General features: G+C 36.6%; 2 protein-coding genes and 1 long non-coding RNA gene across 4 annotated transcripts; all 3 read right to left on the bottom strand.

The window, feature by feature from the left end:
• Positions 1–10,958: 10,958 nt before the first annotated feature.
• On the bottom strand, positions 10,959–12,098 carry LOC132255278 (rust resistance kinase Lr10-like). The gene has a single exon (XM_059743350.1). The coding sequence runs from the start codon at positions 12,096–12,098 to the stop codon at positions 10,959–10,961; it is 1,140 nt and encodes a 379-aa protein (XP_059599333.1).
• A 23,825-nt stretch (positions 12,099–35,923) lies between these two features.
• LOC132255277 (uncharacterized) lies at positions 35,924–41,116 on the bottom strand. The gene is made up of 5 exons (XM_059743349.1): positions 40,362–41,116; positions 40,011–40,217; positions 39,814–39,923; positions 39,318–39,483; positions 35,924–35,975 (listed from the first exon to the last, which is right to left on the bottom strand). Exons 1-5 carry the CDS (start codon positions 41,114–41,116, stop codon positions 35,924–35,926), a joined length of 1,290 nt encoding a protein of 429 aa, XP_059599332.1.
• A 22,639-nt stretch (positions 41,117–63,755) lies between these two features.
• LOC132252722 (uncharacterized) lies at positions 63,756–64,584 on the bottom strand. Of its 2 annotated transcripts, XR_009464496.1 has the most exons (4): positions 64,404–64,583; positions 64,217–64,309; positions 64,015–64,133; positions 63,756–63,830 (listed from the first exon to the last, which is right to left on the bottom strand). It is a non-coding gene; the product is annotated as an uncharacterized LOC132252722 (long non-coding RNA). The 2 variants fall into 2 exon arrangements; XR_009464495.1 differs by having other exon boundaries at positions 64,015–64,309; positions 64,404–64,584.
• Positions 64,585–67,819: the final 3,235 nt, after the last annotated feature.

Raw genomic sequence — 67,819 nt, 5'->3', positions numbered from 1 at the left:
TTTCTAATTCATGGTTTTAATACCGCCCAGTTGTTGTTAGTGTTTGGCCTTATTAATTTTAGGATTAGTTTCCTATGATTTATTAACTCATGATTTCATTTTTAGTTGCAAAATCTTCAAAATCCCATGTTTTTATTTATTTATAAATTTAGATTAACTTGTATTATTTAGTTCATCATGCTTAGGTTATTTTTTATTGTGTTAATTGATGTTCTAAAAAAGTTATGATTATTGTTTTATTGATTAGCATGTATGTTTTTCAATTATTAAGGCAAGTCTCTTTTAGTTATTTTAGGTTAACTTGCATTATTTAGCTTATCATGTTTAGGTTTATTTTGATATTTGTGTCATTTTATGCACTCATAAGTAATTGCTTTTGGTTTATACACTCTCGAGCCATTTAGGATAATTCAATTTAGTTTGTGTCGTTAGCTTTGTGCTTTTGCAATCCATGTTGTAGTTTTATAACCCGAAATTTTTGAGAAAGCCACCAAATTTTTTAAATGAGAGAGCACTGGAATTTTTTTTTAATTAAAAAGCCACAAGATTTTTTTAAATGAGAGAGCACCAGAATTTTTTAAGTGAAAAAACCACTGGTTCTTTAAATGAAAGAGCACTAGATTTTTTAGAAAGCCACCAGATTTTTAAAGGAGAGAATACCATATATATATTTAATAAAAGAACCACCAGATTTTTGAATGATAGAATGATTGGAACTTTGAATGAGAGAGCCACCAGAGTTTTGAATGAGAAAGCGATTAGGATCTTAGAGGGGAATCAACTATTGTGATAGCAACAACGAGCAGTCTTTTCCTCCACCTCCATCATGGGGATTCCCGATAGCACGATAGTGGGATAAAAATCTTCCACCAGCACATTTCCATGGGAGTTCATGCAGCCATATGAGAGGAGGTAGCAGCCACATTTGGAATTTTTTTGTGTCCACAAACACTGTTATACTGCCCACACCGACACCAATAGAGCCCCCACGGGTAGCACTTCTGGGTGGGGGATAACAGCACACAATTTGATTTTTTTTTTAATTCTATTTCATTTTATTTTTGAGCAACTTACACACACAGGCCATAGAAAGAGTGGCGATGCTTCATTATGTTAGTTTGAAAATTTTAAAATTTGTTTAGTTGAGATTCATGGTTTCAGAATGAAAGTTGGAATTGTGTTTGGTTTCATTTTTATCCACTGAGCTAATTCGAAAAGTTTGGATTTTACTTAATTTAATTTTGATTCATGATAGTTTAGAAAAATAGGTTTTTGTTTAGTTTACTTTCAATCCATCTTGTTTAGTTATAGTCTTGTAGTTTTAGTTCTTTACTTTAATTAATTTTATATGATCAAGCTATTTATTTTATTTTATTTTATTTTATTTATTTATTATATTTTCTTTATTTCTTAAGAAAAAGATTTTTCTAGAAATTGACTTTTTGAGTTAAATCAAAATCGCTTCCTTCTTTTCAAAAATGAATTTTTACATCATAAGTTTGGCTCCTTAATCCCAAATGAAAGGTAACTAAAAAGGGGATCCAAGTTAACTTTTCTCTTATTTTCAAACCCCTTTTAAGTTAGAAATCAAAAATCTCTATTTTGTGTCTATTGATTGGGGTTTAACAAATCACTTGAATTTTATTTTATTTTATTTTGCTTCATCTAAAATCATTTTCAAAAGTTTTAAAATCATCAAAAGGCTTTGGAAAAAAATATATTCATTCTAGGTCTAAGCAAAGAACAAATTTTCGTTTAAAATTATGCAACCCATTTCATCTAAGTTTCATTCTCCTTTGTTGCTTTTTTAGAATTTTGTTTTGTTCACATAGGTTTTGACTTGTGCTCCCAAACTAATGGGAATACACAAGTAAAACTTATGGATATTGAATGGGGACTCAATGGAACCCCAACACAAAAGAATCTTTTCAAAACTCATCTTTGTTGCCACCTTTGCTACTTGTTGTAATCATGACCATCTATTTTTTTTTTTTGGGAATTATATACAAGATGTATGTGATAATTGATGATTTCATATAGTACTTTGATCATTTTTGCTATGCTAATTAGATACTAAGCATGCTAGGATTTCTTTCTTTTATTATTTATAATCTAACCCTTCATGTCTTGTGAAAGCACGTTATAAGTTACCTATGCTATTCAGGTATGTTTATTACCTTCGTATCTTAATTCCATAAATTATGTATTGATTTATACATGATTGTTATGCGTTGTTTCGTATGTGATTGTCAACCTGTTCAACATATCTTTTTTATTGTTTGTTTAACTTTCCATGTTTGATTAAGTGACAAGGGTAAAATATATGTGTGCTTTATTTTTCAAACTAACCATTGATGTCTTGTGATAGCGCTTAAGAAGTAGTCTAGGTACACACCCTAAATCTTCTTTATGATTGTGATTGGTTTCTTGTTTGGCATGCTATTTTTGAAATCACCTAGCCTACCTAGGTATCTATAATCAAATAGATTAATTGTCAAATTTCTCTCAACTTAGTTGGTAAAAATCTCTTTATGGCTTAGAGAGGTGTTACCTTTTAGAGGTACCTTCTTAATAGGTAACCTGATCCTCGGACTTAGACTTGGGTTTTTCAAAGACGCACTTTTTCAAAAACTATGGAGTCACTTCTTTAGGGTTTTCTTTCTTATTTTAATTTTCCTTTTAAAATAAAATAAAATAAGTGGTGACTCCGACTTTTTCAAAACTAATTTTTCATTATTAAAAAGTGAGTCTCGCCAATACGTGGGGACACACGCGAGAAATGTAGGTCCACAACAATCTAACTATATCTCAATTTTTCCAATAGAAAGACATTATAAAATACAATTCAAACTAATCCATCATATAATAATCCATACAAACCATTTACAATTTACAAATGATAAGTCTAAAAGATCTAATAGAATTATTATTATTTTTTCTAAAATAAACAACATACTAAAATGTCCTCCTTTCATTAAACATTTAAATTGCTAAATTTCTTCTATAAGCACTCCATTGATCTGATGGTTCAATTGTAGCTATTGGTTCACCAACAACTTGGTGGTCTTGCACGTTCAACTCTTGTTCCAATGGGTCCACAAACATCTCTCTTTTTATGAGATTATGAAGATGACGACAAGCAAGAACGAGTTTACATTGTGTCTTCACTAGATAGAAACAAGCATTCCTAAGTATAGCCGAACGTAGTTTGAGCACACCAAAACATCTCTCAATAACATTTCTTGCTATTGAATGTTTTATGTTGAAAATCTCATCATGGGTTGTTGGCAAGTGTCCTTCCCTCCAATCATTAAGATGATATCTTTGCCCTCTATATGGGGTAACAAATCTCTCTCCATTTGTATAGTCATCATCAACAAGATAGTAATAACCTAAAATGAATATTCCAAAATATATTTTGAAAAATAAATCATATATTTTTTTTAAAAAAAATCAATAATTTATAAGAAACACATAGTTACCATGTGGAACTATTAGTCCATTTCCCCTACTAACTGCATCTCGAAGCACTCAAGAATCAGAGGTTGATCCTTCCCAACCTAGTAATATATAAATAAACTGAATGTCCTAAGAACAAACTCCTATGACATTTGTTACAATTTCATTCTTCCTTGTTTGATATCTAGGCTTGTCCCTCCCAAGTACATTCACTAGAATATATGTTCCATCTAAAACTCTTAGACAATTCTATTCAAATAAAAGTATTAGTATTGTTATATTATGAATTAATTAAATCTACATAAACTAAATTTATATTTTATATTCCTTAAACCATTTCCATCTCTCATATGTGGAGCTTTTAGAGACCGATTCTTGATTTTTTTAGTAGTACTCCTTGTAGGGGAAAACCGCATTCAATACTGCATTGAAATGCCTACTAATATATTCTAGATCCAAACCTTAAGAATTGAAATTTTATAACTCCATTCTTTACATAATGTGCAAGAATATGTAAAAATAATGCAACCATTTCTTCTACATCAACATGTCTCCAATCCTTTAGTTTACCAATAGGAGAAGCAAAGAACATATCATGGTGAAAGTATGTCTATCCATCCTAAGTTGCTTCATACATGCTATATCACTCTCATAAATTAATCGATTAAGATTTTTCAACTTGCAAAAACACTTTATTTGTAGGTCTTTCCATCAATGTCCACTTCTAATACTTGTAGTAGTACAAAGTGCAGTAAACATACTAAGTATATTCACTATGATATATTGAATCAAGGTAAGTTGTTTTCTCCTTTCCATTTCAATAAGGTCCATAGTTATGCAAGAGTCTTAATCACAAAGGTGTCTCCTTTCCATTTCAATAAGGTCCATAGTTGTGCAAGAGTCTTAATCACAAAGGTGAAAAAAAAAACATTTTATGTTTTTAATAAAAAAAGAAAAAGATTAAATGTTGTTTATAATTTATTTGATAAATTATAAAGAAAAAGTTTTTTGCTACTATAGGAAAAAACCCATGATGCAAACAATTGTTGATCCATTTCATGAAGTTTTGCTTTGAATTTAATAATCCTTATAGTTGATGACAATGACTAATTAGCTTTAGAATGAAATTTCATGATGGAGCTTAACACTTCCTTGAGAAGAGTGGTATATAGGAGAGGTTCTCATCCAAAATCAAAATAATAAATAAAAATATATATTAGGAAATTCAAAAACCTCTTCCTTTATCCCCTTCTTTATAGTTTCAGAAACCAAGGCAAAAATCCTAGCCAATTTGCATTGAATATTGATAACACAAATGCAGACACAAATTAAAGGAAAGTTAAAAATAATGAACAAATTATCATAATTCAACTAGAATTAAACCACAAGATAAAGAATGATTAAAATGGAAAATGAAAGCAAAAAAATTGTATTTTTGAAAAGAAAATACAAGTGATAGTGAAGGAAAATTGAAAATCCAAGAAAAACAGTATTTACAAAAAGGCAAAGAAAATTTGAGGGAGAAAATTTTCAAATATCTGCAAAGTGCTAGCCTTTATGGTATGTCAAAAGGTAACAAAAAATAAAACAAAGGTTCAACACTGTTTATGGCAGAAAGTGCTGAGAAAGTGAACTATTGGGGCTCAACCCCAAAATTCCACTTAATCAACAATGGTCAAAGTCATCATAAGACAATAAAATGTTGCCTGCAACTTTCTACCATTAAAGTTAATGAAAAAATAAAGCAATACTCAAGTACCAATAATAAAGTAAAAGGATCATGATATAGCAAACATCAACCAGGGTTCTATGCTGGATGGAAAATACGCCCTGGTGAGGCCAACCAGCCTCCAAGGCCCACAAGTTCCCCTTCCAGCTAAAAGACCAACCATATCATTGTGGCTATTCTTGGTTTGAGATGCCTTGCAAGGAAAAAAGAAAAACCACGAAATGAAAGGAAATAGAATCAGAATCAACAATGTGATTGAAGTATTCATAGGTGATTGAAGTATTTAAATAATTGTCTAGAAATTGAATATCAATAAAAATAATTGATTTTAACTATTTCTTCATAGTAAGCAATAAAAAACAAATGTATGCATTTATCGTGATAGCCTTATACAAAAATATATTTTATTGTTTTTTTATATAACTTTGTTTTTATTTTTCTAAATAATATTTCAAGATTATTTTTTAATAACTCATTTATCTTTATTTTTATAATTTTAATGAGTTTAAAATACTTAAATATATCAAATTCTCTCATAATTTGAATGACTTAAAAAATATTTAAATATTTAAAAGATCAAATAATTATATTTAAATCATTATAGGTATTTATTTCACCTTCTAACAAGTGTAATGGTTGAAGTGGAAATTAAACTTATTGATTTCATTTCGAGAAATGAAGTGGGAATCATTAACTATTGGAGTTATCTATCCAATTCTCAATTATTATCCCCTATTTTTTAATTTATTTATTTCTTATTTTATTTTTTTTATTTTAACCACCCAAACTCATGAATTAGCTCTTAAAAAAAAAAAAATCAAGGGCAGCCATTATTTTAATAAACTTATCTATTTTATTATTTTTTTTGTCCCTGCGAAAATCTATTATGGGTTCAACTTTCAACCCAATGAATTTATTGGGCTGGGCTTGGGATGGTTGTAAGAAAATCCCTGCTTTAGAGACTTTGCTTTGCAGGTTGGGCCAAATATGAATATGGGCTGGAAAGAATTTGTACCAAATTTAACTCAAAACCTTTTGATTGTGAGGCAGCTTATATACACAATAAGGTTTCTTCATCAATTTGTTTTGGCAATAATAAGTGCAGTATTGTTGATGGAGAAAACAACCTCACAATGTCCAGACTATTGTTGAAATGTCTATGACTAACAGCCCATTTTACCATATTTTCTAAAACTTATATCCAAAAACTGCTTTTAATTTAAAAAATAAAAACAATTTTCTTGTATTTTATAAAAATAAGGATGTTTAACAAGTTTTTTTTAAAAAAAAAAAAATTAAAAAAAATGAAAAACAAAAAAACTTGTTTGGATAAGTTATTTTTAAATATATATATATATATATATATATATATATATATATATATATATATATATATATATATATATATATATATATATATATATTGTTTTGATTTTGTAAGAACATTGTAAAGTCAATTTATATAATATAATTTAAATGTAATTGAAATTTGATTAAAATGGAAATGGTTTTATAATTATAAATAAATTAAAAAATAAATATATAGCTTTTAGTAAAACATGAATAATAATATTATAATAAAATTATAAATTATATATTTTTTTTATAAAAAAAACTATTTTTGTATATATTAGAAACATAAGGATATTAAAACATCTTCATAATTTTTTGGTTAAAAATGAATAATAATAATTTAAAATAATAATTTTTAATAATATTTTATTTAAAGTGAATAGTGAATAAAATTAAACTTTTTTAACATGTAAATTAGTCGAGTTTTTTATTTCTTGTACACATTTAGCACTTAATTAGAAACACAATATTATACAATTTTTTTGAATTAATTTGTAATTAATTAGATCAATTTTTTTAATCCAAAATTATTCTAAGTAATTAAAATAAAAAAATATGTATAAGAGAACGAAATTAAGATTCATATAATATGAATTAATTCTCCAATTTTAATTATAACATTTTCAATTAAATATTAATGTTGCAATATGAATATATCCCATAAACAAATATGTTAGTTTCAAATACTTTACACTTTCCCTAATTTTTTTTTCTTTATGAGAGTTTCAATATCAAAAACATTCTCCCTTGTGCGTAGGCAAATATTATAATATTTTTGGCAAGAAAATAATTTTCCTCCAAACCAAACAACACCAAAAGAGAAAGATAATATACACCTTCCAGCGACCTAAGTGACTACACCTTGTTCAATTGTTTCTCAAATAAAACAGACAGCTCAAATTACTTTTTGTCCATCCCTTGCACCATTCTCTTCAGCAACCCAGTCTATGATGTTGGTTCTTACTATAATCTTGACCGCTTGGACCTATCCTCTTGCCACAAGATTTACAACGTTAGGCTCCCAGATGGTATAGTTAATGGGGAAAATTATTTTTCCTTAACATGGTCAGAATTGATATGTGGAAGCTGCGAAAAAGAAGGTAAGAAATGCAGACTGAAGAGCAATGTTGGCAAAGAACTTGAAACTGAATAGTGAATAAAATTCAACTTTTTAAATATCTAAATTAGTGGAGTTTTTTATTTCCTGTACACATTTAGCACTTAATTAGAAACATAATATTATACAATTTTTTGAATTAATTTGTAATTAATTAGATCAATTTTTTGAATTCAAAATTATTCTAAGTAGTTAAAACAAAAAAAAAATGAAAACTTGGGAATCTTAGGATAGAAAGGATCTAAGAGAACGAAATTAAGATTCATATAATATGTATTATTAATTCTCCAATTTTAATTATAACATTTTCAATTATATATTATATGTTGCAATATGAATATATCCCATAAACAAATATGTTAGTTTCAAATACTTTACACTTTCCCTTTTTTTTTTTTTCTTTATAAGAGTTTCAATATCAAAAACATTCTCCTTTGTGCGTAGGCAAATATTATAATATTTTTGGCAAGAAAGTTATTTTCCTCCAAACCAAACAACAACAAAAGAGAAAGATAATATACACCTTCCAACGACCTAAGTGACTACACCTTGTTCAATTGTTTCTCAAATAAAACAGACAGCTCAAATTACTTTTTGTCCATCCCTTGCACCATTCTCTTCAGCAACCCAGTCTATGATGTTGGTTCTTACTATAATCTTGACCGCTTGGACCTATCCTCTTGCCACAAGATTTACAACGTTACGCTCCCAGATGATATAGTTAATGGGGAAAATGATTTTTCCTTAACATGGTCAGAATTGATATGTGGAAACTGCGAAAGACAAGGTAAGAAATGCAGACTGAAGAGCAATGTTGGCAAAGAACCTGAAACTGAATGTATTGATAAGCCAGAAAAAGGTACTATATGAATTCATTCCTCTATCATCAATCTGCTTCCTCTGTGTTATTTCCTGATCATACTACTTACTTTAGGGGGTTTCGTTTGTTGTAGATAAATTATATAGGAATTGGATCTTGAAAATATCAAAGCAGAAGGAAAAATATATATACTTTTTCTTTTCTTTGACTTTGCATTTTATGTTTGAAAAGGTGATCATTACTGAGGAAAACGTGAAGCCAGAATTCCCATTCTTAAACTCTTATTTTTATTATTATTTTCGTAACTTCCCATGCTTAACAATCAAATAATTGTATTATTTTCCTTGCAGGTGTATCAAAAAACAAACTGGTTACAGGTGACTTTCTACTCACTCATACTTCCATTTTGATTAAGGATTAGGAAGAGAGAAAAGATTATTATTTGACTCTTTCTGCATTTATTTAGATTTTTTTTTCCCCTGTGTTCACATATTGCAGCAGTAATCCTCAGTTTCTGTCTTCTGGTGCTTGTAGTCATCACACTCTATTATGTGTATAGCTCAGGCAAATTAAAAAGAGTGAGTAGAAAGAAGATAGAACAGTTTTTTAGAAGATTATAAAGCTCTCAAGCTCTCAAGATACTCCTATGCTGATATTAAGAAGATTACAAATCACTTCAAGGAAAAATTGGGTCAAGGCGGATATGGAACTTTGTATAAAGGAAAGCTTTCTAGTGACGTTCTTGTTGCAGTAAAGATCCTAAACAATTCAAAAGAAAATGGAGAAGAGTTCATTAATGAAGTGGCAACAATGGGTAGGATCCATCATGTCAATGTGGTTCGCTTGATTAGGTTTTGTGCCGATGGAGTTAAACGAGCTTTAATTTATGAGTTCTTACCAAATGAGTCTTTGGAGAAGTATATATTTTCAAAATCTATCAAGGACTACTCACTTAGTTGGGAGAAGCGTCAAAATATTGCTTTAAGCATAGCTAAAGGAATTGAGTATCTTCACCAAGGTTGTGACAAAAAGAATTCTCCATTTCGATATCAAACCTCATAATATTTTGCTTGATCAAAACTCTAATCCAAAAATCTATGATTTTGGTCTAGCCAAATTATGTTCCAAGAAAACAAAGTGCAGTTTCAATGACAACAGCAAGAGGGACCATGGGCTATATTGCATCAGAAGTATTGTCATGGAACTTTGGAAATGTGTCCTATAAGTCAGATATTTATAGTTTTGGAATGTTGCTACTGGAAATGGTAGGAGAAAGGAAGTATCTTGATGTCACAATAGAGAAGACTAGCCAAGCATACTTCCCATAATGGGTTTATAATCAGTTAGATAAGGGAGAAGAGGTGTGTATTCGAATTGAGGAAGAGGGAGACACCTCAATTGCAAAGAAGTTAACAATTGTGGGACTTTGTTGCATTCAATGGCATCTAATAGATTGCCCTTTTATGAAAGTTGTGATTCAAATGTTGGAAGGAGGAGGAGACAATTTAACCATGCCATCCAACCCTTTTGCTTCTATAGATTCAACAAGAATAAACATCAGAAGGTGTAAAAGATCTCTTCAACAAGAGTTGGCAGTCATCTCAAAATTAATAGAGTGAAAGAAAAGTAATCTATCTTTTTTATTATTATGAGTGTGCAGCTTAGATATTGACCAATATTGTTTGTGCAAGAGATTTTTTCTAAACAAAAAATATAATAAATGGATAGGAGATTGTTATTCAAAGAGCGTAGGCTATAAAATTAATAAGTGGCTTTAAGAAAACTTATGGATTGGTTTGATCTCAAAGATACTTCATAGGAAAAATTATCATGATTTGTAGAGAAATAAATGACAATTGAAACTACTTCAAACTATATTGGTATGTTACTTTTTGTCAAGCCTTGCATGAGTTTCAAACTAAAACCTTCTATTTTTATTTTTACTCAATATGGCAGCCTTCTAACACGTACGTAATATTTTTTCTACCCCAGTACTAGATTTACCCATAATATTCCCCTATAAAAAGTAGTTTCTGCCTCCCCTGCATCTCACATGATTAAAGTAAGGAGCTGAAACTCTTTTTAAACTAGGTGTTGGATCATATAGTGAGACACCCTTTTGTTAGGGTACTTCATAATCATTTCATTAAAAAATAAAAATTAAATAAACAAACCCATTTAGAGATAGGAGTTACATCAATTTAGTACTATGATTTTGATAATATAAGAATGCATGCCTATCAATCATCCTACGTGTCAACTAAGAAAAAAATGCTGAAAATTGGCTTATGAATAAATTGTGAGGGTTGCAGCTAACAGATGCATTACAAAATAAATTACTAAACCTCTCCAAGCTTTACAACTATACATAAATGGGTTTACATTTTGATTAAATAGCGCATTAATTTACATATAGAGGGAGAGAAAGGGAGGGAAAGAGAATGAGAGAGAGAGCATTTGCAAGTAGATTCATTATTAAGTTACCTCCCATCTAAGCTAATTGTAATACTTGCATTACGTGAGGAAATTGGAACCCCCATTGGGTTGTTCTCCCGATCCAAAGCTGATATTTCATGAGAATATAAGGTAGGTTTAGGAGGTAGTTGCAATAGTTCAACATCACCTTCCAACATGTCGAGTGCTTTGCTCATAGAAGGACGGTCCATGGGACTCATTTGCACACACCACAATGCAACTATAACCATCTTCGATATATATTTCTTTTCATCCTCTGTGACATCTCCCATTCTCATATCTTGTGTTTGTTCAATTCGATCATAAATCCATGATGGGAAGAATAATTCACTAAGATATTCCTCTTCATATCCACTAAAATGCCTCTGTTTTCCCACCATTTCCATCAACAACATTCCAAAGCTATAAACATCAGCCTTATAAGACACATGTCCAATGTTTTTATAAAACAACTCTGGAGCAATGTATCCTAATGTTCCTCGGGCTGCAGTGAGAGATACAACACTTTCATTTGTTGAATACAATTTTGCAAGGCCAAAATCTGAAACTTTTGGTGTAAAGTCTTCATCCAAAAGAATATTGTGTGGTTTGATATCGAAATGTAGAATTTGCATGTCACACCCTTGATGTAAGTATTTAATCCCATGCCCTACTCCAAGTGCAATTTTGTACAATCTATCCCAACTTAAAGGAATGTTTTTTTCTCCTTTAAGGAAGATAAACTTATCAAGTGACCCATTTGGCATAAAGTCATATATAAGAGCCCATTTTGACCCTTCTACGCAAAATCCAACAAGTTGTACTATATTAACATGGTGAATCCTTCCAATTGTTGCGATTTCATTGATAAAATCTTGTCCATGAGCTTTTGACATGACCAATACTTTTACTGCTACAATGCGGCCACTCTGAAGTATTCCTTTGTACACAGAGCCAAAGCCTCCTTGGCCTAACTTATTCTTGAAATTATCGGTTACCTTCTTTAAATGTGAATATGAGTACCTGATGGGTTGGAGATTTTTGTGATTTTGAAGAAACTCTTCAATATCATCATCTAATGATAAATGTCTCCGTTGAAACTTGTAGATTAAATAGCCCAAAAGACAAGATGTCCCAAGTATGAAGCGTCCTCCGATGATTATCATGACTAATAGATCAACATGAAAAAAAAATGAATATTTTAGAGTTTATAATCATAGGCATTTAGTTATCAAATCAAACAAATACATTTGTTTCAATGGGAGAGGAAATTAGATGCATTTGCTTGCAAAAAATTTCAATTTTTAGTATCTTGAATTCATTATATTCCATGGACTTGGATTAAATGAAATTCTTTCAAATTCAAAAAGATAATTCCATGGAAAAAGTAAAATTTTGAATCTCATAGAACTGAAATTTCAATTCAAATCCAACTTTGATAAACCGAACAAAGAGAAACCCTCTATTCAAGCAAAAGAATTTTGCAATCTGCAATCTTGAAAGCAAGAATTATTCAGATGATAAATAAAATACTGATCATGTTCATTCTACAACAAAGTAAGAATTGGAACTTGGAAGTATTACCAGTCTTTTCAAGAAACCAGGCACCTGATAAGAGAGAAAACATAAGCTACATTAGAAATAAGGCAAATTAAAGAGGGATTGCTATTATTAGAGAAAAAGAAGAAACAACATTGAAAATAAGAAGAATGATGATGCAAAGTTCAATTTGTAAATCATGGAAGATAACGGAAGGAACTATCAAAGCCGTACCAATTCCAACAATCCCAGAATACCGAGAGCGTTCAAGAGTATCTTTACGTCCTGAATGATTAAAACAAGTAATTAGCAGTACTTTTAGCTATAGAGGATGGAAAGCATTATTACCAGAAATGAAAAATAATTATGCAGTCTACATTTACATACAAAGCCTAGTGTGAAACAACACTTCACTTACAGCAAAAAAGAAAGAAGATAATTGGAACTATTAAGGATTACCTTGGGTTGTATAGGGACTTCTAATTGTATTAACTGTTAACAAGAGAAGATAAAAAATTCAAAATGGGAAAGATATAAGAAGAAAGAAATAAATGGAAGTTGTCAAAAGCTAAAAATGAAAGGCGATAAAAGAAACTCCGAAAGGCCTTACTAAAAAACGCAATTACTGGCACCAGTACATTTTTCAGCTTATTAGGCCCTGCATGATTAAATCAAGCAACTGAAATTAGTTATAGAAATTGAAGACCCTTAGCAAACATAAGACTGTGTTTAGTAATCCTAATTACTTATAATTGCAATGTATAGTTGGATTTCCAATTATTATTTATTTCTTTTTTGTTTTAAAATTGATATTAGTGTTCATCAGCCATTTGATTTGAAAATTTTCAGCACTCACAGTTTCTTCCATCATGATCATGGTATTGTATAGTGTTGTTGCTGAAATTTGGCATACACCATCTGCCTTTCACTTTGCATTCATGGCAGCGGAAGCTCAAAAATGAAAGCTGGAGCCCCATAAGCAGCTTTTCTTGCAAATCTGAGCTTGAAAGATTGCTGGGCTCTGAAACAGCCTTCAAATTGCCAGTAACAACAGTCATGCCAATGGTGCATGAATACGGAAGATCTCTCACCTGCTTGGAGCCTCCAACTAGCGCATAAAAATATGGTTGTGAGGAAGAGAAAGTAGCATCGGTGCGGTTGCAGGGAACAATAGGAATGTAGTATTGATCAAAGATTGGTCTTGCGCAGTTCATCAAAACCACAGTATCCAGTTCATCAGGATATTTATATCCATCTACATGATTTACTGTCAAGGAATAGAGAGGAAGGGAGAAACAGTTGGTCTTCTCTAGCCCAACAACTACAACTCTGATGGTATAGTTATGGTAGTTGATCTCCGCAACATGGTATTTCCCATATAAGATTGTACGGTTGTTTTCACAAACCAATTCGTATGCAGGATCAGGATGACCACAGCTAAGCGGGTCACCTTTTAATCGAAATGGGTTGCTGATGTTTTGAATATCTCCACAAGAAGAGGGCCTGCAGGGCTGATTTTCACTAGCAGCGCAAAATGAAAGAAAACGGACATGGAGGAGTGTTATGAGGCCTACTCCCACAAGTTTTGCTTGTCTCAGCATCATAAATTCAGATGCAGAGAGAGAAGTTGCTTTGGTTTGGGGCATCCACAAGTTTCAGAAGACAAAATTAAACCCCAATGGGCTAAGCCAGCTTAGAGATCAACTTTCTTGCCATTTGACTTGTCTATGCATTGGTGTCACAATCAACGACCCAAAATCTTTGATATTTTTTTTTTTTTCACTTCACATTTGGCCGGCCGGGTCATCATCAATGTAAAACCACAACAAAGCATATATATATATATATATATATATATTAGAAAACAAAAATGCTTTTAATTTCATAATAATAATAAAAATAACTAAATATAAAACTAATTATTTTCAATTAAAAAATTTCCCAAGTTAATTCATTAGGCTAACCACCAGGCCGGCTAACTCATGACCAAGTTAACGTTTGAATAGAACTAAACAAGAAAGGAATCTGATTGTAAGTCCAACTAGTTGACTAAGGGGTCTATCATGATTTTTAAAAGTATTTCAAGTTCTTATCATGGTTTTTAAAATCGGACCGATCGGCCGGTCCAACCGTTGACCGGTCACGGTTCCAGTTTGGTCCGACCAATTAGACCGGAATGGTATTGGACCGGGGTTGGACTGCTTGAACCGGCTGTCCAGCTGGTAAACCGGTTTTTGCCCGACCCTCTCATCTCTTCTTCCAGATTTATTTATTTATTAATTATTTTTTATTTCATCTCTATATTATTTATTTATTTTTATATTTATTATTTTTTTACTTCATGTTTAAAACTTATGATTTTAATTTAAATTAATAAAAATTACAATTTTAAATCAATTTCTGATTTTAAAATAAGTTTTTTATTTAAAAATGAATTTAAAATTTTTAAATTTTAAATTAAAATTATGATTTTAATTTAAATTTTAAATTTGAATCTAATTTTTTTATTTTCAACTAAAATTTTAATTTTTAAATAGTATATAAATTATTATTTTTATTTTAATAATTATTTAAAATTTTAATAATTTATAAATTATATATTTATGATGTCATTGGTTCGACCGCCGGTCCAACGAGTGAACCATGAATCAGTAGCTTTTTTGGTTCAATGACCGGTCCGGTTCTAAAAACAATGGTTTTTATATTCAAAATAATATTGCTTTGAAGCCTTAAAAAAATGGACTCAACCAATTAATTTATTGGGCTAACCACAAGGCCGACTAACTCATGACCAAGTCGCATTTGAATAAAGCTAAACTTTACTTGGCTTAAGGGGCATGGCCCAATTTTTAAAATTTTGTCGAGTTCCCATGGTATATATTTATATAGATCAAGAAATGTAATTCTTCATCTATAAAGAACTTACAATGGGTTTGATGATGCCACTTTTCCTATTCTTAGTAGCATTTATTAATGTCGTTATGCAAAGCTAGTGAGAAGTTTTTCCCTTTTTCCCATGCAAATGCATGAACTTACTTAGAATCCTTCACACGACTAGATGATTTTATTTCTATGGCTTGTTCAGAAATGCCAAATTAATTTCAATATGGATCCATTTCCAATTCAAAATTTTAATTTTTTTTAAAGAAAAATGCTAATAAGATAAAATTTAATATTCTTATTTTTGAAATTGCTTTAATCCCTTGAATATTTATGTGCACCACTCTTCAACTAAAGGGATTGAAGGATGAGTTGAATTTTTTACTAATCACATGTAGCTTACTAATTCTCAAGATAGAGTCATCATCGGCATACAACCACAACTTATTACATTGGAGTCATAAGGAAACCTTATCCTTATATGGTAAATATGAGGGAGGCATATTGAAGTCTTTTACTAATCACATGTAGCTTACAACTTCTCAAGATAGGAGTCAAGTTTTCTAAGGTGAAGCCAAGGGCATAGGATCATATCTCCATTTCCACTTTAGGGTGTTTGGTACGTGGAATAGGGAATGACAATGGATATTTTGTTTACATTCCTATTTTTTGTTGAATGAGAATGAATTTGGTAATTCAATTTCTAGTGTTTGGATGAACTTGAGAATTTAAGGTTAGAATCTAAGCTTCATTCTAATTTTCAATAAGTATCATATCTAATAAAGTCCATAACCTTAAAATATGCAAATATTCATTTATTCTTTTATCAAAATTTTGAATAATTTTCCATGCAAAGAAGCTATAGAATTATATTTTACTTTAAAAAAAGAAAAAAGAAAAAATATATAAGAATATTTAAATTCTCAAAACTAGCAATACTTGTTTCCTATTTGCAAAAGAGGAAATAAAAGAACACAAACTTCATTCTAGTTCTCAATAGAAGTACCATATCTAATATTAAAATCCACAACTAGTGTATCCACCCAAATTAATCCAACAAAACAGTAAAAAGTTTATAGGAAATTGATAGAACAAAATATCTGACCTAAAATTTCTATCAATCTAACCTAAAGACAATAAACCAACAAGGATACAACATGGAAATTCATGGGGTTCAACCTTGAGATCTTCATCGAAATTGAACAAAAGTTTGACTTTCATTAGGTCGTTCATAATAATTTGACTTAATTTCAATAAGTCCAACCTACAAAGATTGGGATATTTCTACAATTCACCAACCACTTTATCTTCCCTTTTTGTTTCTTGGTTGAAGTTAGCAACAAGGCTCTCTAGTGCATTGCATATCCTTGTCTTTACATAAATTAAAATCATGTCATCATTCTTTGCTCTTTTCTTACAGGATTGTGATGAACATTCCATTCTATTTAGAGTAGATGCAATTGTAGGAGTATGAGAAGCATCGGCTCCTAAGTCATCAATTCCAATGTCATTGATTGCGTCATCTTGATCTAACTCTTTCAAAATATCAACAACTAGCATGACTTCTTTTCCATTAGCATGATCCTTACCAATAACAAGACTTGTGATGCGAACCTCAATCGACATGCTTTGAGACCCAACAAACAGTATTGGAATAATTGCCCAAGAAAGCTAAAATACAGATTTTTAATAAAACCCTGACCCAACGTTTATAAGTGAAACGCGAATCAAAAGTATAAGTAACAGACCTTGACCCAATTATTACAATGGAATCACGAACCGAAGGTATAAAGTTTGAACGCCATAAGGAAGAATCCCTGATAAGTTCACTGTTCTTGAAGAACCAAAAGAAGAGCAAAACCTCACCTTTTCTGATTTTTTTTTATTCAATAAAATTTATCCCCTATTACAATGAGTGCATGCTATTTATATGTCATGAAAAAAACTTACTAAATTTAAAAACCCTAAATAAAAGTTGATTTGGTATGAAATTAGCAAATCCAAAATAGGAAAATAGCTAAAAAAATGTATTAAATATTAAAACCCTAAATAAAGGTTGATTTGGTCTGAAATTAGCAGATCCAAAATAGGAAAATAGCTAAAAAAACGTTATAAATAATAAATGCCTAAAATTAAGGTAGATTTGGCCTAAATTTAGAAGCTCTAGAATAGGAAATAACTTATATGAAGCTGGAAAGTCAATCAGTCATTAATCCATATCATAAATCACGCCCAATCAGGCCGGATTAGCCCTCAATAGCTTGGATTAAATTATGACACCTTCATTTTCCTTTGAGCCAAGCTTGGAATGTCCTGCATTAGAATCAACCCAAATCTCTTGAATTAGCCCATTAAGTGCTTCTTTGATCTTCTTAGATCTTGCTTTAGTAATAGGCCCAACTGGAACATGCAATGGATCCTTGAATGCTTGTTGATTCTCATCAACTTGGATCATCAAAGTGCGGAAATGGTTTGAGTCTCAAACCATTAGCATCTTTATGCCCTTATAAAACATATAAAAAATAATTAAAAAGTTGAAAGAAAAAAATAATAATAATGATGATAGAATTTTTATTAACATAAAATATCCATCAACAATTGAAAATCTAGAAAATTTTGTCCTTCCTCAATCCAAAAATTGCACAAATCCAAAAAATTACAGCATGCTTATTATTGAAAAATTGTTTAATGGATATGAATAAATAAGCTTAACAATCTATTTTAAGTTCCCTTTAGCAATCTAATACAATAAAACAATCCAAGCAAGGGAGGAACTTAGGAACATCAATGATTGAATGGAACGTTAAAAAAAGAAAAAGAAAATTAAAACAACAACAACTAGCAAAACTGCACTGTGTAGTTTATTAAAAGTAGTTGCAACTAATATTTCTCTTAAGAAAAATTAGTGAACAATAGTAACAAGCACCATTCATATAGTTGGTATAAATATAAGTGGCATTCAATCATATATAATACATAATATATTGAAAGCAAAAGAATATAATAATGCATCATGTTGTGGAATAAAAATTCACAAAAATAAATAAATAAATTCATAAATGAGGAAAATGCAAGATATGAAGAATTGAATATTTACGTTGACCCAACCTTCAAACATAACTTGATCACATAAAATCATTTTCTTTTCATTGTCCCTCGAAAACCTGCTACCGTGGGTTAGTATATCCATTATGGCATTGAATTGTCTTTTTAATGTCTTAGCACATGATTCAATATGTGGACTTGCTTTAAGTCTACTATTTAGAAACTTTTCCTCTAGCTACTTCTCCACTTGTAAAAATGTTACTAGTTTAAACCTGTTATCTCACTTTAACTTCCGTAAAACACATAATTCAACAAGAGACTCAACTAATCTTTCATCTTCACTCAGAGTCCACACTCGTTTGACCACTTGATGTAGAATCTATTCTATGTTTGAAAAATATAAATTATATAACTATATTTTAAGAACAATATAATATAAAGACAATTATAATAAATGTAATCTAACTATATCTCAAATTTACCAATAGAAAGACACCATAAAATACAATTCAAACTAATCATTCATATAATAATCCATACAAACCATTTACAATTTACAAATGATAAGTCTAAAACATCTAATAGAATTATTATTATTTTTTTCTAAAGTAAACAACATACTACAATGTCCTCCATTCATTAAACATTTGAATTGTTAAATTTCTTCTATAAGCACTCCATTGATCTAATGGTTCAATTATAGCTATTGGTTCACCAACAACTTGGTGGTCTTGCACATCCAACTCTTGTTCCAATGGGTCCACAAAAATCTCTCTTTTTATGAGATTATGAAGAAGACAACAAGCAAGAATGAGTTTACACTGTGTCTTCACTATATAGAAACAAACGCTCCTAAGTATAGCCCAACGTAGTTTGAGCACACCAAAACATCTCTCTATAACATTTCTTGCTATTGAATGTTTTATGTTGAAAAACTCTTCATGGGTTGTTGGCATGTGTCTTTTTCTCCACTCATTAAGATGATATCTTTGCCCTCTATATGGGGCAACAAATCTCTTTCCATTTATATAGCCATCATCAACAAGATAGTAATAACCTAAAATGAATGTTCCAAAATATATTTTGAAAAATAAATCATATATTTAAAAAAAAAGCAATAATTTTTAAGAAACACATAGTTACCATGTGGAACTATTAGTCCATTTCCCCTACTAACTACATCTTGAAGCACTTGGGAATTAGAGGTTGATCCTTCCCAACCTGGTAATATATAAATAAACTGCATATCCTAAGAACAAACTCTTATGACATTTGTTGCAATTTCATTCTTCCTTGTTCGATATCTAAGCTTGTCTCTCTCAAGCACATTCACTCGAATGTATCTTCCATCTACAACTCTCAGACAATTCTATTCAAATAAAAGTATTAGTATTGCTATATTGTGAATTAATTAAATCTACATAAACTAAATTTTAATTTTATATTCCTTAAACCATTTCCATCTATCATATGTGGAGTTTTAAGAGACTGTGTCTTGATTTTTTAGTAATACTCCTTATAGGTGAATAACCACATTCAATACTACATTGAAATGCCTACTAATAGCTTCTTCATCCAAACTGTAAGAATCGAAATTTTATAACTTGATTCTTTACATGATCTACAAGAATATGTAAAAATAATGCAACCATTTCTTTTACATCAACATAACTTCAATCCTTTAGTTTACCATTAGGAGAAGCATAGAACATAACATGGTGAAAGTATGTCTATTCAACCTAAGTTACTTCATACATGCTATATCACTCCCATAAATTAATTGATTAAGATTTCAACTCATAAAAACACTTTATTTGTAGGTCTTTCCATCAATATCCACTTCTGATAACAGTTCCTTGTAGTAGTACAAAGTGTAGTAAACATACTAAGTATATTCACTATGACATATTGAATCAGGGTAAGTTGTTTTCTCCTTTCCATTTCAATAAGGTCTATAACTGTGCAAGTGTTAAATCACAAGGGTGAAAAAAAAACATTTTATGTTTTTAATAACATAAAAAAAATAAATGTTGCCTATAACTTATTTGATAAATTATAAAGAAAAGGTGTTTTGCAACTATAGAAAAAACCCATGATGAAAACAATCGTCGATCCATTTCATGATGTTCTGCTTTCAATTTAATAATCCTTATAGTTGATGACAATGACTAATAAGTTTTAGAATGAAATTTAGTAATGGAGCTTAACACTTCCTTGAGAAGAGTGGTATATATAGAAGAGGTTCCCATCCAAAATCAAAATAATAAATAACAATATAAGAAAATTCAACAACCTCTTCTTGTATCCCCTTCTTGGTAGTTTCAGAAACCAAGGCAAAAATCCTAACCAATATGTATTGAAGATCAACAACACAAATACAGACACAAATGGAAGCAAAGTTAAAAATGATGAACAAATTATTGTAATTCAACTAGAATTAACCACAAGATAAACAATGATTAAAATGAAAAGTGAAAGTAAAAAAGTTGTACTTCTAAAGAGAAAATAGAAGTAATAGTGAAGGAAAACCGAAAATCCAAGTACCGGTATTTACAAAAAGGCAAAGAAAATCTGAGGGAGAAAATTTTCAAATCTCTGCAAAGTGCTAGCATTTATGCTGTGTCAGAAGGTAACAAAAAAGAAAACAAGGGTTCAACACTTTGTTTATGACAAAAAAGTGCTGAGAAAGTGAAGTGTTGGGGCTCAACCCCAAAATTCCACTTAAGCAACAATGGTCAAAGTCATCATTAGACAATAAAATGCCTTTCTACCACTGAAGTTAATGAAAAAAATAAAGCAATACTCAAGTACCAACAATAAAGTAAAATGATCAGATATAGCAAACAACAATCTGGGTTCTATGTTCGATGGAAGATACGCCCTAGGGAGGCCAATCGGCCTCCAAGGCCCACAAGTTCCCCTTCCAGCTAAAATACCAGCCATATCACTGTGGCTATTCCTGGTTTGAGATATCTTGGAAGGAAAAAGAATACTTTACGTTTATATTGATATGACTTTGCTTTTATTTTTCTAAATAATATTTCAAGATTATTTTTTTAATAACTCATTTATCTTTATGTTTATAATTTTAATGAGTTTAAAAATACTTAGATTTATCAAATCTTAGATAATTTGAATGACTTAAAAAATATTTAAATATTTAAAAGATCAAATAATTATATTTAAATCATTATAGGTATTTATTTCTAAATATTTAAATGTATAATAAATATGCACCCCATTTCACCATCTACCAAGTAAGTCATTGGTTGAAGTAGGAATCAAACTTATTGATTTCATTTCGAGAAATGGAGTAAACACGTCATTAACTATCGGAGTTGTCTATCTAATTATCAATTATTATCCCCTATTTTTTAATATATTTATTTCTCATTTTACTTTTTTTTAACCACCTAACCTCATGAATTAGCTCTTAAAAAACAAAAAAAAAAAAAAAAAAAAAAAATTCAAGGGCAGCCATTATTTTAATAGACTTGTCTATTTTATCATTTTTCTGTCCCTGCGAAAATCTATTATGGGTTACAACTTACAACACAGTGAATTTATTGGGCTGGACTTGGGATGGTTGTAAAAAAATCCCTACTTAGAGACTTTGCTTTTCAGGGTGGGCAAAATATGAATATGGGCTGGAAAGAATTTGTACCAAATTTAACTCAAAACCTTTTGATTGTGAGGCAGCTAATATATACAATAAGGTTTCTTCATCAGTTTGTTTTGGCAATACTAAGTGCAGTATTGTTGGAGAAAACAACTTGACAATGACCAGACTATTGTTGAAACCTCTATGACTAACAGCCATTTGACCATATTTTCTAAAACTTATTTTCAAAAATTGCTTTTATAAAAATAATCATGCTTAACAAGTTGGTTTTAAAAACAATTTAAAAAAATGAAAAACAAAAAACTTGTTCAGATAAGTTGGTTTTAAAATTTATTTTATTTTATTTTTTGATTTTGTAAGAACATTGTAAATTCAATTTTATGATATAACTTAAATGTAATTCAAATTTTATTAAAAATGGAAATAGTTTTATAATTATAAATAAATTAAAAAATAAATATATAGCTTTTAATAAAACATGAATAATAAAATTATAATATAAAATTATAAATTATATTTTTTGTATAAAAAAACTATTTTAGTTTATATTAGAGACATAAGGATATTAAAACATCTTCATAATTTCTTTTGGGTTGAAAATGAATAATAATAATTTTAAATAATATTTTATTTAAAATGAATAGTGAATAAAGTTTAACTTTTTTATTATGTAAATGAGTCAGAGTTTTTTTTATTTTATGTACACTTTTAGTACTTAATTACAAACATAATATTTTACAATGTTTTGATTTAATTTGCAATTAATTAGATCAGTTTTTTGAATTCAAAATTATTCTAAGTAATTAAAACCAAAAATAAAAATAAAAATGAAAAGTTGGAAATCTTAAGATAGAATGGATCTAAGAGAAAGAAATTAAGATTCATGTAATATGTATTGATTCTCCAATTTTAATTATAACATTTTCAATTAAATATTATATGTTGCAATATGATTATATCCCATAAACAAATATGTTAGTTTCAAATACTTTACACTTTCCCTAATTTTTTTTTCTTTATAAGAGTTTCAATATCAAAAACATTCTCCATTGTGCGTAGGCAAATAATATTATTATTTTTTTATGTCAAGTCAACTGGAAGTAATGCTTCTCTATTTTTTCCTACAAAAGATGTCCGAACAGGTTGTCCGGACACACCTTCTGAAGCTCAAGTCAAATGATTAAAGCTAATTTTAGAGGTTGCCCTCTTTTTGAAGCTAAGAAGAGCCTCCCTCATGTGTGTGCGCGCGCGTACCTTGGTTTTGAGCTAGAGGAGAGCTTTTATAGGGTCTAGAACAGTGTCACCTTTGTGTTGAGATGACTTCTTGACTTTCGTAGTCTTGATGACAGCACAGTAGGTGATAGAGCAATCATCACCCTTTAAGCCACTGACATGAATCGCTAAAGGGGTGACTTGATGGTTCGCTTATCACTTCAGCCAACAGGCAGTATGGTGCAGCGTGTGGCAAGTCGCCTACGGAGATAAGGTAATGTCCCATCGAGCGTGCTTCTGACACAAGGAGAATGATTGCTCGTGGGAGTGGGTCAGGAAACCTACTTGGAATGCATTGCATAGTTTTAGAGGAACTCCGTGTAACCGGCCATTAGTACTTCTAATCCGGATTGGATATTTGGATCTGGTTATATTCATCTGGGCAGAAATAGAAGGATGCCATGTGGAGCTAAGGTAGTCTTCCACGTGGTCACATGGGAAAGTCCCTACAATGCCCTTTTTTAACCTAATTGCTTCGTCCAGACAGAAAATCCGGGTTAAAACATTTTTCAAACCTCTATAGTGACCGCATGACATGTGGTGTTCGGGAGGGGCATTTATGAAGGGGCATCGTTATTGAAGTTGTTAACAGGCGGCGTGTCACCTCAAGTGGTGCGTTTCCGGGTGCCATGTCATTTGGGGTTCCTAGGGATTTTGCCCCTATAAATAGGAAATTAATCCCTATGAAGCACTCTTCTTTGTCGTTTCTCCCTTGAGTCTGCTTTTTGTCTTCCATTTGCTCTGCACTTCCCATATCCAGGTAGCGATTATTGTCCTCGTGTTGCAGTACTTTTTTCCCGATGATTTTTCGATTGGTTTATCTCAGCGCTCGTGGTTCGTCTTTGTAATTTGTTGAAAGCACTTGCCAAGTATGTTCTTCCTTCTTCTCTAGTGCCCTTAATTACCCATTTTTCCTTGGTTTGTGTTGTTGGTTTGTGATTGTGAACTATTCTGATGCCTGAGAATTCTGATTTGCTAGAAAGTGGCTATTCCAAGGTCTATAGAAAATGGCGTGTAACTTTCCTGGGATAGCAGGTCTGGTCGGTGGTGCGCCCAACTAACCTCTGTTAGGGTTAGTTTTTTTTTTTTTTTTTTTTTTTTTTTTTTTTTTTTGTGCTTTGAGGCTCTGTTGAGTCTACCTGGCGTTTATCCTTCTTTTGTGTGCCTAGGTGTCATAGCGGGAAAATTCTTTATTAGAATTGGGGATCGACGAGCGAAGTTGTGTTCCATGATTTGGGCAATCCCTAACTCAGGCATGTTAGCCCGTTGGATGTCTTGGGGCACTACCTTTTGGCAATAGGGCCAAGTAGCTACTTTCTAACTATCAGCATTGTGCCATGCAGGTCCAACTCAGCCCATTGCTCTAAGATGCCTACAAAAAAGGACATCACCTCATCCAGTGTTGTTGGGCAAGACAAAAATGGTGGCTCGGATAGGTGTGAGTTTCGGAAGCCCTAGTTCGGGGAAGCCTACCAAGCTTCTTAATGAGCAGGAATTTCGGGAACGTTTCTTCATTCCGAATGGTGTCTCCATTCAGTTGGTGGATGGAGATCCAACGTCCATCGAGAAGACAGCTCATGGTGCCATCTTCTTTAGCAAGGAGCAATTCAACGTGGGCTCTACTTTTCTCTCTCGTATCTCTTCAAGCAATTCTTGCATTACACCCAAATCCCTCCAACCTACATCCATTCTAACATCGTCTGGGTGCTGATGGGATGCAACATCTTGAACATGCTCTTCCATTTGGACCTCTTCTTGGTAGAGGTTATCTTCGTCTACATTATTAAGAAGGGTAAAAAGGATATCTTCAGCATGTTTGCCCATATACCGTCTCTCCAACTGGTGACGGGTCTTCCTGATTCAAATAAATAGGAAGCCAAAGGATATGTACTAGTCCGGGGACCATGGGCTGGCTTAATAGAGCATCCAGAAAAGGATTTTCGCCCTAAATTTTCACTAAAAATTCCTGGTAGGGATGGCTTTGAGTGCTCTTTCTCTTGTTTTTTTTTTTTTTCTATTGAATCGGTGCCATTTGAATGCTAACATTTTCTATTTTGGTTGGTGCAGGTAAGGATAGAAGAGGTCGTCTGGTGGAGTGGGTGGAGATAGCTTCATTCGTTTTTTTTGAACAATTTGTTCAAAATCACTACAAATGAAAGGAACCATCAGACGCTTCTTACTTCCTGAAACCTGCTTACGGTTATCCGAAAGCCCCAACCGTACGTTCTTCCCATCATTCCTAAACGGCTCCTTAAGGTTGTGGTGCTTGGGGAGCATTACGTCTTGAAGGATCTCCCCTTCTACACAAAGGAGCGTGAGGTAGACGCCAAAGCTCGTCAGAAGCGCTTGACTAGAGGGAGGAGAAGAGGCAAGAAGGGAAGTTGAAGAGGGTTCCGGGTAGAAAGGGTCTAGTTTCATCTTTCGCGACTTGTCCTCCGGTTAGAAAGAAGAAGCCTAGTGCGAAAGCAACCAAGGTTTCGGATCTGGTTCCTGCCTCTCCATCTGCTTTTACTCATTTCGCATCTACTTCAACGGATAGCTCCGTCCAGGCTTCACAGGGTAGCTTCGACTTCCTGGACTTCGAACTAAGTGATTCGGGTACTCACCCTTCCGAGCCCGAACCAGAGCCTATAGCGCTCAACGTCATAAACGAGATGGAGGTGGAGGACAGCATGGCAACCGATTTGAGAGTCGGCTTCAAGGAAAGGCATCGCAAATGCCTTCATGAGGCTATTGAAGTGGCTGCTCCTCAGCCAAAAGAGCCTATCCAAAGGGTGTTTAGGAGGAGCCTATGAGAGATGTTCCCCCAGGGCCAGTGCCTCCACTGGATGCTATGGGGCCTAGCAACGTGCCTACTGTTGAGAAAGAGATTAGCGCGGTTCTGGACGGGGTTCTTGGCGGTGCGGCCCCCGTCGAGGAGGTTTTGGACCAGAATGACACCCCTACATCCGCTTCCCTTCCTAGTTGGGATGACATAATGGAGATGCTGAGGCGGGTACCATGCTTTACTGATGCTGAGTCGCCCTCCACAAAGATGTCGGACTTCTTCCCTCTTACCAAGCGGATCTCAGTGAACTTGGGTGGTGAGCCTCTTGTTTCGTCTCAGCCTGACTCCTTTTCAGCACGCCCGAGTTCGCCGTATCCCGTATTCAGCAACTGCAAGATTGCACGGTGCAAGAGACTGCGGAAGTGGTAACCTCTTCTACTTTTCCCCTTTCACGATAGCATAAACTCCGGTATCTGGTCCTAATTCTGCTTTTGTTATTACCTTCAGGTGGTAGTCAGGGTCTGCAACATGGTGCGTCAGCGCGCTCTACTTTTTGAGTGGTTGGAGGTTGCTAAGGCTATGTGGACTTTCATTTCCCACCGTATGAGCATCGGTGAAGAACTGCGTGCAAAATTGGAGCGAGCGGAGAGCAATCTTGTCGTCGCTCAAAAGGCTGCTATGGATGGAGCTGAGGCTTTGAAGTTAGCTGAGGAGAAGAAGGAAGCAATTCGTACAAAGGTGGACAAGTTGAGAGAGGAGGGTAGAGTCGTGAAGGCCAAGCTCAAAAAGGCCGAATAGGAGAACTCCTAACTGAAGAAAGAGATGGAGGAGCTTTAGATAGGGTTTGCCGCTCAGAAAAAGAATCTGGAGGCGGAGTACCAAAAACAAGTGGATGAGATGTACTTCTTCAGCTACCGTTGCTGCATGAAGAAGAATGGTATTACCCAAGACATTCTTTCCTTTCCTTCTGATGATGAGGATGAAGTACCCAACGATTCTTTCTTATGAGATGACATTCTTCCTGTGTTTGACTCTGAGCGAGCCACAATATACATTTTTCTTTATTACTGGATAGTTTTCTCTCTGTCGTGATTGATCTGACCAACGATTTGTAAAGAACAATTTTATACTTATGATTACAAGTGAAACATTCCTTTGTTCTTCTTTCATTCTTCACTCCTTTTCTTTCACTGATAGTACTATTTTAGATTAGATACATTCCATGGACGGAGCAAGGGCATCCCATCCAGCTTTTGCAAATGGTAAGCCCTAGTCTCACCGGCCTTTGAGATAATGTAGGGTCTTTCCCAATTTGCTTGCAGCTTCCCGACTCCCTTTTCGGTTGTATTTTCAAATACTTTTATGAGAACTAGTCTCCCAACCTTAAAGGCACGGGGTCAGGTTTTTCAGTTGTAGTAGGCAGCAACTCTTTGTTGATAGGAGGCCATCTAGATGGACACACTTTCTCTTACTTCATCTGCCCAATTTAGGTGTCTACGAAGTTTTTGACTTTCATCCCCTTGACCTTGCACGGTGGTTCAGGCTGTGGGCATGCCTATTTTTGTGAGGTTGACTGCATCTATCCCATATGCGAGAGTGAAAGGAGTGTTTCTTGTTGGTCGTCTAGGTGTTGTCCAATAGGCCCACAGGACACCGGGCAGCTCTTTTACCCACTTTTCTTTGGCTTTCTCCAGTCTTTTCTTCAATGTGGATATTAGGGTTTTGTTCATTGCTTCTGATTGCCCATTGCTCTGAGGGTACCATGGTGTGGAGTATAAATTTTTTATTTTCAACTCCGAACAAAAAGTTCTGAATGCAACGCTAACAAATTGCGACCCATTATCAACTATAATCGTTTGGGGAATTCCGAACCGACAGATGATGTTCTTCCAAACAAAATTTGTGACGTCCTTGTCTTTGATGTTAGCATAAGCTTCCGCCTCTACCCATTTGTTGAAATAGTCAGTGGCCACAAGCAGGAATTTCTTTTGAGCGTCTGTGGACCCGCATTTTTCACGTGCGTCCCCACTCGATCGGCGAGACTCGCTTTTTATTATTTGTGAAAAATTAATTTTAGAAAAAGTTGGAGTCGCCACCTATTTTATTTTTATTTTAAAGGGAAAATAAAACAAGAAAGAAAAACCCTAAAAAGTGACTCCATAGTTTTGGAAAAAGCATGTCTTTGGGAAACCTGAGTCTAAGTTCGGGGATCAGGTTACTTATTGGGAAGGTACCCCTAGGAGGTAGCACCCCTCTAAGCCCTAAAGAGGTCTCTACTGACTAAGTTGAGGGAAATATAGCAATTAACCGATTAATCATGGATACCTAAGTAGGCTAGGTGATTTCGAAAAAAAGCATGCTTAGCAGGAAAACCAATCACAAACATGAAGAAGATTTAGGGTACATACCTAGACTGCTTCTTAAGCGCTATCACAAGACATCAAAGGTTAGTTTGAAAATACGACGCATAATATGTATTTTTATGAAACATGATCAAACAAGCATCAAGACAATCAATTATGGCATCAAACATGGACATGGCTCATGATAACATACACATTCATAGAATTTTAGAGTTTGAGGGCAGGAAGAGTGTACCTGGATAGCGGGCATCCACGCGTCTATGGGAACAAGGGTATCTCAACAATAGATATAAAGTGAATTCAAGTATTTCATCAAGAATAATCAAAAATCATCATATCAAGCAAACAGTATTAAAGTGAGTGTTATGAATGTCGGGCCCCCACCAAAGCCCTAATTAATTTCGCATGAGTTGATTCCATAAATTCCATGATTTGGAATTATGAAGTTTATTCATGCTTGTTGAAAATCGAGAAAATCATTAAAATAGCTAAAAATCAAATAAAATAGTGAAAACGCATGCCGGAAGGAAAATGACAGCAAAAGATTTGTTGAAATCTGGATTTTAAACCTAGAAACTCCTAAGGAACTTTTAAAGAAAACTAAAGTTATTTTGATGAATCTTCAAAGCTAAGTTTATTCAGTTGAAAAAGGGTTTGAAAGATCAATTCAAAACTGTAAATTCTCAATGAAGAAAATGGAGGAAGAGGTGTGCGTCAAGATGGCCATGCTAGAAGTAGAGTTTGGAAGCATGAAGGTGCTAATGATTCAGCTGTTGATAATTGCATGAAAAGACCCTTGTTGATAGCTTTTCAATATGCTAGTTATTAAAAAAAAAGGTGTTTGATGGACCATTCTGCTTCAATCTCTAAATCAACCTAGATCCCACCGCTCGTTTCAATCGGCATGCTACAAAGCCTTTCTGATCTGGATCTAAGCATCAATCATTTGTCTAGTTCAATTTCTTCTTTCTCAGAACTGATTAACCTTATTAGCCTTTACCCGACTTCCTTGGATCCGCATAGCAATAGACTCACTGGTAGTATAACCGAATACTTTGGCCATCTCTCACAACTTTAGTGCCTGGACAATTGAACCTTTCCTGTAGTTTATTCTTCTGTCTTTCGAAATTCTCTGTATTGAAGCATGCCTCAAGGTGAGTTAGAATTGTCCTGTTTGACAAAGACTCCCTTAAAAGAAACGGGAAGGAGATCTGTATCCCCATTAAAAGCTCTACTAATTCCATAACAGTTCCAGAATTCTGCATCAATTGGTCTCTTAGCTGGACAAACAAACAAAGTCTGTATGTGTTTGCTGTTTGTCCATCAAGGGCAAATTGAAGATTTCCCTGATGTCACCTCGCGAGCTTCGTTCCATCCAAATCTGGGAAATTCAGACCATTGCCACGAGTCCTCATCTTTCCTCTCCATGAATCTGAAAATAATGTCTTGAAGTGGGGCGTTGCATAGGAAAATTGTTGCTTTAGTTGTGAGAGCTTCCCCATTTCGGTGTAGAGAAGTCAGCTGCATCTTCCCAATCATCTGGCTTGGCCTTAGGCTGATCATCTTTATCCATCCCTCAATAATGCACTAATGAAAACTGTGCCACTTGTCGAAATGGACCCCTTTTCCAACAATTTGGTAGAACAATCATGAGCTGTTGAGCTTGCTGATGCTGCATATGGTGAGTTCCTGGCTGGTCAATGCCACTAGGAGTTTTCTCTATAAAGGAGAAGTCAAATAAAGAACTTGAATCACCAGAAAATCGGGTACTAATTTCAGAATACAAAACTGCTTCAGTGTGCTCCAACTTCAAGTGTTTTAGAACAGAATACGTCCACTGCTGATTTTGAAAAGGCTTCAATTCATTATGTCCAATACTGTCAAGCTCCCTCAAACTGCTGAAATCGTATCTATTTGAGACTTGATATGTTAGATCATTAGCAGTCTTTCCCATGCAAAACATATATCCTTCCAACTTCAGCTTCTATGCCTTTGCCGTTACGCAAACAGAACTGTTTCTTAGCTTCAACCGGAGGAGTTGGAATTCTAGACCTTCGCGATCTGGATGGCTCAAATTCTCAGAAAATATGTCAAATGCATCCACAGCCTTCTCTGATTCAATCAGCTGATTCGTCAGATCCTAGTTTATTTTCATCGCTTTAGTCAACTTCTGCCGACTCTAGAGGTCCCAATATTCTGCTATCAGTGGCTTACTTATCAATTCCCTGCATGTATGCTTTCCTTGCTTGTCAAGTGAATGCTTGATGGTTCTTATGAAAACTAGTTGATACTTCCATTTCTCGTGTTGAAGGATGCTGACCAGAGTGTAGGGATCAATAAGGTCCCTTGGTACTTCAGTAATACTGCCTAACTGGGTGTATTCATGAGGTAGGGATGAGCCAGAAAACCAGTAAAAGGAAAGAAATGAACTGGATTTGCTCTTCGGCAATCTGGCGATCAAGGGGCTTGAGTTCAATTGACCAGAAAACTTCAGGCTGCAGGTCACCTTTCTCACAGTCGTGAAAGATCAGAAGGTTCAGGTCATCAATTTCCACTGATAGTCACTATAACTAAAGCCTCTTCCTTGCCTAACTCTGTCCGTAGTTTCTCATTTCGGAAACATGCGTTTCTATCCCAGAATTGCGAGCCTAGGAAGAGGATTGCCTTTTGTATTCTAAATATCTGCTTGGTGCTGGTATAAGAACAGGAGGAATAGAGACTGATAAGTCTTAGAGATACCAAGTCTAAGGATGAGATTAAACCCATTGGAGCGAATGAACATCGCTTGGGTAGAAAGAACTCCTCAACTCATATCATTGTGACACTTCAAACAATAATCTGAACTCAATGTATCTAAATTCCGTATGTATGCCTTAAAGTGGATGAGATTTTAATGAGGGAAAAGTGAGATGGCAAAGGTCTTCACTTGCTACCAACCTTCTAGCTTCTTTATTATTTATTGAGCACGAGCATATAAACGTTGCATACATGAGCCACTGATCAAGTTTGTTGCCTATATCTTGTGACTGATTAGCCTTTCTACCATAGATAATCCAGAAACTAACACAATGCACTTTGTGGCATGCTCTAAATCATAGAGTCAGTGCAGAGAGAACCAACAGATGACAAATCAACCCGCCTGGAAGCACCCTTGAAGAGATCTTACTGCAACTCTCCAATGTTTACAAGTCAAAGCAGCAAAAGCAGGGGATTTTACATCAGTTTTCAGAAAATGGAACACTCGTGCCAGCACATTACCATCCAGTAATCCCCAATTTTCTGAGCCCATTTCAGCAAGTATAATGTCTTCTTGGTGAAAAGTAGTATTGCTACACAAATCTTCAAGTGTGGATTCATCCTTTTGGACTAGTAGTATATCTTTTTCCATCTCATAGCCATCTTTACTTCCATCAACCAGCCATCAACCTCCTATTTCTGATGTCCGGAATTTGTTCAAAACATGAAGAGAACTGTTATTGACAACTGAATTAGCCATTTCTTTCTGAAGTGAGCAGGGGCACCCGGAACTGAATGTCGGGTTGAAGGAGACTGTTTTGCGTGATGGAACCATATGCTACCTGGGCACTGATTGTCCGTGACTGCCAAGCCATGTGTATACTTTATGCAACATTAATCTGATCCAACCAGTCTATGCAATTGGTCTTAAGCATCAGGACCCCATTCACATTCTAACTCTTCAACTCTAGAACAATAATTGACCCAAAGAAACTCTCAACATTGGCTAGATTGATCAAGATAAAATTATCCCCAACCTCCTTAAGGGCAAATGAGACAACCAAAAATACAGCGCCTTCTTTCAATCTGGACTCTGATTCATTCATCAGATCATCAACAATCTGTTTCTCTTGCTCCGGTGTGTAAGGTAATCAACTTCCTCTTTTTTTTCATCATGAAACCCGAATTAGTGATAGTCATAATCGATTTCAACTTGAAAACTTTACTGAATTTGAAATGGTGGAAGAGATCGGGGTACGGAGGGAAAAACATATTTGCGAAGAATGCCTCCACTGAATAACTGAGATTCGTCAGAAAAACTTGCTAGAGGAATTGAGGAAATGGAACCCTAGATTACAGGGAAAATGGTTGTGATCCGTCTTTCTTAATGATCTGTGCGTATCAACAATTACACGGGACCGAAGCTGACGAGATCTCCACTTATTACAGTCTTCTGGGTTTCAAACCACTCCAACTCTTGTTCGTTTTCCATTCCCCCAACATCGTTAACTGTGATAAAACAGGGTTTGGTACATCTTCCACCTTCTTTGTGGATTTTCTTTCATCTCTAAGCCTGCGACTTCACCATCCCAGAGGACACTGATTCTACTTTAAAGAATGGTGGATCAATGTGGCGCTTCAAACATGCTCCAACATCCGCAGTATTAAACTTGTCCAGAAGGAATGACCATGGCGGATCACCAGAAAGGAAAATAAAAGAAGAAAACAGTGGAATGTGCCGAAACAAGAAAGGAATGGAGCCGGGAGGAGAAGAATGAAAAAAATAAATGAAAATAAAAATAAAATAAGAACAGAACGAGCTAGGAAGAGCCGCGTTTCATATTTCAAATCAACGGGCTTTGAACAGATGAGATAGGCAAACAATCACAAGCAATCAGATTCAGCAAACAGATGAGTTAGTGATCGTGATGTTCATGCTGATATAAATGGCGTCTTGGAATCAGTAAGAGATTAAAGAAGAACGGAATATGAATGAGAGCATAATGAATAACAGGAATCAACTTCAACACAGCAATCTTAGTAGCCCTTTCCGTCCACACCAATCAGCAATATAAAAAATATTAAAACGAAAAGACAACCAAGTGGAGAAATCGAATAGGGATAGGAACATTGAGAGTAACAAGGGGCATACCTGGACAGTCTTTTGCTGCAGTCACTCTCTTCTCGTTGCTGCGTGCTTTTCTTCCCTCCTTCTCCAATGCCTCCAATGCGTGCTTTTTCTCCAAGAAAAATCTCCTCTCCTTCATAAAAAAAGCTCTCCCACATATATATATCACCTCCTAAATCCTAAATCCGTTCCCGAAAGGAAAAAATCCCCTATTTTCTCTCTTCTTTTCTCCTTATCCTTTTTTTAAATCTTCCAATTCAAAAGCAATCTTCATAATTTCAAATTCCTCTCCCAAACCTTCCAAGGAGAGTCCCGCCTTCCTTAAACTTCAATAGTAAGTTTCCTTGCAAAAACATGAAATTTTAGAAGTTAAATAATTGCATTAATAGATAAATAGGTAAATAAATTAGAAAATGGTAAAAATAATAAATAAATAAATAAATTAAGGAAAATAATATAAAGAGGAAAATAAAATAAAATAAAATAAAAATAAACAAATTAACAAAAAATGGGCCTTACGAGCGATGCAAACATGCAAGTCATATAAGTCACACTAAAAATATCCAAATGGGCCAAGTGTACCTAAACGGGCCTATGATGAGACTAAGCGGACCTAGGGTGGTGCCTAATGGGCCAAGTGTATCTAAAGGCTATCCTAAAAAAACAAGAAAAGCCTAAGTCTAAATTAGGGCTGCCAAGGGTCACAATAAGGGATCAAATAATCCCTCAACCAAAGTCTCCAAGGTGACTCAGAAAAAGGTGAGTGGTGAGTAGTACTGGGCCACCAAGGAACTACTGTGGAGCACTGAAGACGAACTTAAAGACATGTGTTAAAGGGACAAAATTGAGGGTCTACAAATATGCCCCTCTTCGGTATAGATCACGAGTGTAGAGAATGTGAGTAGAAATACGAGTAATGAGCATAATGAAGTGAACTATATCGAAGAATTAAAGAAGGACCAGAGATTTTGTCCTAGCACATGAAGGGGTAAGATCAAAAGATGGTGTCTCAACGACATGGATAGGACAACTCTATGTGGGGGGAAATGACAATAAAGAGAGAAGGCATGTGACGAGTAGCACAAAGATGGAAAGTGGTGAAAAGGATGATTAGTCATGGATGAGATGAGTGAATCTGGATCACGGACAAGGTGAACGACTCTGGATCTAAAATAGGATAAAAGACTCTGGGTCATGAGCTCAGGGCTCTAATTGGAAAGAATGACTCGGGGTCAAAATGGAAAACGACTCTAGGTCGAGAGCCCTAGCCTCTAAATGGAAAAGAAATGACTCTGGGTCAAAATGGAAAATGACTCTGGGTCGAGAGCTCCAGGCTCTAAAATAGAAAAGAATGACTCTGGGTCGTAAAGGAAAATGACTCTAGGTCGAGAGCTCTAGGCTCTAAATGGAAAAGAAATGACTCTGGGCCGTAATGGAAAGTGACTCTGGGTCGAGAGCTCCAAGCTCTAAAATAGGAAATAATGACTCTGGGTCGAAATGGAAAGTGACTCTGGGTCGAGAGCTCCGGGCTCTAAAATAGGAAATAACGACTCTGGGTCGAAATGGAAAGTGACTCTGGGTCGAGAGCTCTGGGCTCTAAAATAGGAAATAATGACTCTGGGTCGAAATGGAAAGTGACTCTGGGTCGAGAACTCTGGGCTCTAAATAGATAGAATGACTCTGGGTCAAAATGGAAAATGACTCTGGGTCGAGAGCTCTGGGCTCTAAATAGATAAGAATGACTCTAGGTCGAGAGCTCTGGGCTCTAAATAGATAGCCGATCAGGATACTTTCCGACTCAAGGTGTCGGGTCGAGGCCACTCACAAGTGGCTAGAATGATGAAAACGAAACATCTCAGGGATGTGAGTGATTCAAATGACTCCGGGTCGTGAGCTCAGGGCTCGGGGTGCTATGAATGACTCTGGGTCAAGATGAAAAATGACTCTGGGTCGATGAGTAGCTCAGGGCTATGAGCTCCGGGCTCTATGACTGATCGGCTAGAAGAAGAATGCGATACGCAAACTCCAGGTCAAACCACTCATGGGCGACCAAATGATGAAAGCTCAGCTAAGAGCTGCAAAGACTCTGGGTCTATAGGAAATGATAGCTCAGGGCTAGCGGGCTCAGGGCCTAAAGGAAAAAAGATAGCTCCGAGCTATAAGACTTAGGGTCTAGAAGGAATGGATAACTCATGGCTACGAGGCTCAGGGCCTAAAAAAAGGATAGCTCAGGGCTAGCGGGCTCAGGGCCTAAGGGGAAAAGGATGCTTAAGGCTATAAGACTCGGGGTCTAGAAGGAATGAATAACTCAAAACTATGAGGCTCAGGGCCTAGAAGGGAATAATAGAGAAGACCAACTCGAAAGTGGACATGAAATAAATTGGCTCAAAGCCACATACTCAAAATGTCAAGGGTCGGACTACTGAAACCAAGAAGGGAAATATGCCCCAGTATCCAGGGTGCTCACACTGCTGAAACAACCAGTAAATCAATCATCCGCTGAAATCAATAGGTCAGAAACCGATGCATCGTGACAGACCTCTGAAAAGTCTAAACTGAAGGAACCCTCTATGTCTAAAAAGCTGCTCTATCGATGAATCTCAAAAGGTAAATCTCAAAGAGTGTATATCATGACTCATCTAAAAGTAAACCTCAAGGTGCGTAAAATGCTGCTCATCTGGATAATCCAATCTGCAAGGTAACAATGACGAAAACAAATCTGTCTCATGAACATCTGGCTAAAGGATCCACCCACACTCCTCGGGTGAAACCTGATGCGATCCGTCTCTATCTCAACAAATCCATGTAGGGAAGCCCTGATATAGTCGATCGTCGGAAGCTCTGGGCTAGTACTCAATCTAAAACCGAACTGGCCACTGTCTCAATCTCAAGGATACTCAAAGAAAATGGGGGAAATATGCCCCAGTATAAGATCTGATGTCAAAGTTGTGAGGCAAACAACAAACAATGATCATCCATCCTCATACCACTGCCCAAACACAATCTCATCAAGGAGAGGGGAATATGCCCCAGTATGGATATCGGATGTCGAAGTCGTGAGGCAAACAAACTAACAATGATCATCCATCCTCGTACCACTGCCCAAACACAATCTCATCAAGGAGAGGGGAATATGCCCCAGTGTGGATATCCGGTGTCAAAATCATAAGGTAAACAACAAACAATGATCATCCATCCTCGTACCACTGCCCAAACACAATCTCATCAAGGAGAGGGGAATATGCCCCAGTGTGGATATCTGATGTACAATGAAGAGTCTGTCAAAATCAACCGAACATCTCTATAACCATGAATAAGGATAGTCATACCGCATAATAACAAATAGGAATCTCGAGGGAAGGTGGAATATGCCCCAATGTGAATATATAATGCACAACCAAAGGATGAATCCAACATCATCAATCAACTGTCCTCAGCTCAACAATAATCCGCCAAGAAGTCAGAGTGAAGTATCGACCAATGCCTCAAAGGAGACACTCTAAATCTAATCTCAAATGAATAGCCAAAATGATGAGGGATGTAGTAATCTCAAAAGTAGAAACATGTCTCTGATGAATCCCTGACTGAATCTGATAGGAATCTGGTAACCTCAAAATGGGGAAATATGCCCTAGTATGCCTGATCTATACACTGCACTGAAAACTGCCTCCAACTCAGTAATAATCCACTAGTCTCTCTAAAAAATACTCCGCAAATGGAACCACTAGGGGCTCAACGATGCTCCACTAGAACTGATATAGTCTCAACATACCTCACTAGGGATCTCGGATCAATGAAAATGTCCAAGCTCAAAGAAAGTGCTCCACTAGGGGCTCATCTCAGCCAAATGAAAGGGGAATATGCCCCAGTATGGATATCTAATGCACAACCAAAGGATGAATCCAATATCCTCAATGAACTATCTCCAAACCCAGAAATCCATCAAACATCAATATGCCAAGCAAGAGAGAGACCAAATGCTTCCAAAAGTATCTTCCATAAAAGAGAACATAGTAACGACCATACTTCAACCAATCTACCAAAAACCTGTCCAAGTGAAGACTGTCAAAGATATCGTCTGATCTCGTGGCCTCAGGGTGGTCTTAAGACACGGGACGTAACGTAGGCCAAGGTAGTGGGGTGAAAGAAATGAAGGGAAACTAGGCTCAAATACCCAATGATCAAACCCGTACCCTCGTGTACAAGATGTAATGCATAGAAAAATCTCATGAGTCATGGACTTAGAAGTAACCAAAGGGAATGCCGATAACGAAATGAGAGAAAGGATGAATGGTCAAACCATCAATGAAATATGTGAATGATGTGAAAAAAGTATCAAATCAGTAATGGGTATCAATATGTAGGGAATGAATAAAAGGTGGAACAAAGATCTAGAAAGCGATAATGGGGTGCAAAAGAAAGCAATGAGAAAGTGGAATGAGTGATGATCAACCCATGTTAGTACAATAAAGGAAAGTCATATCACCAATGATGGAATGATGGGTATAAGACAATGATCCGGAGACCCTAGTAAAAAGATCACTCATCTCTCATACCTAATATATATCAATCATGATCCAAGCAGCATAGGATCTCATAGAACTCTCACATGAATCCTCGACACTCCAAATGCGTAACAAGAGTGGCTCAAGGAGTGAAAACTCATATAAACATCTCACAAGAACCCACAATGTCAAATATACCTAGTAAGCCGACCTCAAAAGGTGATATAAGTACCCAATGGAGCAAGATGCCATACACAAACATGTCATTGCGCTTTTTTTTCTTTCTTTTTTTTTTGTTTTGTTTTTTTTTTGTTTTTTTTTTTTGTTGTTTTTTTTTTTTTTTTTTTTTTTTTTTTTTTTTTTTTTTTGCGCATGCTCTAATCATCAATAAGTCAAACTCCAATGGGAAAGATACAAGAAATGAATAAACTCTCTCAAATCACTGATGAATACATGAACCCTAACCCATGAGACAAACTCTCAAACTAAGATCTCCGAATCAATGTCAAATGATGGAACGAATAGAGTGATATGACTGCCCTCTTTGCACTAAGATGTGAAGAATCATCGACCCAAGGAAGAGAATGGATAAGATGAAACGAATAATGATAAAGACAAGAAAGAGAATGAATATGTGGTGATAATAAAATAGAACAAATAGGGTGATAAGAGGATGGTAACAAAATGAGAAGATAGATTTATAAGTCTAAAGCTCATGAGACTTTCCTAGCAAAGCATGCATATACATCAAAGGGCCCCAACCCGGGTGTAGAAATGGTAATCAAAGCTATAAGAAAGAAATAAGGCTATAATATACCACGTGAGGCTCAATGGGCTAGCAATGGTTTAATATTTCAATAAAGGTGATAAGGTGTAAGGCTAACCGAAATGATGGCCACCCATCCTGCGACCACGGTCTCAAACATAATACTTCTTCAGCTGATCCACGTTGGTGGGCTCTGAAAATTGGTTTCCATCTAAGTCTGTCAACCATGCAGCCCCTTCTGGAGTCAACTCTCGGATAACATAAGGCCCACTCCAACTAGGTCTAAACTTTCCTCTAGGGTCTCTAATCAAACCTCTGAGAATCCTCAAAACTAAATCCCCTTTTTGCAATGGTCTAGGCTTAACCCGTTTCTTGAAGGCACGAGCCATCTTTCTCTGATAGGCTTGAACATGATCTGCTGCTCTCAATCTCCTCTCATCTAAAAGGTTAAGCTGATCAAATCGAGCCTGAGCCCACTCTGTCTCAGAAATCTGCTGCTCAAGGGCTACTCTCAATGAGCCCATCTCTGTCTCGACTGGCAAAACAGCCTCCATACCATACACTAGGGAGTAAGGCGTAGCTCCTGTAGAGGTGCGAAAAGAGGTGCGGTACGCCCACAATGCAAAAGGAAGCTTCTCTGACCAATCTCGAGAAGTCTCAACCATCTTCCTCAAAATCCTCTTAATATTCTTGTTTGTAGCCTCTACTGCCCCATTGGTCTGTGGCCTATATGCTGAAGATCTATGATGTCGGATGCCATACTCCTGCAACAAAGTGTCTACCTCAGCTCGGAAGTGCACCCCTCTGTCTGAAATCAGCTCATGAGGAACCCCATAGCGGCAAATGATGTGTGATCTGATAAAACTAGCAACCCTAGCAGATGTCAACCTCGCATATGATGCAGCCTCCACCCACTTGGTGAAATAATCTATGGCAACCAGGATGAACTCGTGACCACTGGAAGATTTTGGTGAAACCTTCCTAATAATATCAATACCCCATACTGAGAATGGCCATGGAGAGGTCAAGGCGTGTAACTCTGATGGTGGTGCATGTATGAGATCACCATGAATCTGACACTCTGGGCATTTCTGGACAAACTGACAACAATCTGTCTCCATAGTCAACCAGAAATAGCCCGTCCTCATAATCTTACGGGCTAGCATGTGTCCTCCCATATGCGGACCACAAACTCTTGAATGGACCTCTCTCATCACTCGATCTGCAGAGGCTCGATCTAAACACAACAGAAGCATACCATCAGCTGATCGCCTGTATAAGGTATCTCCGCAAATCACAAATCTAGTAGCCAAATGCCTCAGTGCTCTCCGATCCTTGGTAGTGGCTACCTCAGGGTATGTGCCAGATCTAAGGAACTGATAAATGTCATGATACCAAGGTAGATCATCCTGGTCCTCTATCTCTCCAATCAAACAACAATAGGCGGGTGCAGACCTGGACTCAATCAGTAATGGACGTATGACTACATCAATCGGAATGTCCACGGAGGAAGCTAAAGTAGCTAAGGCGTCAGCAAATCGGTTCTGCGCTCTAGGCAGATGAACATATCTCAAGTCGGCAAATCTCGCAACCAACAACTCTAAATAAGCATGATATGGCCTAAGCTTCACGTCCCTAGTCTTCCAATCCTCCTGAATCTGCCTGAGTACGAGATTGGAGTCACCAAACACCTCCATCTGTCTAATGTCAAGCTCCAATGCAGTCTCTAAACCAAGGATACAAGCCTCATACTCAACTATGTTATTCGTGGCAGGATGTCGATCAGAGAATGCCAAACAAATGGACCTCGGAATGTGATCGCCCTGAGGGGATACCAATAGAACACCAATCCCATACCCTGACTGATTGGCTGCACCATCGAAGTACATGCACCATCCCGATAAGCTGGTCATAGCAACAAACTCCTCATCTGGAAAATCATCATCAACTGGTCTGTCCTCAGATGTCGGTAGTGAGGCTAAGTGATCGGCAACAATACTTCCCTTAATAGACTTCTGAGAAACATACTGAATATCGAACTCTGTCAAAAGCACAAGCCATCTCATCAATCTACCAGTCAATGCAGGTCTATCAAACAAGTATCTCAACGGGTCCAGGCGGGATATCAAATGTACTGAGTACTCTGTCATGTAATGCCTCAATCTCCTGGTAGCCCAAACTAGTGCTAAGCATAGGTGCTCAATCATAACATATTTCATCTCATACTCCAACATCCTCTTACTTAGGTAGTAAATAGCTCGCTCCTTTCCTAAGTCATCAATCTGAGCTAACATACATCCCAAGGCCATGTCTGAAACTGACAAATATAAAAGAAGTGGACGTCCTGGCGTAGGAGGCACTAAAATAGGAGGAGAAAGCAAATACTCCTTGATCTTCTCAAATGCAAACTGACAGTCATCATTCCAAATTGTTGGCTGGTTCTTCCTCAAAAGACGAAAGATAGGCTCACATATGTCTGTCAATCTGGCTATGAACCGACTAATGTACTGTAATCTGCCCAGAAAACCTCTAATCTCTTTCTCAGTCTTTGGTGCAGGCATGTCAAGTATGACTTTGATTTTATCTGGGTCGACCTCTATGCCCCGCTCACTGACTATATGTCCCAATAACTTCCCAGAAGTCACTCCAAAAGTGCACTTCTTGGGATTCAACCTCAATCTAAACTTCCGGATCCTCTCAAAGAATCTCTCTAAAGCATCTAGGTGATCTGTTCTACCTCGGGATTTCACAATCATATCATCCACGTAAACCTCGACATCCCTATGCATCATGTCATGAAACAAAGTGGTAGCGGCTCTCTGATAAGTGGCTCCTGCGTTCTTCAACCCAAATGGCATAACTCTGTAACAGTAGGTACCCCACTCAGTAATAAAGGCTGTCTTCTCCATATCCTCTGGAGCCATCAAAATCTGATTATACCCTGAAAACCCATCCATGAAAGACAACCTCGAATGGCCTGTGGTGCCATCAACCAACAAATCAATGTGTGGAAGGGGAAAGTCATCTTTAGGGCTGGCTTTATTGAGATCTCTGAAGTCAACACAAACCCTAACTTTGCCATCCTTTTTAGGAACAGGGACGACATTAGCCAACCACTCTGGATACTCAACTACTGATATGAACCCAACACTGAGTTGTTTCTGAATCTCCTCTTTTACCTGTAGACTGCAACGTGGATGCAACCGTCTCAATTTTTGCTTAATTGGTCTAGCATGCGGTAGGGTAGGTAAATGGTGCTGGACTATAGAGGGATCAAGACCTGGCATGTCCTCATAAGACCATGCAAAGACATCCAAGTATGACCTGAGTAAATGGATGAGTCTATCTCTCTCATCTGTAGATAGGGGTGAACCAATCTTCAACTCTCTAGGCTGATCCTCTGTGCCAAAATCAACAGTCTCAACGTCCCCTGCAGCAGGTGAAACTCTCTCATCTATGGGACTAGAGTCATGATCAAAAGAGTCCCTATCCGAACTGGGATGTGCAATCTCATCATCTATATCAAATATCTGTGTAATTGGTGAGTGAGGTGCAGATGTAGAGATACTATCACAAGAGACTGGCGAATACTCAAAAATGCTCAAATCCATAAATGAAGCAACAGAAACATCGTCAGAGCGGGAGACAAATCCCGATAAAACATCAAAAGAAAGAGGTGGGTCCACAGGGTCGGACGCTCTCTCAACTGGGCTAACAATGCCCTCAAACAAACTACTATCATCATCTGGAAGCTCTGCAACAGGAAGAGTCTGAGTCCCCTCAAAAACCTCAATGGTAGACACCCCAAACATATCAAATGCTGAAACAGGCTGAAGCTGAACAATGCCGGCAATCTAGCTCACGGTCATCATGTCCATCTCATCACGGTACTCATCATGGGGAACAACTCCATCAATCACTTCAGTAGGATCAACAATCACCCCATCACTCGTGATCTCCTCTGGAAAGCATAGAGACAACATGCTAGCTCGATCTGGAGACGTGGGAGTAATCGTCATAGGGAAAAAAGTGTTGGGAGCCCCATCACTCAACTGTAGCTGGTGAAATAGATGCTGAAGATCGGTCTCTCTATCTGTATGAGCCACACTATCAATCTCCTCTAGACGAGGTCGAGTCTCTGATCCTCTGACAAAGTAGTCAGCCAAACTCATCCTATAGGGTCGAATAGGATAATCAAATGGTGTGTGGGATAAGCGGGCTCTCACCCTCTCCTTGCGCAGCCGCGCCATGTGACGGTAATCGGCCTCAGTAGGGATGAATCCAAGTCCAAATGTCGTATCATGGTCAATGGCAGCTATGAACTCGCTCGGTCCCTGCTGACGTCGTCCTAACCCCATGCCAGGTAGAAAGGTCATACCCTTCATCATATCAAGAACCACTGTGCTACTGTGCTGATCAAACGACATAGCCACAAAGTCTCTACAAAAATCCTCAATCTCGAGAGTCTGTATCTCATCAAAAATAAACCCAGTCAGAAGTAGGTCGTCCTCACTGTGACTGATCTGAAGTACTGGCTCAGAAGATGCAAATATATCCCTGGTAGAGCGCACTGTGATGACCTGCCCATCATGAATAAATTTCACCTTCTGATGAAGGGAAGAAGGAATAGCTCCAGCTACATGAATCCATGGTCGGCCTAGTAGCAGGTTAAAGGATGCAGGAATCCTCAAAACCTGGAACAAAGTGGAAAATGTGGCTGGACCAATCTGCAAATCGATCATCAAGGTACCCATAACCTCCCTCTTGGTGCTATCATACGCTCTGACTGTCTGAGTAGAAGGACCAAAATCTGAAGGCGCGAAACCAAGGGCTATAGCAGTGGCTAAAGGGCAAACATTCAGGGCTGAGCCGTTGTCCAGTAGGACAGACGGGACTCTACGGCCTGAACATCCAACTGTGATGTATAGAGGGCGCACGTGGTCTAAACCATCAGGTGGCAAGTCATCATCTGAAAATACAATGCAAGTGGCCCTGCCAGCCGTCATCATATGAATCAATCCCTCTGGAGTGGTGGTAGTCTCTACTCTGATCTGACTCAAGGCTCGAATCAAAGCATCTCTATGAGTACTGGATGATGCTAATAAACTCCAGATGGAAATGCGAGCCTGAGTGCTCTGTAGCTGTCTCAAAACCTCATCATCCTCTTTCCTAACCTCCTCATGAGAGGCTGTACCCTCAAATGGTCTGACTGCTGGTGGTGGTGGCTGAGCTATCCTCCCACTGCGAGTCACAATCTGTATCTCTCTCCCTGCTGAATCATCATCCTCTGGCCATAAAGTGAATGGGACAAAAGTATCCTGACATCCGATAACTAAGGGTGTAGGATGAGTCAACTGGAATGGTGCCTCGTCCGGGATCAAACTGAATGGTGCAGGAATCTGAGGGACCAATGAAACCCCATCAATCTCATAGCTGTCATGCAGAACAATTGGCTCAGGTAATCCATCATCCCAACTCAACATGTGTATACTGTCATCCTCTATAAGGTCCATGTGATGAATATCTCCTAAAGATGGATGTACTGCGTGTGTAGAATGAGCAGGAAGAGGGTTAGTGGTCACACTTGGCTGCCCCAAGTTGACCAAACCCTGGTCTATCAAGTCCTGAATAGCATGTCTCAAAGCAGTGCAATGGTCCGTGTCATGCCCTGGTCCCTGATGGTAGGAACAATGTAAGTCCATCCTGAAGCGAGGTGGTATGGGTTGGGGTAAAGGCCTGGATGCTAATGGAATCAGTAATCCACCCTCTGTGAGCTTCTGAAAAGCTCGACTCAAAGGCATACCCAACTGAGCAAACTGACGTGGTGGCCTCTGCACATAAGTAGTGGTCTGTGGAGCTCGGGGTCGAGTATATGGGGCAAGAGGCCTCTCTGCGACGTGTGCAGCAAAAACAGGTTGTGAGTCCGAATGCAGATAAGTAGGAGTCATGGGTCTGGAAGGAGCAGGTGGTCTGTAATGCGCATGAGGTGAAGGTGGATAGTAGTACCCAAGAGTCTGCCCAACTGTCTGATAGCGTCTAGAAGGTCTCATCCCTACTGAACTGATAGCACCAACATCTCCTGATCTCTGTCCTCCTAAAGGCCTCTTCCCCTTAGAATCAGTAGGGGAAGACTCAAACCATAATCCTCTAGCAATGCCCTCCTCTATACCATACAAAGCCTGTACCAAAGATCTGAAATCCGTATGAGGAAATCCCATCAAGTGTCTAGCAAATCTAGGCTGCAAGCTCCTCATGATCATGCTAATCTGATCCTTCTCGGAAGGACGATCAATAATCTGTGAAATCTTCTCTCTCCAGCGGGAGATAAATGAAGTGACTGACTCCTCTGGCCTCTGTCTCAAAGCCTCTAACTCTCTCCTCGAAACATCAATGACAGTGTTAAATGTAAACTGTCTCAAAAACTCCTGGGCTAAGTCATCCCAAGTCCTACGACGTGATACCTCCAATGAAGCGAACCAACGCTGTGCAGCTCCACTCAATGACATAGGGAAGAGCATAACCATCTGGGCATCATCCAGCCCATGGGCCCTCATAACAGTACTATAGAGTCTCAAATGGATGCGAGGGCATCCCATGCCTGTGTATCTCTCAATCTCAGGCATCCTGAACTTGGCCGGTAGACTGGCCACTGGTGCTCCATCAAAATCCTCCCAAGTAATAGCTCCCTCTGAAGTCCTCATCTGTCTCAACTTCTGCTCAAGTTTATCCATACGAGTATGTGGGTCCTCTGAGATCGGAGTAGGCACTACGACAGGAGGTGGTGCAACCTCAGTCTGACTATGCAGAGTAAAAGGTATAGTTTGTGGTGCTGGCTGACTATGCGGAGGTGGTGGTGGTACTGTGGTATCAAACTGGATATCCTCCTGAACTGGGACCTGTCGGGCCTGCTGCCCATCTATCCTCTGGCCAAGGCTAGCTATAGCCTCCTGGATCGAAGCCATGGCCGCAGCAAACTGGTCAACGGTAACTATCTGAGAATCCATATCCCCCTGATCTGATCTCTGGTCTAACTGGTCTGATACTCTGGTCAATCTGCCTCCAACTCTAATCCACAAAGGTGAGTCCAGACTGGTCACGATAAACTCTCCTACAAATATGGAAACACTGGATAAGGTGCGGTACAAAAGCGAATCTGTATGAATCAGCTGATAAGTGTGCAAGAAAATAGTCCAAATGTACTCAATCTGATACCCTCCTCTGATTACACCAAAAGGAGACTAAGGAAGGGATAACCGAATCCAATTGTGACCAAGGCAGCTCTGAAGGTCCACAAATGCACCCACGTGTAGGAATGAAATCTTAATTGGGTCTAGGCTAACCTACAAGGTTGAGGTGGCTCTGTAAGGTAAGATGGGTGGGTTAAAGGATCCCTAGCAGAAGCGATCGTACCCTCCGGCGGTACGCAACCCTCTGCACTCCTCCAAGGAGACGGGGTGCTTCCATGCAAGGTGGTCATCACCTCCACACATGTACTTCCTCGCGTTCCCAGGGGGGTTTCTTAATGGTGAAGGCTCTCCCATCTCTCAACACTCAGGATAATCTAAAGTGCACAATGAAGGATGTGGGTGCATCCGAAAAACCTAAGATCTAAAGTGAGAGAGTGAACAAAGACAAGCAATCATACAATCATGCAAGAGAAAAGGGTTGTCATGCAACAAACAGTCATGCGAAGCGGATATGTATCAAACAATCAAAGTCCTACCTAGCATATGTGAGAGTGAATCATGCTAAAGTGAGCAAAACAATCAAGTGATCATTCAAACAGTCATGCGAAGCGAATAAATATCAAACAAACAAAGTCCAATCTAACATATGTGATAGTGAATCATGCTAAAGTGAGCAAAACAATCAAGTGATCATCCAAGGCAATCAAACATGTTAAGATAGCAAACCAAACAAGCAAGCAAATCGAATCACCTTGCCTAAAAAAAGAGGTACCCATTAATCGACCAATTAAACGCCACATTTTCCTTAACTAGTGTTCAAGCTTGATCCTCAAAATCCCCAGTGGAGTCGCCAATTTGTGGACCCGCATTTTTCACTTGCGTCCCCACTCGATCGGCGAGACTCGCTTTTTATTATTTGTGAAAAATTAATTTTAGAAAAAGTTGGAGTCGCCACCTATTTTATTTTTATTTTAAAGGGAAAATAAAACAAGAAAGAAAAACCCTAAAAAGTGACTCCATAGTTTTAGAAAAAGCATGTCTTTGGGAAACCTGAGTCTAAGTCCGGGGATCAGGTTACTTATTGGGAAGGTACCCCTAGGAGGTAGCACCCCTCTAAGCCCTAAAGAGGTCTCTACTGACTAAGTTGAGGGAAATATAGCAATTAACCGATTAATCATGGATACCTAAGTAGGCTAGGTGATTTCGAAAAAAAGCATGCTTAGCAGGAAAACCAATCACAAACATGAAGAAGATTTAGGGTACATACCTAGACTGCTTCTTAAGCGCTATCACAAGACATCAAAGGTTAGTTTGAAAATACGACGCATAATATGTATTTTTATGAAACATGATCAAACAAGCATCAAGGCAATCAATTATGGCATCAAACATGGACATGGCTCATGATAACATACACATTCATAGAATTTTAGAGTTTGAGGGCAAGAAGAGTGTACCTGGATAGCGGGCATCCACGCGTCTATGGGAACAAGGGTATCTCAACAATAGATATAAAGTGAATTCAAGTATTTCATCAAGAATAATCAAAAATCATCATATCAAGCAAACAGTATTAAAGTGAGTGTTATGAATGTCGGGCCCCCACCAAAGCCCTAATTAATTTCGCATGAGTTGATTCCATAAATTCCATGATTTGGAATTATGAAGTTTATTCATGCTTGTTGAAAATCGAGAAAATCATTAAAATAGCTAAAAATCAAATAAAATAGTGAAAACGCATGCCGGAAGGAAAATGACAGCAAAAGATTTGTTGAAATCTGGATTTTAAACCTAGAAACTCCTAAGGAACTTTTAAAGAAAACTAAAGTTATTTTGATGAATCTTCAAAGCTAAGTTTATTCAGTTGAAAAAGGGTTTGAAAGATCAATTCAAAACTGTAAATTCTCAATGAAGAAAATGGAGGAAGAGGTGTGCGTCAAGATGGCCATGCTAGAAGTAGAGTTTGGAAGCATGAAGGTGCTAATGATTCAGCTGTTGATAATTGCATGAAAAGACCCTTGTTGATAGCTTTGCAATATGCTAGTTATTAAAAAAAAAGGTGTTTGATGGACCATTCTGCTTCAATCTCTAAATCAACCTAGATCCCACCGCTCGTTTCAATCGGCATGCTACAAAGCCTTTCTGATCTGGATCTAAGCATCAATCATTTGTCTAGTTCAATTTCTTCTTTCTCAGAACTGATTAACCTTATTAGCCTTTACCCGACTTCCTTGGATCCGCATAGCAATAGACTCACTGGTAGTATAACCGAATACTTTGGCCATCTCTCACAACTTTAGTGCCTGGACAATTGAACCTTTCCTGTAGTTTATTCTTCTGTCTTTCGAAATTCTCTGTATTGAAGCATGCCTCAAGGTGAGTTAGAATTGTCCTGTTTGACAAAGACTCCCTTAAAAGAAACGGGAAGGAGATCTGTATCCCCATTAAAAGCTCTACTAATTCCATAACAGTTCCAGAATTCTACATCAATTGGTCTCTTAGCTGGACAAACAAACAAAGTCTGTATGTGTTTGCTGTTTGTCCATCAAGGGCAAATTGAAGATTTCCCTGATGTCACCTCGCGAGCTTCGTTCCATCCAAATCTGGGAAATTCAGACCATTGCCACGAGTCCTCATCTTTCCTCTCCATGAATCTGAAAATAATGTCTTGAAGTGGGGCGTTGCATAGGAAAATTGTTGCTTTAGTTGTGAGAGCTTCCCCATTTCGGTGTAGAGAAGTCAGCTGCATCTTCCCAATCATCTGGCTTGGCCTTAGGCTGATCATCTTTATCCATCCCTCAATAATGCACTAATGAAAACTGTGCCACTTGTCGAAATGGACCCCTTTTCCAACAATTTGGTAGAACAATCATGAGCTGTTGAGCTTGCTGATGTTGCATATGGTGAGTTCCTGGCTGGTCAATGCCACTAGGAGTTTTCTCTATAAAGGAGAAGTCAAATAAAGAACTTGAATCACCAGAAAATCGGGTACTAATTTCAGAATACCAAACTGCTTCAGTGTGCTCCAACTTCAAGTGTTTTAGAACAGAATACGTCCACTGCTGATTTTGAAAAGGCTTCAATTCATTATGTCCAATACTGTCAAGCTCCCTCAAACTGCTGAAATCGTATCTATTTGAGACTTGATATGTTAGATCATTAGCAGTCTTTCCCATGCAAAACATATATCCTTCCAACTTCAGCTTCTATGCCTTTGCCGTTACGCAAACAGAACTGTTTCTTAGCTTCAACCGGAGGAGTTGGAATTCTAGACCTTCGCGATCTGGATGGCTCAAATTCTCAGAAAATATGTCAAATGCATCCACAGCCTTCTCTGATTCAATCAGCTGATTCGTCAGATCCTAGTTTATTTTCATCGCTTTAGTCAACTTCTGCCGACTCTAGAGGTCCCAATATTCTGCTATCAGTGGCTTACTTATCAATTCCCTGCATGTATGCTTTCCTTGCTTGTCAAGTGAATGCTTGATGGTTCTTATGAAAACTAGTTGATACTTCCATTTCTCGTGTTGAAGGATGCTGACCAGAGTGTAGGGATCAATAAGGTCCCTTGGTACTTCAGTAATACTGCCTAACTGGGTGTATTCATGAGGTAGGGATGAGCCAGAAAACCAGTAAAAGGAAAGAAATGAACTGGATTTGCTCTTCGGCAATCTGGCGATCAAGGGGCTTGAGTTCAATTGACCAGAAAACTTCAGGCTGCAGGTCACCTTTCTCACAGTCGTGAAAGATCAGAAGGTTCAGGTCATCAATTTCCACTGATAGTCACTATAACTAAAGCCTCTTCCTTGCCTAACTCTGTCCGTAGTTTCTCATTTCGGAAACATGCGTTTCTATCCCAGAATTGCGAGCCTAGGAAGAGGATTGCCTTTTGTATTCTAAATATCTGCTTGGTGCTGGTATAAGAACAGGAGGAATAGAGACTGATAAGTCTTAGAGATACCAAGTCTAAGGATGAGATTAAACCCATTGGAGCGAATGAACATCGCTTGGGTAGAAAGAACTCCTCAACTCATATCATTGTGACACTTCAATCAATAATCTGAACTCAATGTATCTAAATTCCGTATGTATGCCTTAAAGTGGATGAGATTTTAATGAGGGAAAAGTGAGATGGCAAAGGTCTTCACTTGCTACCAACCTTCTAGCTTCTTTATTATTTATTGAGCACGAGCATATAAACGTTGCATACATGAGCCACTGATCAAGTTTGTTGCCTATATCTTGTGACTGATTAGCCTTTCTACCATAGATAATCCAGAAACTAACACAATGCACTTTGTGGCATGCTCTAAATCATAGAGTCAGTGCAGAGAGAACCAACAGATGACAAATCAACCCGCCTGGAAGCACCCTTGAAGAGATCTTACTGCAACTCTCCAATGTTTACAAGTCAAAGCAGTAAAAGCAGGGGATTTTACATCAGTTTTCAGAAAATGGAACACTCGTGCCAGCACATTACCATCCAGTAATCCCCAATTTTCTGAGCCCATTTCAGCAAGTATAATGTCTTCTTGGTGAAAAGTAGTATTGCTACACAAATCTTCAAGTGTGGATTCATCCTTTTGGACTAGTAGTATATCTTTTTCCATCTCATAGCCATCTTTACTTCCATCAACCAGCCATCAACCTCCTATTTCTGATGTCCGGAATTTGTTCAAAACATGAAGAGAACTGTTATTGACAACTGAATTAGCCATTTCTTTCTGAAGTGAGCAGGGGCACCCGGAACTGAATGTCGGGTTGAAGGAGACTATTTTGCGTGATGGAACCATATGCTACCTGGGCACTGATTGTCCGTGACTGCCAAGCCATGTGTATACTTTATGCAACATTAATCTGATCCAACCAGTCTATGCAATTGGTCTTAAGCATCAGGACCCCATTCACATTCTAACTCTTCAACTCTAGAACAATAATTGACCCAAAGAAACTCTCAACATTGGCTAGATTGATCAAGATAAAATTATCCCCAACCTCCTTAAGGGCAAATGAGACAACCAAAAATACAGCGCCTTCTTTCAATCTGGACTCTGATTCATTCATCAGATCATCAACAATCTGTTTCTCTTGCTCCGGTGTGTAAGGTAATCAACTTCCTCTTTTTTTTCATCATGAAACCCGAATTAGTGATAGTCATAATCGATTTCAACTTGAAAACTTTACTGAATTTGAAATGGTGGAAGAGATCGGGGTACGGAGGGAAAAACATATTTGCGAAGAATGCCTCCACTGAATAACTGAGATTCGTCAGAAAAACTTGCTAGAGGAATTGAGGAAATGGAACCCTAGATTACAGGGAAAATGGTTGTGATCCGTCTTTCTCAATGATCTGTGCGTATCAACAATTACACGGGACCGAAGCTGACGAGATCTCCACTTATTACAGTCTTCTGGGTTTCAAACCACTCCAACTCTTGTTCGTTTTCCATTCCCCCAACATCGTTAACTGTGATAAAACAGGGTTTGGTACATCTTCCACCTTCTTTGTGGATTTTCTTTCATCTCTAAGCCTGCGACTTCACCATCCCAGAGGACACTGATTCTACTTTAAAGAATGGTGGATCAATGTGGCGCTTCAAACATGCTCCAACATCCGCAGTATTAAACTTGTCCAGAAGGAATGACCATGGCGGATCACCAGAAAGGAAAATAAAAGAAGAAAACAGTGGAATGTGCCGAAACAAGAAAGGAATGGAGCCGGGAAGAGAAGAATGAAAAAAATAAATGAAAATAAAAATAAAATAAGAACAGAACGAGCTAGGAAGAGCCGCGTTTCATATTTCAAATCAACGGGCTTTGAACAGATGAGATAGGCAAACAATCACAAGCAATCAGATTCAGCAAACAGATGAGTTAGTGATCGTGATGTTCATGCTGATATAAATGGCGTCTTGGAATCAGTAAGAGATTAAAGAAGAACGGAATATGAATGAGAGCATAATGAATAACAGGAATCAACTTCAACACAGCAATCTTAGTAGCCCTTTCCGTCCACACCAATCAGCAATATAAAAAATATTAAAACGAAAAGACAACCAAGTGGAGAAATCGAATAGGGATAGGAACATTGAGAGTAACAAGGGGCATACCTGGACAGTCTTTTGCTGCAGTCACTCTCTTCTCGTTGCTGCGTGCTTTTCTTCCCTCCTTCTCCAATGCCTCCAATGCGTGCTTTTTCTCCAAGAAAAATCTCCTCTCCTTCATAAAAAAAGCTCTCCCACATATATATATCACCTCCTAAATCCTAAATCCGTTCCCAAAAGGAAAAAATCCCCTATTTTCTCTCTTCTTTTCTCCTTATCCTTTTTTTTAAATCTTCCAATTCAAAAGCAATCTTCATAATTTCAAATTCCTCTCCCAAACCTTCCAAGGAGAGTCCCGCCTTCCTTAAACTTCAATAGTAAGTTTCCTTGCAAAAACATGAAATTTTAGAAGTTAAATAATTGCATTAATAGATAAATAGGTAAATAAATTAGAAAATGGTAAAAATAATAAATAAATAAATAAATTAAGGAAAATAATATAAAGAGGAAAATAAAATAAAATAAAATAAAAATAAACAAATTAACAAAAAATGGGCCCTACGAGCGATGCAAACATGCAAGTCATATAAGTCACACTAAAAATATCCAAATGGGCCAAGTGTACCTAAACGGGCCTATGATGAGACTAAGCGGACCTAGGGTGGTGCCTAATGGGCCAAGTGTATCTAAAGGCTATCCTAAAAAAACAAGAAAAGCCTAAGTCTAAATTAGGGCTGCCAAGGGTCACAATAAGGGATCAAATAATCCCTCAACCAAAGTCTCCAAGGTGACTCAGAAAAAGGTGAGTGGTGAGTAGTACTGGGCCACCAAGGAACTACTGTGGAGCACTGAAGACGAACTTAAAGACATGTGTTAAAGAGACAAAATTGAGGGTCTACAGCGTCCACAATGAGTAGAGGCCCTACTATGTCCATCTACCGCTGCACGAATGGCCAAGGGTTCGTTATTGGGTTGAGAACTTCAGATGGCATGCGTGGAATGGGTGCATGTCTTTGGCACCTGCCATATTTCTCGACATATGCTTTCGTGTCTTGCTTCATGGTGGGCCAATAATATCCTTGCGAGTAGGCGCGGTGCGTTAGGGATCGACCTCCTGTGTGATTGCCGCACATGCCTTCATGCAGTTCTACTAACACATTTTGAGCTTTTGTACTGTCTAAGCACCTGAGGTACGGGCCCTCAAAGGATTGCCTGTAGAGGCAGTCTCTGATCAAGGTCAAACAGGCAGCTTGCATCCGGACCCTATGTGCATGTTTGCTATCTTTTGGCAAGTATCATGTCCTGAGGTAGTTCTCAATTTCGTGTGTCCACTCCATGCTTTCTTCCCTAGCGCTGTAGACAAGTGTGACTGCGATTGAGGAGGTGGGCTAGAGGTAGATGGGCAACAATATTGCCTCTTTCACAGGTAGTGTAACAGCTATTCTAGCCAAGGCATTGACTTGTATGTTTTCTGTGTTGGGAATCCTCTTGATAGCTCATTTGTTTAGCTGATTTAGGGTATCTCATACTTTAGTTAAGTACTAAGACATGCGTTTGTCTTTGGCTTCGTACTCCCCTTGGATATGCCCAACAATGAGTTGAAAGTCATTATAGAGTTTGAGCTTAGAAACGGAAAATGCAAGTGCGAGGTTCAATCCGGACAGGATGGCTTCGTATTCGACCTCATTATTAGATGTTGGAAACCCAAGCCGGATAGCCTACTCCAGCTGCTCCCCAGTCGACGATCGTAAAAGGAGGCCTACTCTAAACCCCGAGGATCAGAAGGCTCCATCGACATGTGAGGTCAACCATCCATTTTTGCCTGGCTCTTTGAGTCGAGAGGGTTCCTGGGGAACCTCCACTATGAAATCAACCATGACTTGTCCTTTTATGGACAACTTGGGTTAATATTCGATTCCGTAATCACTCAAAATGGCCCACTTCAACATTATTCCTGATATATCAGGCTTGTGCAAAATACTTTTGAGGGGCTGGTTGGTAAGCACGACTATTGGATGGGCTTGGAAATAGGAGTGGAGTTTCTGAGCGGCGCTTCTCAAGGCTAAGGCCGTTTGCTCCATCTTTGAGCATATGGTTTCCATGTCAGCCATTGCTTTGCTGATGTAGTAGACGAGCCTTTGCTCTTTATCTAATATGCAACCAAATAAAACAACATTGATCACCCAGTTGGAAACTACTAAGTACATGTATAACCGTTCGTCGGGCTGAGGGCTACTCAAAATGGGTGGTTGTGTGAGATAATGCTTGATTTCTTCAAATGCAGACTGATAGTCTTCTGTCCATCTTGTCGCGCTGGCACCCTTTAGCACCAAGAAGAAGGGCCTTAGTTTGTTCGTGAACCAGGCTATGAAGCGCCCTAGTGCAATGAATCTGCCAGTGAGACGCTGCAACTCCTTCTTGCTGCTAGGGGCGGATGTTTCCATGACAAATTTAATTTGATTTGGGTTGACTTCTATCCCCCTTTGAGTGACCATAAACCCTAAGAACTTGCCTGCACTTACCCTAAAGGCGCATTTAGACGGATTGAGCTTCATGTCGTACTTTCTCAATAAGTGAAAAACTTCTTCTAAGTGCTAGTCATGTTCGTCTGTGGTTTTGTTTTTAACCATGATGTCATCAATGTATACCTCCACTATGTGCCCGATTAGAGGCTTGAAGATTTTAGTCATCAACCTTTGGTAAGTGGCTCCAGCGTTTTTGAGTCCAAATGGCATGACCTTGTAGCAATAAAGTTTGTGTGGTGTTATGAAGACAGTTTTTTCTTCATCTGCTGGGGACATGGGAATTTGATGGTACCCGGAAAAGGCATCTAGGAAAGAGAGCATTCCGTGTTCGACGGTGGAGTCCACTATTTGGTCTATCCATGGTAGGGGAAAGCTGTCTTTGGGGCATGCGTAGTTGAGGTTAGTGTAATCAACGCAGACTCACCATTTCCCTCCCTTTTTGGGGACTACCACCACGTTTGCCAACCAGTCTGGATACTCAACCTCCTTAATAAATTCAGTCGCTAGTAACTTGTCTATCTCATCTTGAATGATTCTTTGCCTATCCGGGTGAAACCATCGGACCTTCTGGCGGATACGTCTTGATGATGGCAGGATGTTAAGTTGGTGGGAGGCAATCAACGGGTGAATCTCAGGAATGTCAAAGTGGGTCCATGCGAAAACGTCTTTGTTTTGTTGAAGCGTCCCTTCGAGGCACCGTGCCTTGTTTAGTTCTAAGAGGAAACTGGAGTAAGTAAAGTGGCCATCTTTCTTTGAGATCTAAATGGTCTGCAAGGGATTGACTACCGAGGGATCCTTATTTGTCGGGTACTGTAATTACTATTGATCGGGCACGCTTGCTTGTTCGGGGGGAGGTTTGTGATCACTATTAGGTTCGGCCTCCCATGCCACTTGGTAGCACTACCGGGCTGCTAGCTAGTTACCATAGAGATTGTTCTACCTGTCTTCGGTGAGATAACTCACCATCTGATGATATGTAGAAGGGGTGACTTTCATGCCATGTAAGTAGGCGCGTCCTAATATGGCGTTGAATGGGGATAGGTTCGCTACCACTGAGAACTGCACATTAAGGATAACAGGGCCGACTTGGACTGGTAACACGATGTCTCCTAAGGACGTTGTAGAAGCCCCATTGAATCATGACAATATCCACCTAGGATTTTCCAAATTTGAGGGCTTAAATCCCATTTGTTTGATCACAGATACCTGTAAGAGGTCTGGGGAGCTACCTAGATCGACCAAGATTCACCTTACATCGAAGTCACTGATTCCTAGCATCAGGATAAGGACATCTCGGTGCGGTTGCAATATTCGGTTGGGGTCTACTAGGGGAAAGGTGATTACCCCATCTATTGGGTGAGCACTCCTGTTGGTCAATCTAGGTTGGATGAAGCTAACCTACTCCCATACAGAAGTGGCTCAAAGCAGACTTTGTCTCTTTCGTTTAAAGCTATATTCTTTATTGAGGGGTCCATCGTGGATATAGTTGATCACGACCCTAGGAGCAATGGAAGCTGTGGGGGCAGTGATGGCCGAACCCACAGACGACGTCAATGTTGAAGCCAAGTCAACTGGAAGTAATGCTTCTCTTTTTTTCCTGCAAAAGATGTCAGAATAGGTTGTCCGGACATACCCTCCGAAGCTCAAGTCAGATGATTAAAGCCAATTTTAGAGGTTGCCCCCTTTTAGAAGCTAAGAAGGAGCCTCCCTCATGTGTGCGTGCGTGCGCGTACCTTGGGGTCGAGCTGGAGGAGAGCTTTTATCAGGTCTGAAACAGTGTCACCTCTGTGTTGAGATGACTTCTTGACTTTCGTAGTCATGATGACAACACAGTGGGTGACAGAGCAATCATATCCCTTTAGGGGCTGATAGGGATCGCTAAAGGGGGCAACCTGATGGTTCACCTGTCACCTCAACTAGCAGGCGGTATGGTGCAGCGTGTGGCAGGCCACCTGAGGATACAGGGTGATGTCCCATCGAGCGTGCTTCTAACTCAAAGAGAATGATTGCTTGTGGGAGTGGGTTAGGAAACCTACTTGGAATGTATTGCGTAGTTTCAGAGGAACTCCGTGTAACTAGCCATTGGTACTTCTAATTCGGATTGGATATTCGGATCTGGTTATGTTTGTCTGAACAGAAATAGAAGGATGCCACGTGGAACCAAGGTAGTCTGCCATGTAGTCACAGGGGGAAGTCCTTACATTTTTTGCAAGAAAATAATTTTCCTCTAAGTCATCTCAGAATTAATAGAGTGAAAACTAATTTATCCTTTTTATTATTATGAGCGTGCAACCTAGATATGGACCATGTTGTACTCATTCATCAATGTTAGGTTATTGTTGCTATTTAGATAATATTCTTTGTGAGAGAGATTTTTTTTTTAAACAAAAATATAATAAATGGACAGGAGAATTAATAAGTGGCTTTAAAGGGAACTTATGGATTGTCTTGATATCGAAGATACTTCATAGGAAAAATTATCACAATTTGTAAAGAAATAAATGACAATTGGAGACTTAAATGGTGGATATGCAAGCATGATAACTTATATGTTATTCTATATCTCCATGAATCAAGGAACTTTTGCTTGCATTGTATCATTTGGTCTACGTATTGAAACTGATAACATTCGAGTATGTTACTTTTTGTCAAGCCTTGCATGAATTTCGAACTAAAACCGTATATTTTTATTTTTACTTGATTAGTCTTGTTCAGTTTTAAAAGGATTTGTTATTAACATAATATTTTTTCTAAGACAATATGTCGGAAAGGAAAAGTGACATTTTTTTCTCTTTTCTTAACCTAAGCTTTTGCAATACACAAACATAAATCCTATCCTCTTGCTATTCCAGCACCACCATTCTCATTGACTAAGAACAATATGGCAGCCTTCCAACACGTAATATTTTTACCACCCCAGTACCAGATTTACCCATAATATTCCCCTATAAAACGTAGTTTCTGCCTCTCCTACATCTCACATGGTTAAAGGATCTGGAACTCTTTTTAAACTAGGTGTTGGATCATTTAATGAGACAACCCTTTGTCAGGGTATTTCATATTCATTTCATTCAAAAATAAAACTTAAATAAACAACCCTATTTAGAGGTAGAAGTTACATCAATTTAGCATTGTGATTTTCATCATATGAAAATGCATTCCTATCAATCATCCTACATGTCAACTAAGAAGAAATGCTGAAAATTGGCCTATAAATTTTGAATTGTGAGGGTTGCTACATGTTGTTTGGATGGCACATTAATTTGCATATATATATATATATATATATATATATATATATATATATAGAGAGAGAGAGAGAGAGAGAGAGAGAGAGAGAGAGAGAGCATTTGCAATTGCTTATGACCAAGTCAACATTAGAATATAATTAAACTCTACTTTGAATAAGGAATGGAAGTCCAAACTACGGAAGGCTGGAGGAATAGACCAAAAGCTATGGGGATGAGCAATTGCTTAAAAATGGCCATCTCTTTCTGTTCTTGTTTATGAGATGGTTTGTAGAGATTGGAGCGAGCCAAGATGAGTGCAAGGTATCAAGATGCAGCGACCATGGCCCAGTTATTAGGTTCCCCTTCCAGCTAAAAGACCAGCCATATCGTTGTGGCTATCCTGGGTTTGAGATATCTTGTATAGAAAAGAAGCTGACCATCCTAGAGCTGCCATCCGTAAGCCTCTCAGTAAAGAAGATAAATTACAACTCTCAGGAGATTATCGTCCATGAACCAGATTTTTGCCTTCAAAAACAGCTTCAAAACCTTACTGTCTGCATCTCCCTTCCATTTCAAACTTACAATTTCCAACTGCCTAGTTGATTACACCTTCTTCAATTGTTCCTCAAATAAAACAGACAACTCAAATTATTTTTTGTCCATCCCTTGCACTGTTCTCCTCAGCAACCCAGACTATGTTGTTGGTTCTTACCATAATCTTGAACGCTTGGACCTATCCTCTTGCCACAAGATTTACAATGTTATCCCTCCACAAGATATAGTTAAAGGGGAAAATTATTTTTCTTTAACATGGTCAGAAATGATATGTGGAAACTGCGAAAGAGAAGGTAAGCAATGCAGACCGAAGAGTAATGTTGGCAAAAAACCTAAAACTGAATGTATTGATAAGCGAGCAAAAGGTACTATATGAATTCATCCCTCTATAATAGATCTGCTTCCTCTGTGCTATTTCCTGATCATACTACTTACTTTAGGGGGTTTCGTTTGTTGTAGATAAATTATATAGGAATTGGATCTTGAAAGTAATAACAGAAGAGGGAAGGAAAATATAATTATAAATAAAATATTTTTTTCTTCTCTTTTCTTTGACTTTGCATTTTATGTTTGATAAGGTGATCATTATTGAGGAAAATGTGAAGCAAGAATACCTATTCTTAAGCTCTTATTTTTATTATTATTTTCGTAACTTAGGATTGAACCAGTGTGGTAGATCCATGGCGATCACTATGACACACATAGTAGTGATGAGAGGGGCTTCCCAAGCTTAACAATCCAATAATTGTATTATTTTCCTTTCAGGTGTATCAAAACACAAACTGGTTACAGGTGACTTTCTACTCACTCATACTTCCATTTTGATAAGGATTAGGAAGAGAGAAAAGATTATTATTGGACTCTTTTTGCATTTATTTAGATTTTTTTTTTCCTGTGTTCACATGCAGCGGTAATCCTCAGTTTTTGTCTTCTGGTGCTTGTAGTCATCACACTCTATTATGTGTACAGCTCAGGTAAATTAAAAAGAGAGAGTACAAAGAAGGTAGAACAATTTTTTAGAAGATTATAAAGCTCTCAAGCTCTCAAGATACTCCTATCACTACAAGGAAAAAGGTATATGGTGACATTTATAACGAGTCACCATAAACATAAGGTGTCACTACAACATAGCGTCACCTTCTCCACTGACACCATAGAGGGTACCAATTGGTGACGTATTTGGAAGTGACACCAAAGTAGATAAATGGTGACCCATTCAGAAGTGACACCATATATTTCTAGTGATGATAGGTGATTCGTGCCCAATTGGTGTCTCAGCTGATTTGTGTCCAGTTGGTGCTCCTTGATTGAGGGAGTAATCAACAAAATTTATAACCTATAACACCATATACTAGGGTAGCAAAGAAAAAGCTACTATAGTATAGTGGCTCTAGGATCGTCCATTGGGAAAGATTAACAAGCTCTCAATGATACCAATTCCAAGTGAATTGGTTTTGTTTCATTTCATGGTTAGCTTAAGAAGTAAAACACAAACTTTGATTGGTAAAGGTTTAGACTTAAACTAACTAACATAACAGAAGTTTGGAATAATTTAGGAAGAAAAGCATTCCCTGGAGAGTTAGGTTCACTGGGGTAGTTCCTCATGCAAAAGACATAGCTCCGGTCAGATGGTTCATTTCCTCGTGTTAGAGATTCAACATATAGTCAAATCTCTAACCGGTGTTGTACAAAGACTCCTTCAATTAGATTTCACTTTAATTCTCTCACTGATGCAACTTGCAATGGTTTAAGCCTCTCACTAAGCCTCAACCATACAAGGTGATCTTTAACCTTGGATTACCCGTCAAAAGCTCGCAAGAGATAACTAATGGATGTCTCCTTGGAGTCCAAAAGCTTACCAAGTGTTGGCTATTCTAGAAAATCCTACCTTGAAGTCACCTCCCAGAGGCTCGCAAGGGGTAAACTAGTGCATTTCCATGGTTGGAAATCGCTTGCCTTACCAAGTGTTGGCCCAGGTGACTCTAAGGTGTTTTAAGTTAACTAAAAACATAGAAATCATTAAAGGATTTCACTTTCTCTTCATTAATAGCTAAAACCACAAAGCTTTGCATTCTTGCACTTGGAACCTTCCCCGACAACCTTAGCTCCAAGGAATTAGAGGTTTAGTTACTCATTCTCTGGGGAAAACTCCTCAGAGAGTTCATAACTTAGTAAGAAAATGAAAATACAAAGTGAGAAGGTAAGGCAGTAGAAAGAAATAAACTTTACTTGCTTACCCAAACTTTTTCAGAAGGAACTCCTCTCTGAGAACAGGCTCCCGAGAGGTATATATATGTACATAATATAAAACTAATTATTACATAGATATTCACTCTTTTTACTAACTTAAAAACTAAGGAATCATGTAATTGGTGGCTTACAGGGAGTATTTTGGGATTTAGACAACAAAAATCTAATGGAAAATATCTCCCAATGTCGGTAGCAAATATCGGGAGGCTTCAGGAACCATTTCGCAGGAGAAAAATGGTGTCTGCGAGATTTCGCAGACACTCAAGAGGGCTGCGAAATAATTTCGCAACACCAAGCTATCTTCACAGGGCTGCGAAGTTGGCTTCCACCTTGAGGTTCTCAGCTTCCTTCTCGCGGTATAAATTGGGCATCATCAGAAGGAGAAACATCACACTGTTCAAAAAGGCTGCGAAATCACTTTGCAACAAAAGGGTGATTTCGCAACACTTTGCAAAATGCTTCCTTGAGCTCGGAGTGATTGGCTTGTAATGGCTGCAACTTCTTCGTTTCAACTCCGCATTGCACACCGTTTGAAGCATTGGATTATTGACTTCCTGAGCTTTGAAATGGTATATAGCATGCATCATTTGGACTTCAGAAAGTGCTCCAAAAGTGGCTGCTACGACTGTCATCAAGAATAGGCTTCATGGCAGATTCTCTTTACTTTTTCTCCTTGCAATCCGAATTTACTCTTGGAAAATGACTTCTAAGCTTTGCCCAAGATTCCTCATAACTCTCCTCAGTCTTGACTTGCTTTGGTGATCAAATTACTAACAAAAACACCAAAACTTACACAACACTACAAGAAAAATGGGAAACAATGACGTTTTTTAAGCGTCAAGAAAGGTAACAGATGACGCTTCTCTAAAGTGTCCTCTTCGCCTCTGTCATTGTATGTCTTAGGCAACAATGACACTTTCAGGAAGCGTTATCTTTGATAAAATAAAGGTTTTGTTTTTGGCTGAAAGACGACTTTTCAAAACTCTAAATCCGATCTTCACCGTTCAAATTTAAGATTAATGACTTATGAACCTCTCCTCCAAATTTCAGCTCAATCAGACCATGAAAAAAGCGGCATCGGACCTTTGATGAAATCTGGGCATGATGTAAAAAATCACTATTTTTCTCTCTTCTCCTCTTTCTCTCTAATGACTGTCCGAAACTCCAAATCCGATCTTCGCCGTTCATATTGAAGATACATGAGCCATGAACCTCTCCTTCAAATTTCAACTCGATCGGACCACGGACGAAGCGGGATCGGACATTTGATGAAATCTGGGCATGATGAGAAAAACCTACGTTTTTCTCTCTTCTCCTCTTTCTCTCTAATGACTGTCCAAAACTCCAAATCCGATCTCCACCGTTCATATTGAAGATACATGAGCCACGAACCTCTCCTTCAAATTTCAACTCGATCGGACCACGGACGAAGTGGGATTGGACATTTGATGAAATATGGGCATGATGAGAAAACCTATGTTTTTCTCTCTTCTCCTCTTTCTTTCTAATGACTTTCTGAAACTCCAAATCCGATCTTAACCGTTCAGATTGAAGATAAATGAGTCACGAAACTCTCCTCCAAATTTCAGCTCGATCGGACCACGGACGAAGTGGGATCAAACCTTTGATGAAATCTGGGCATGATGAGAAAAACTTGCATTTTTCTCTCTTCTCTTCTTTCTCACTAAAAACGGTGGCTCTCTCCCTTCTTTCTTGTCTTCCAAAAGTTAGGGTTTTCAATGGAGACTTTTTAACAAATTCTAAAATACCATGCATGTCCTTTTTCAATAAATTAAAATAGTATTCTTTATTTCATCTTCCAATAATAATTTTTATATATTGAACTCATAATGAATTTATATTGTTTAATTATTTGATATTTTAGGTTGATGTCGGTTTAATTTGAATATTGATATTTTAAAAAAAAACTAATTTAATAGAATGAGCTTAATTCCCATAAATATTAGAAAGTTTTTATAAATATTCTTATTGCATTTAGTTTTATTGTGAGTCTAATCATCATTAAATTAATTTAAATATTAATTTATTTCATTTTAGTTAAATAATTTCAAATTTATATTCATTAACTATAAAACATTCTCAAATAAAAGGATTAAACCCAATAAATGTGGCCCAAGGCTCGAACAAGTGCTCAAAATAGGCCACTTTTTTGTGGTCCACAAATAAATTAACAAATTATTTTTAAATGAAATATAAGATAATTTCTAATTTAATAAAAATGAAAAATAGTTTATGAAAATAGATTGTATTGATACAAACTATAAAAAAATTAATATCAAACAATAAAAAAATAATTTATTAGGATTTTATTTTATTTATATCCAAATTTTTTTTAAAAAACCTTAATGTAGCAACTTTATGTCATTAATATTAATGTCAATTTACCATAATTAATTTATAGAATAAAATTCTAATATCAAAATTTGTGTAAGTTAACTTAAAAACAAAAATTTTAAAAGTCAATACAACTATGACACTTCTCAGGAACGTCATTACATACCCATCAAATAATGATGCTTATAATAAGTGTCAAGGTAAATAATAAAACTATGACACTTCTTATAAACGTCATTATATACACAGTTATAAGGAAAAAGATGACATCAAATAATGACACTTATAATAAGTATCAAGATAAATAATACAACTATGACACTTCTTATAAGCGTCATTGTATACCCTCAATAATGACGCTTTTAGAAAGTGTCATAAAATAAAGCGTCATTAATTTCAATTTTTGTAGTAGTGCAAAGTGATTAAAATCCCTTTCAAGGGTCCTTAACATGCCAATTGAGTTAAAAGGCCTAAACTACTACTCAAAAGTGTTTAAAAGGATTTATTATAGGCTATCAAATAGCACTTTTTGAGTAGTAATCAATAGGGTGTCACATTAAATACATCATCTTTGAGTTATGATGTTACATTAAATGCATCACCTTTGAGTTATGGTATCACATCATTGTAAATTATTGTGGAATATATGATTGGTTTTAGTTGTTGATTTTTGTAATGCTTATGAATTAATAAGATTAACCTGTTTATATTTTGTCCATAAATATAACAATCATATTATATTTAACTCATTTTTCTATAATGTTTCTGGAATAACTCATAATACATTCATTATCTAATAATATTTGTATATCAAATGTTCACAAAAGGATAGTACGTCCAACATATCAAACCCATCAAAACTAAAAAAGAAGAGTGAATACATACCAAAACATGATTTAGAAATGTTAAAGATCCCAAGATTCATGTATACCTCCATTTCATAAGCATAAAACAGGCTAACCATAAAATGACATAGAAGTCCCATCTAAAAATCTAAATTTCTCAGTTGCAATTAAAGTAATGCTTATGTCCTACAACGTATGACATAAGAGTTGCATTTAAAAATCCAAAATCTTGTTGCCTTCTTCTTTCTTTTTATTCTCCATTTCACCCTCCCAAGAGTGTATACCTGCATTTCAAAATTTAATGAGTTTTAGAGAATTTTATTGAAGAAAATAAACATGGATTTATGTTATCATAAATGAACAAATCTAAGAATTTTTTTTTTTTTTTCAAATAGAAACATTATTCAAAGAATAAGCATTACTATACAATACCTATGGAAAAATTCATGTAGTAGCTAAGGGACTCACCATGCATGGTGATCATGATGCATCAACATGATTCATGATTAGTTGTAGCACAAAAGTAGCCCATTCTCCTCTAATTTCATCGAATTCTACTTGAGAATATGTTTTTTTTTATTACCAAACTGAAATCAAATAAGAAAATAACATTAAAATGCATAACATTTGGAAGCCTAAAACTATGTACAATTCATTAAATAAGTAATACCTTTGAAGCAATAATTGTAGGATAAAAAATTATCTCTTTAATGAATCTCATAACAAAGTAGCCACATTCGAACCCTCCTTCTTGTCTTGGACACTTATCAATCAATTATAAAATAACATTAGTACTCACATATATAAATGGTGCAAATGCATAAGCTAATGTGTAAAGAAAAATTTTTGGATGTCACCTGCACTAGTTGCTAAGATGGCTCCCTCTTAGATGTTTTCTTTGCAGATATTCGAAGAGCCCTATGTAAGTAAGTTCAATGGGTACATTTTTAAAATAGGTAAATGTTATATGTTTTAATATATATAAATAATAAAAAAAATGTGTTTGAGGTGAATGTATTTTTTTTTTATTTAAAAATAATACTATGAAAAATAATAGGAAGAACTTACACGTTTACGATATCCTTTAAGTCCTCACATGGTTTGTGATGCATAGGGTCAAGATAGTGGACTATCATTTTCCTTGGCTCAAGCACTACCTAAATATAAACCCTTTAAGTCCTCATATCTATTTCTATTAACAAAATATAAAAACTTTCCAAAACTCAAATACTTAAATATAAAAACAAAATCAAATAAAATATCTAGCTAATTGGATTTTAGAAACTAAATAAACTATAAATAAACTAAATATAAAAACTAAATAAAATATCTATGCCCATGAATTAATTGAAGAGGATAGAAAGACACAAAGAGAACATGGCTATGGTTATGATTTCCATCTTATCATTTCCTGTCAATACCACACATGCCCATTTTAAGGTTGGACACTACTTTTGTTGCTGGACTTGGAAAGGGAACTTCAAAATTGAAAACATAAATAAACCCTTATGTAAAAAAAAATAACATTAAAATATAATTGAGCATTAAAATATTTACTCTCTTTCATCACTTTCATTTGAATATTAATAATCTCTTATTGAGATAGATACTTACAATTTAACAAAATAGAAATTCCTAATAATAAAAAATATAAAATTTCTATTTCTATTAACAAAATATAAAAACTTTCCAAAACTCAACTACTTAAATATAAAAATAAAATCAAATAAAATATCTAGCTAATTGGATTTTAGAAACTAAATAAACTATAAATAAACTAAATATAAAAACTAAATAAAATATCTATGCCCATGAATTAATTGAAGATGATAGAAAGACACAGAGAGAACATGACCATGGTTATGATTTCCATCTTATCATCTCCCGTCAATACCACACATGCCCATTTTAAGGTTGGACACTACTTTTGTTGCTGGACATGGAAAGGGAACTTCAAAATTGAAAACATAAATAAACCCTTATGTAAAAAAAAAAAATAACATTAAAATATAATTGAGCATTAAAATATTTACTCTCTTTCACCACTTTCATTTGAATATTAATAATCTCTTATTGAGATAGATACTTACAATTTAACAAAATAGAAATTCCTAATAATAAAAAATACAAAAATTTCTATTTCTATTAACAAAATATAAAAACTTTCCAAAACTCAAATACTTAAATATAAAAACAAAATCAAATAAAATATCTAACTAATTGGATTTTAGAAACTAAATAAACTATAAATAAACTAAATATAAAAACTAAATAAAATATCTATGCCCATGAATTAATTGAAGAGGATAGAAAGACACAGAGAGAACATGGCTATGGTTATGATTTCCATCTTATCATCTCCCGTCAATACCACACATGCCTTCCCAGATTGGTCCTTTTGGGGTTGGATACTCTCAACGAAATTCTATATCTCATTCCCACTTAGATACAGACAGAAAAATCATTTTTTTTTTCCTCTCTCGTTTTTTAGAAAGGATGAAGATTATGTGATAGTATATCTTAAAAAAAATTTGTACATGTCATTCTCACACAAATACATATTAAAAATCATTCATTTCTTTCCTATTTTTCACTTTTTTTTAAGGACTTGATCATGTGTTTGGTTTAGATTAAAAAAATCAATTAATCTATAGTTTTTTCTTCCATGCTAGAAGATTAAACCTAAATTTTTTTTCCCTACAACTCAAGAAAACACAATTCACAAAAACCATAATACAAAGATGTTGAAACAATTAATATAATGACATTAATAAAAGAAAAAAAAATGATAGATCCAAGAGATTTTGGGTTACCTGGGAGTCCACAAAGTGAAGAATGTCGGTTTTGAGCGTGTTGACTATGGATGGGTGAGAGAAAAGGTTGAAGAAGATCATGATTTTATATATAGGATTTATATATTGAGATTTTTTGGATTGTGGGTGAGATATGGAAACAATGGGATTTTTATATAGTATCCATCATTATTAATTCTAAAAGTGGGCTCATTAAGTTATAATACTTAAAAAAAATTATTTTATATGATGTCACTTCCCAAAAAATGACACTATAAATATAAAATTAATATCATCTAACTACCTCAATTGAAGATTTTTTATATGATGTGTCACCTTTATTAATTATAAACCCTATGGTGTCATTATTTTAAAAGTGACACCGTAAATAGTGACACCATAAACTATTTTTGTAGTAGTGTATGCTGATATTAAGAAGATTACAAATCACTTCAAGGAAAAATTGGGTCAAGGTAGATATGGAACTGTGTATAAAGGAAAGCTTTCTAGTGACGTTCTTGTTGTAGTAAAGATCCTAAACAATTCAAAAGAAAATGGAGAAGAGTTCATTAATGAAGTGGCAACAATGGGTAGAATCCATCATGTCAATGTGGTTTGCTTGATTGGATTTTGTGCCGATGGAGTTAAACGAGCTTTAATTTATGAGTTCTTACCAAATGAGTCTTTGGAGAAGTATATATTTTCAAAATCTATCAAGGACTGCTCACTTAGTTGGGAGAAGCTTCAAAATATTGCTTTAAGCATAGCTAAAGGAATTGAGTATCTTCACCAAGGTTGTGATAAAAAGAATTCTTCATTTCGATATCAAACCTCATAATATTTTGCTTGATCAAAACTATAATCCAAAAATCTTTGATTTTGGTCTAGCAAAATTATGTTCCAAAAAAACAAAGTGTAGTTTCAATGACAATAGCAAGAGGGACCATGAGCTATATTGCACCAGAAGTATTGTCAGGGAACTTTGGAAATGTGTCCTATAAGTCAGATATTTATAGTTTTGGATTGTTGTTGTTGGAAATAGTAGGAGGAAGGAAGAATCTTGATGTCACAATGGAGAAGACTAGCCAAGCATACTTCCTAGAATGGGTTTACAATCAGTTAGATAAGGGGAAAGAGGTGTGTATTCGAATTGAGGAAGAGGGAGACACTGCAATTGCAAAGAAGCTAACAATTGTAGGGGACTTTGGTGTGTTCAATGGTATCTAATAGATTGCCCTTCTATTAAAGTTGTGATTCAACTATTAGAAGGATGAGACAATTTAACCATATATGCCATCCAACCCTTTTGCTTCCATAGATTCAACAAGAACAAACATCAAAAGGCGTAAAAGCTCTCTTCAACAAGAGTTGGCAGTCATCTTAAAATGAATAGAGTGAAAGAAAAGTAATCTATATTTTTTATTATTATGAGTGTGCAGCCTAGATATTGACCATATTGTACTCATTCATCAATGTAAGTT

Source organism: Vitis vinifera, chromosome 16 (assembly GCF_030704535.1).
Source record: "Vitis vinifera cultivar Pinot Noir 40024 chromosome 16, ASM3070453v1".
NCBI lineage: Eukaryota > Viridiplantae > Streptophyta > Magnoliopsida > Vitales > Vitaceae > Vitis > Vitis vinifera.
This window is presented reverse-complemented; position numbering and strand designations above follow the sequence as displayed.

What these genes read in the sequence shown, in the direction of transcription:
- LOC132255278 (XM_059743350.1), bottom strand. Translation starts at nt 12,098, where the DNA reads ATGATAATCATCGGAGGACGCTTCATACTTGGGACATCTTGTCTTTTG.
- LOC132255277 (XM_059743349.1), bottom strand. Translation starts at nt 41,116, where the DNA reads ATGCCTGCACCAAAGACTGAGAAAGAGATTAGAGGTTTTCTGGGCAGA. An exon ending in CAGGGCGATCACATTCCGAG is followed by an intron (nt 40,218 to 40,361) that starts GTCCATTTGTTT and finishes TCTCGTACTCAG; the next exon opens with GCAGATTCAGGAGGATTGGA. An exon ending in ATACAGGCGATCAGCTGATG is followed by an intron (nt 39,484 to 39,813) that starts GTATGCTTCTGT and finishes TGGTTGCCATAG; the next exon opens with ATTATTTCACCAAGTGGGTG.